At 35.2% G+C, this 72,089-nt stretch overlaps 2 protein-coding genes and 3 pseudogenes across 5 annotated transcripts; 1 reads left to right on the top strand and 4 right to left on the bottom strand.

Moving 5' to 3' along the window:
* Positions 1–11,309: 11,309 nt before the first annotated feature.
* Positions 11,310–11,804, bottom strand: LOC150038586 (secreted RxLR effector protein 161 pseudogene; annotated as a pseudogene).
* A 773-nt stretch (positions 11,805–12,577) lies between these two features.
* LOC150038585 (uncharacterized) lies at positions 12,578–13,351 on the bottom strand. Its single transcript, XM_090313734.1, has 2 exons — positions 13,237–13,351; positions 12,578–13,146 (listed from the first exon to the last, which is right to left on the bottom strand). Exons 1-2 carry the CDS (start codon positions 13,349–13,351, stop codon positions 12,578–12,580), a joined length of 684 nt encoding a protein of 227 aa, XP_090169860.1.
* A 3,187-nt stretch (positions 13,352–16,538) lies between these two features.
* On the bottom strand, positions 16,539–17,446 carry LOC150038584 (uncharacterized; annotated as a pseudogene).
* Positions 17,447–18,089: 643 nt separating this feature from the next.
* Positions 18,090–19,000, bottom strand: LOC150038583 (uncharacterized; annotated as a pseudogene).
* An 11,338-nt stretch (positions 19,001–30,338) lies between these two features.
* SECA2 (Preprotein translocase SecA family protein) lies at positions 30,339–55,752 on the top strand. 4 transcript variants are annotated; one of them, XR_016524129.1, is made up of 32 exons: positions 30,339–30,720; positions 30,824–30,958; positions 31,059–31,128; positions 31,232–31,296; positions 31,424–31,544; positions 32,434–32,525; positions 33,231–33,296; positions 33,733–33,797; positions 33,873–33,960; positions 34,983–35,048; positions 35,190–35,305; positions 35,558–35,648; positions 41,171–41,254; positions 41,348–41,440; positions 41,551–41,646; positions 41,737–41,822; positions 48,141–48,219; positions 48,311–48,424; positions 48,605–48,700; positions 48,775–48,838; positions 48,954–49,243; positions 50,348–50,403; positions 51,259–51,376; positions 51,468–51,548; positions 51,930–52,009; positions 53,086–53,140; positions 53,221–53,290; positions 53,372–53,561; positions 53,925–54,048; positions 54,682–54,756; positions 54,837–55,142; positions 55,238–55,752. XR_016524129.1 is itself a non-coding variant. In XM_039026317.2 (31 exons), the coding sequence occupies exons 1-31, from the start codon at positions 30,535–30,537 to the stop codon at positions 54,996–54,998; spliced, it is 3,174 nt and encodes a 1,057-aa protein (XP_038882245.1). In that variant the 5' UTR covers positions 30,339–30,534; the 3' UTR covers positions 54,999–55,752. The 4 variants fall into 4 exon arrangements, 2 of the variants coding, with proteins under 2 accessions (XP_038882245.1, XP_038882251.1); XR_005480759.2 differs by having other exon boundaries at positions 54,837–55,146; XM_039026317.2 differs by having other exon boundaries at positions 54,837–55,752.
* Positions 55,753–72,089: the final 16,337 nt, after the last annotated feature.

The following is a 72,089-nucleotide window of genomic DNA, read 5'->3' as shown; positions in this document are numbered from 1 at the left end:
TGATATCCAAGATGGGTGTTGTTAATTTTATCACTCCATCTTAAGGAGGAGTATTAGAGTTAATTTTACCTGGTGCATATTTTCTTACTTTGATATCAAAAACTTGGTGCGTTGGAAAAGGAGAGGAAAATAAATATGCAACTTATGTTATGTGTTCATCTCCATGCGTCGATGGTCATGCGTTGGACTAGAAAATATGCGTTTAAGCATGTATACGATGACCATACGTTCCTGCCACAAGTTTTCTCACTTTCTCGCCAAGTATAACGAGAATGCAAGTTTCTCGAGATGATCCGAGGTCGAACACAAGGACTTATAACTCAATATTTGTGAAATAATGCGTTTGAGGCGATGAATAAAAGTAAAGAATTATGCGTCACTCTTACTCCTAACTAAACAGATTGAGCAATGGAAGTTTAACTATGAGAATTCATAGAGATGCAGCAGTCGTTAACGCATAATAATGTTGATTATGTTAGGTCGCCCGAGTAATCCCAGCTCGCCACACTAACACATCGCGCACCTCTCGGTGGCTAGCCACATGCTTATATCTCTATAATGCATGGTTGCGTCAAGCATAAGATCGTACCTATCTCTAAGAATAATGCATACTTTGCTTTAGTGTGTTCCACTACTCGCCCTCTCAGGCTGCTAGTTGCGGCTAATCAGCTCATAGACAAGCATTGCAAAGCCCATAGACAAGCATTGCTATAGCCTCACACAAGCGAAGAGGATTAACTCACTATACTCGCACAATGCACACCTCTCGGTGGATTGCTACTGAAGGATCTCAAAACGAGAGTTCCATGAGCGTGTTCAGATCGCTCTGATTTCACAGTGACCGAAACACAATATACATTCAACACTAACAGTTATGGATATAAACCTAATTATTGGCATGCTCAAAACACAATAATTAACAAGGAAAGGGTTCGTACCAGATGAAGAATCTCTTCAAACATCTGAACCCTAAGCAGCGGACACCCTCCAACAAATCTACCAACACCCGGCTATATGTCGACTGCAACAACACGATCAGTACAAACACGAATACTGCAGCAGGGACGACACCACCACTAGTGAAACCCAGGTATCCTCGGAGTGAAAACCCAAAGAGTGGGCTTTGGTGAGTTTGGTAGAGGACGGAGGACAACGCGTCGTGTAAACGATAAGCAAGTGGGAGATGAGGTAGTGCTATCGTATATCGGAAGTGCTTATCGTATAGAATAGCTACACGATTGTGTAGGAAAGGCTGGACGATCGTTTAGGAAAAACGTATACGATCGTTTAGAGAAGTCGTGAGTTAGATGATCGTTTAGGCGGAAGAGCTTTTATCATATAGGCTCTCGCGATCGTATTCACGAATTCTTTTTGGGTGGACGAAAATTATGAATGCACGATTTGAAAAATGAAAATGATTTTCATTTTTAACTCGCTGGTTACTATAACCAACACAGTCCATTACCCACATCCGAACGTGGAAGAATTGGTTAATTATCATATAATTAACCAATTAACTAATTAATAAATATAATCATATTATATTTATATTCTATAGTTTGATATCACATATCTACTACAGTATTTTCTCCTCTACTTGATATAAATCATATTTATATCTAATTTACTCCATAATTAATGTATCTCATGCATTTAACAAATAATATCATATATAATTAACCAGTCCAATTATATCATATATAATTGAACTTTCTCTTGTCAATTTGAACATTTCAAATTAATGGTTCTCGACTTTATCCAAGCTACCCAGGTGACCTAATGGACTGTGGCTCGAAGCTCCAATGGTACGTGAATAGCTGACTAAACTCTTTAGCCACGAGATCCACCATCCATTAACCGTCAGTGATTCCATTAAAGACCAACAACTGAACTCTTCTTACAACAAATATATTTTTGTGTCCATTGGATAAAACTAATCATGAGTACGATGACCTTTCACGGATGCTCGTAAGTACAGCTGGGCCAATTTACCATTTTGCCCCTATAGTTACATCTCATTCCTTAAGTACCATTGATTCCTCTAATGAACAATACAACATAGTCCAACTATGTGTGAACACCTCTCGGGCCAAGAGAAGGTGTGCGGTGCCACATCGTTCAAGCCCCGGAATCAGCTCTTAAGGGAGTCATCTATCTACGTACCCCTGCCTCGGGGAAGGAGTGAATTCCATCTTGTGTAGCTGAGTTCCCAACTCCCAAATCAAACAAATCCCCAAAATGGTAGGTTTGAATCAGCGACCTGCCCACTCGCACCCATACAAATCAAAGGACTGCTCTCAATGGCAGGAGTTCCCAACTCACTCAGGATTGAGGTCATGTTACCTATGGTCATCCTAGTGAAGTGAAATCTCTGTCATGAACGGTGTTATATAATGAGACGTTAACACTTCGTGGTCAGGTATTATACAAACTCTTTGTATAGGACGCCCCCGCTCGCATGTCCCCAACATGGATGATATGGATCAAACCATCTGTGACAAGTCACAACATTTGTGACCATTTCACAAAGCGAACCGCGTCCATAGCGTTACCAGGATAAGGTTTCTCTCCTATATCCATATACTACAGACCATTTTGGTTATCACTCAAGACATGATCCATTTGTATGTCACCATATACATGCTTGAGTCACATATAGTTAACCAGGGATTTTATGTTTATTGGTTTGTGGTAAAGCAAATAAAACAAATAATCGAGCAAAATACAAGATGTGAAGTAAATATCATATATTAACAACACAAGAGTTCGTACATACTGTTTACAAACTACAAGACACGAGACTTTAGGGCATCAACCCCAACAGCTACATGCATCCTATCTCTAGGCTACACGATTGAGTATGCGACTGCCTTTAATAACTAAACGATGAAGGTGAACGATGAAAAAGATGAAGAAGATGAAGAAGATGAAGAGGATAGCATTGAAGAAATTAAGATATGCATTGATTACAAAATGTATTAATGTCTTAAGCCAAAATGTAATACAATTCAGAGACAAGAAGAGAAATGGAAGGCTAGATGAAAACAATCTCTTGCTTTTCATCCGAAATGTGTCAAGGTTGCTGGTGGCGCCATGGATGGATGATGAAGAAGTCTCTCTCGAGCTCTATCTCGACGAAAACTTCGGTTGTCACTCAGAATGGATTGTAGAGGTGAAGAATCCTCAAAGAAAATCTCGCTCATGCTCTCATCTGTGATCGCAAGCATCTACCTTAAGGCAGAAGCTCAGATGCCTTGAATTTGGGCTATAAGGCTCTATTTATAGAGCTCAATCGCCGCAGCATTGGTGGTGCCACTCTGTATCACTGCCATTTCTGACGCGGTAGGTGAAATGTCAACATCATCTTATCCTTTTTTATACTCCCAAGGTATGCGTTCATGTTTGTTTCTCCCGAAGTACCAACGCATTTCACCTACCTTGCGATCAACATTCTATCACGATATGCGACAAACTGGTCTTCATGAAGGTCAACACATGCGATCAACTTTGCGATGATCTGGCTTCAACGCATGCGATTGATTCCTGCGATAGCTACAGAAATAGACATTTTGACATTGTATAACGCATGATATAGGGTTAGCAAGGATTTTTAGTGTTGATCGACGCAAGCTCATTTTTCTCATAAATTCTTAGTATTATCAACGCATATTCTGCTTGTCAGCCCTCATAATTTTAAGTAAAAGATTAGAATAGCTTGCATTTCTACCAGCTATTAATATCCAAGATGGGTGTTGTTAATTTTCTCACTCCATCTTAAAGGGGGAGTATTAGAGTTAATTTTACCTTTTGTACATTAACTAGAGTTACTTTCTAACTCTCTTGTATTTGTATGCATATATGCCTTTTCTGTACATAAATAATACAAGGCAGATATTTTATTAAACTCAAAGTCTAATAGAGTATTTTTCGTCTTCGATTTAATTTCACGTTTTTCATTGAAGTTTTTCTCTTTTGGTCTCTGCTTCTTTTCCCCGGTTGATTTTCGCGTAATTATCTCTTTATTGTTCTAATTTCAAACCAAGCTAATGGCAAACAATTTGCTTGTTTTTCCCCCCTTTTATTTTTGTTCTGATGTTTCCCTTTTCGTCAGGTTAAAATCCGATGATTCCATTTCCTTATTGTCTATTTTTCATAGGAGTTTTGTAGATTATGTTGCAATGCGATGAATTTATTGTGGTAGTTTGGCAGGAATGCTGATGAGAGAGAAAATATTCATTTGAATTTTAGTTTCCTCTCAAGGCTTTATCTCCAAGTTCATAATATAGTATCAAAATTTTGAATGTGAAAAGGTTAAATTGATTTCTTTAATGTATGAGGACTTATTTTCTTCTGAATTACTTAAAATATTAAGACGCATTTCATAATTTTTTCTTTTTCTAGAAAGATTTTTTTTTTTTTTTCTTAGTTTTTCTGGAAATCTAGAAAGGGGTAGAGAGAATAAAAGAGGAGAGGTTGTGAGAGAGAGGAAGAGGAAGGACGAAGGGAGGGAGAGATACAAGAAAGAAGAGAGAAATATTAAAAATTGTTTTTTTTTTTTTTTTTCAAATCTTGTCACGTCAGGTTTTAGTTATTTCTTTTCAAATTCAATGATTTTTTTATTAAAAAAATTAAAGGGGCCTTTTAAACCATTCTAGAAAATTCAAGAACTAAAATGATCCATTTAAGATAGGAGGGACTAAAAGCACCTATTCCTCAAATTTTAAGGACCAAAAAGATATTTTCTCCTAATAATTATCAAACAAAAACACAAGTGATTTTAATGTGAAAAACTCCTCATTATGAAAAACTATAGACCGAAGTCAAATCTCCACTATAATTAATAATAGGTATAATAAGTTTTCCCTAGTCACAACTACAGAAATACACAAAATATATCTCAAGATTGATAATCTCGGCAACAAATAACCATAATAAAGAAGAATAAATTAGAAATGCCTCACTTGAAGTGGCAACCAACTACCCACTGTAGTCTGACTGTAGGTAGTTCCAAAAGAAATCTCCATTTTCCAGCTTGAAGATTCTCGTGTCAAGAACACATGTCAAAATTTTCAGCTTGATTGGACCATGAATCGATCACAAAAGACTGAAAAATGGTGTTGTACGAATGACTTTTCTTTTCCAAATTTCCTCTCTAACTCTCACTTCTGTCAACTTCTCAGTCTGCGTATAGTTTTCTTCAACCGACTATTGCGTTTCGTTTTATACTTAAAACCTAGCCCATAACATTGGGCCTTAATATGAGCTTTCACAATATGTGAAATAAACTCATCAAATCTCTCCCTTTTTCACAATGTGGATGAAATTGTCTTTCTCGCAGTAGAACGAAAAAACTCAAGCTTCTCTCTTGGTAGACTCTTAGTCAACATATCAGATCCATTATAATCAGTATTATCTTCTCAAGCTCAAACAATTTATCATTTAAAATATCTATCATCCAATGATACCCCATGTCTATATGCTTTATTATGGAATAAAATGTAGCATTCTTACCGAGATGAATAACACTCTGATTATCGCATTATATCACATATCTTTGTTGCTTGAAGCCAAGTATTTCATCCACAACATCTCTCTGCTTTAATTGTAGAAAGTTCAACACACTTCTGCAATCTTGACTGCCAAGACACTACTCCACTTGCAAATGTCATCAAATAATTAGAAATAAACTTTCGATTATCTAGGTCTTCTACCATATCTGAATCTGTGTAACAGGGAAGTACTGACTTTTCATTCCAAATGTGAACTTCAAACTGGAAGTACCTCGCAAATATCTCATGATGCACTTGATTACCTCCAAATGTTGTTTTTTCGGATAGATATAAAACGACTAACAACACCGACAACATGAGCAATATCGAATTTAGTACGTACCATGACATACATCAAACTCCCAACTACTGGAGCATATGGGATTTTATTCATATCTTCCTTCTCTTTATCTATAGAAGGACTTAGGAGAACTGAATGATTTTGCTTTATTCATGTTGAATCGCTCAAGCACCTTCTCCAATTATTGCTCTTGTAACATATACAACTTCTTGGATGTTTTGTTTCGTACTATTCAAATTTCAAGATTTTTTTTGTTGGCTCCAAATCTTTCATAGCAAAGGTTTTGCTAAACTGTTTCTTCAACATATTAATTCCCAAAACATTCCTACCAACAATCAAAATCTTATCAACACAAAGTTAACAAAATCATCATAAAAAACCCTTTTTAAAAAAAAATGCAATGATCAGAAGTAGTTTTTTTTAGCCTTATTCTTCCATAGTTGATTCAAACTTCTTATACTACCGCTTCAGCATCTGTTTCAACACATAAAGCTTAGGAGCATGTTATGATAATTTTATAGCTTAGGAGCACAAAGTTTGAATATATAGTGGAGTGAAATATTTTAATTAGCTATTTTTTTAGGAGTTTGATAATTAAACTTGATAAAATGGAAATTTAACCACTTATCCAAGTTCGAGGTTGGTTTAATAAAATTAAAAATTTGTTAATACAATTTGATATGCAACTAGATATAGAAGAGGACTTTTTTTCACACGAGATCTTTAGAACGAAAATTTATTATAGGTATGGTAGATTTAACGTAAGTAAAATCTTTCGATTGATGATTTACTTATGGGTATACAAAGAACCTGGTAACCCGAAAAACCAGATCAACCCAACCCAAATTATAAGAGTTCGGTTGGGTTAGAATAGCACTTGAGTTGGGTTGGGCTGTAATTTGCATGAACCGACCAGTTCGGTTTGGTTCTCGAGTTTAATGAAAAAAATGTCGGTTCAACCCGAACCGAACTGGTCTCATATATATATACACATATATATTATACATACATACATATGTATGTATGTATGTATCTTTAGGGTTCTAAATCAATGCAACCATTCTTTTGTTCCTCTTTTCTCTTCATCACACAATGCAGACCAGTCACCATTGAAGTCGCTTCTTCCCTTCTCACATTCAATGTCGCCAACAAGCTAAACTTGTAACATTTATCCTCACTGTTTCTTTATTTTCCTTTTCTCTTGTTGGACGCTCGTTTGCCAGCCGAATTAGTTAGCCCCATAGTCGAACGAGACAGTCACTCATTTGTCGTTCTCTATCGACACTCTTAGAAGGCAAATAGTTGTCATTCACCACTAGATTTGTCACCGTTGGAGCCAAATAGTAGTCGTCTACCACCAGATCTGCCACCATCATAGTCAAATAGTCACTGTCCACACCATATCTGCCACTTTCAGAACCAAACAGTCATGGTCAAGTAACTATTTTCATTTTATTTTAAACCTTTCTTTTTATATTTTAGTTTTCGCATTTTGCGAAGTCGAACACCAAAAAATTGCTCATTGAAGTTCATCATGTGTTTAATTTTTTTAAAATTAAACTTATTGTTGTTTTTTTTAGTGTTCACTGTTAGGGTTGTGTTGATTGTTTGATTTTGATGGTGATATTTATGTTAGTTTTGAAACATATGGTGTTCACTGTTCATTATTCATCGTTTATGTATATATATGGGCTATTTTAGTTTCTAATTTAATATGTAGGTGTAGGTTGATTGTTATTTATTTTAGTTCAATTTGTGAAAATTGAAGAATAAACTTCCCTATTATAACAGCTTAGGAAAGAACGTGTGTGCAAATGGCTGAATCAAATCGCCTTCATGCCGAGGCTGTTTATTGGACTAATATCCAAATATCACTAAATGTATTCTTATTTCCTTCGATTATCAAACTCTCTGCCATTATTCTAAATAAATTCATTTTTTTATAATTAATTTTCTTCAAGCCACAATCAGAATTCAAATTCAAATTTAAAGAAGAGGATATAAAAAATAAAAATGACCAACCCAGTGACTTAACCTGAAAATATTTAGGTTGAATTGGGTTGGATTGACTCATTGTACATAATTGATGGGGTTGAGTTTTGAACAACCCGAAATTTTGGGTTGGTCCAAAAAAAAAAAAAAACCTTCTAACCCAATCCAATTCAATCCATGTACACCTCTAGATTTACTTTGTATCGTTTGAGCTACGTTGACTTTGACTATTATTAAACATTTACAACCTTTAAAATGTATTTGTGTATATAAAACATTACTAATTGTGGTCAACAAAAAGTATTTATGAAAAATACAAAAACTAAAACATAGGTATCAAACATCCAATTATTTTTTATTATTGTTGTTAAAGCTAATATATATATGTATGTATATCTCCATATATATATATATATATATATATATATATATATATATATATTAAAAACTAAAAACCACACATATTGGTATGAGTTAGGTCTCAATTCCAAAGTAAAGATCACTACATTACAAAGTGGTCTAGTTCATAAGTCTTTTCAAATATTTAAAATCAATTATAAAATGATGCTTTAGGTAAACAACAAACAGAAGAATAAAGAATAGAAAAGAAGAGTATAATATATATATTATTAATAAGTAGAGGTATAATTAAACGAGCATTTGTATGCATGAGATTCAAATTAAAGCAAATTAAAAATTAATGGTAAGGGAGAAGTTAATTTTCTTTACATAGTTTGTGGGCACCTAATTGGTGGGTGAACAAATCCCACCAACTGTATGTTATAATTTATTAAAAGCTAGGTTGAATTAGGGACTTTTGAGTTTGATAATTGTCACATCTTTGCTAACTCATGTTCTAATTTGAATCAATAATCTCTATAGTCACTATCTAAAACAACCTCCATTTTTATTTTCTTGGCATTCACATTACTTCTAGAAATGTCACCTCCTAACCCACTTTGCACATTTGGAGAAGGTGGACCATATATGTTCAAGCCTCCAACAAGGATAAAATTGTCATATTATAATTTTGTACAAGGAAAATACTTAGATGCATCCCCAACATCATCTATTTTTGTACATCTCACTGAGTTGTCCAATTATAATTTGTCATGTGACAAATTTCTTTTTTTGGGGTGAGAGTGGAAGCATAGAGATTGATGCATAATCTCGGAATGCATCTGAGTATTACCCATAAAACAATATCTAACAATCCCAATTATCTCTTATTTAAGGAATGTGTTGTATCCAATCCATTTAAATGTATATATCTAAATTATTGTATCGATTAGAATTTTAAACTAATAATTATATCAATTTAAATCATAATCTTTTCTGAATGAATCACTTTAGACCATTTATTATATTTTTGTTTTGAAATTGTTATAATATTTCTTTAAATAGAATGATTAACTTAAATTAGAGATTAAAAAAATGCATGAATCAAAATAGATAGGAACAATTATTCATTAAATTTAGGCCGATTTTCATTTGTTTGTCTTCCTCTATTTATCTTTATTAAGAAAGATTTGCATGGTATTTTTTCTTAAGTGGACTTTTTGGAGAGGGATAAGTTTATTTTGGTGATTTCGAGTTTATTTTCAAATAGAATTTCTAGGGTGTAACTTTTATGTTTGAATTATAACTGTTTTGCTACAATTTAATATTCATTTACCGGACACTAAACTAACTTTCTATGTTTTAGTTTGAAATTTAACACATTAATTCACTTCATATGATAACTGGTTTTCTTAACAACACAATTGATAACTGGTTTTCTTAACAACACAATTGACAAATTAATTTAATTATAACAATCACAAACTAAGGCCATGTTTAGGATAATTTTGTGAGCGTTAGAAGTGATTACATGAAAATGTTAACTGCTTCTAAGTTTGGAGATTCGGCTAGAATTAACAGTTTCTCCTAACAAAATTTTCAATTTTATTCTTTATGAGTTAAAATGGAGTGTTTTCAAATATAGAAAAATGAACTAAAATATAGTAAAATTTTAGAATTATCAATGATATCAGTGCCTATCAGTGACATTGATAAACACGGATAGAAGTCTATTAGTGTCTATCAACAGCTATCATTGATAGTTCTAAAATTTTACTATATTTTGTAAATATTTTTAACAATTTTACCATTTGAAATAATTTCCTAATTAAAATTGGTTTTTGTATACTTAATAGTTTCGCTCACAAAAACAAATTTCTATATACAAAATTTTCAAATCAAATATGTTCAACTCCACTAATTTTCTTTAAAATACTATCATACTTAATAAAAAATTAAAAAAATTAAAAAAAAAAAAAAAACTTGCACATATTTCTCCTCTATTTAACAAATAGTCTTTATACTGGTTAAAAAAAGAAAGAACTCTCCCGACGTTAGAAACAATAGTTGGGAGTTAGACTAGGGACTCTCCTGACGCTAGAAACAATCGTTGGAAGTTAGAATAGGAACTCTCTTGATGCTAGAAACAATCGTCGGGAGTTAGACTAGGGACTCTTCTGACACTAGAAACAATCATTGGGAGTTAGATTAACACCCGACATTGTAAAACAGGCATAGGGAGTTAGTACACACTCTCCACGTCGTAATAGAAATCGTCGAGAGTTTATATTAACTCCCAATGGGTTCGATAGTTCCGTCTCTCTACCTCTCCATCTCTTGATCTCTTCGTCCCTCCGTTTCTCCATCTCTCTGAGGGACCGTCTTCGCCTTTCCTAAGATCTGAAATCGACAGACCATATTAAGGTTAAATCCAATCCGTCCCTCCGCTTCTTCTTCTCCTCTCTTCGTTCCTCTCTCCAGCTGATCGCCTTCGCCTCTCCTAGTTTAAGGTATTGGTGTATTTACCTATAATGTTTTATGGAACTACTTTTCAATGCTTAATCACGACGCTTACTATAGAGAAATCACTTACATATAATGGTTGTCCCAACTTTCTTATTGTAAACATATATTAGCCATTGAAAGTGTATCCAGAATAGATTGTTGAAAGTGTTGACGAGCCCACTCTAAATTCATTCTAAATCACAAACTTTTAAGAGAAGAAACTTGTTCTCTTACAAAGTTCAAGAACGCACAAGAGAAGAATATTGTTCTCTTGAAACTCAATTTTTTTCAAACTTCAATTTGCTTCTATTGATTTTGATTCTTTTCTCTTGCATATAAATGAGGGAAATGAACTCTTTATATAGTACTCAAGAGACACTTCCTAAAAGACACAAAATAAATGAAGTACATATATACATACCATTCATGTACTCACAATTACATGTATCTAGAAATGTATGTATCTTGAAATTAGAAATGTATCTAGGAATGTATTATCCATAATGTATCTAGCTTATTAATTTCTAACATGCCCCCTTAAGCTAGACTTCCCTGACTCCGAACTTCTCTTTCATTTTCAAGAATAAGTCTGTCTTTAATGCTTTTGTGAATATGTCTGCAACTTAATCTTGTGTCTTGCAATACTTGATATATACTTCTCCATCTTTGATCAATTTTCTGATGAAATGATACTTGATCTGTATGTGTTTGCTTCTTCCATGAAAAACTAGATTCTTCAAAAGTGAAATAGATGATTTATTGTCACAGAACATGACGGTCCCTTTCTCTTGAGGACACTTCAATTCATGTAGTGCCTTTCTAAGCCAAAGTGCTTGACAACTAGCTGCAGACAAAGAAATGTATTCAGCTTTTGTTGTTGACAATACTACAATGTCCTGCTTCTTTGATGCCCACGAAACTACTCCAGAACCAATATTAAATACATACCCAAAAGTACTTTTGAAATCATCAATATTTCCTCCCCAATCACTATCACTGTAGCCAACAAGAATGTTATTCACATTCCTTTTATAGTGGATTCCATGATCAACAGTTCCAAGAATATATCCAAGAACACTCTTTCCAGCTTCCCAATGACTTCTCTTTGGTGATGCCATAAATCTACTCAACAAACTTACTGAGAACATAAGATCAGGTCTAGTTGTAGTTAAATACTTAAACTTCCAACAAGACTTCTATAGATGGTGGCATCAAAAGCTTTACTATCATCATGCTTGCTTAACTTTAAACCCAGTTCCATAGGAGTACTAGCAGGATAAGCATTCTCCATTTTGAACTTTATCAATAAATCTTTTACATACTTCTTTTGGGAAATTGCAATCTCATTATCACCTTGTTTAACTTCAATACCAAGAAAGTGATGAAGTAAACCCATATCAGTCATCTCAAATTCTTTCTTCATGCTTTCTTTGAACTCGTCAATCATCATGTTTGAATTTCCCGTAAAGATTAAATCATCAACATATAGACAAATCATCAAGAAATTACCATTTTTGTCTTCTTTGGTGTAGAGAGCATGTTCATATGGACATCTTCTGAAACCATTCTTTAAGAAAAAATCATCGATACGTTTATACCAAGCTCTTGGTGCTTACTTTAGTCCATACAATGCTTTCTTCAATTGACACACCTTATTTTCTTCTCCAATTTTGGCATAACCAAGGGGTTGCTCAACATAAATTTCGTCCTCTAAATACCCATTTAAAAATGCTGACTTGACATCCATTTGATGAACTTTCCAGTTATTTTATCCTGCAAGGTCTAACATCAAACGAACAGTCTCCAAGCGAGTTACTGGTGCAAAAATTTCTTCATAATCCACACCAAACTTTTGTTTGTAACCTTTTACTACGAATATGGCCTTGTAGTTCTACACTTCTCCATTCTGCTTTGATTTTGTTCTATAGATCCATTTTACTCCAAGAGCTTTTCTATTCTCTGGTAATTTGACTAACTCCCATATCTCGTTTCTTCTGATTGCATCAATCTCTTGATCCATTGCATCTTTCCATTTCTCATCTTGAATTGTTTCTTCAAAGTATATAGAATCAACATCTGCAAATAAAGCAAAATCAGCATGTTCAACATCTTGTATTCTTCTTGAAGTATTATAGATCTCTTGAATATTTCTTGTCTTTCTTGGACTAGTTTCTTCATCACTTATGGAGTGTGATGAAGAAGGTGAAGTCAGTGGTTGAGTCTTTTCAAGCTCCAAGTCTCGAGCATCTTCTTTGCCATTCATGTCAACAAGTAATAGATTCTGGTCTTTATTTGGTGCATCCCATTGCCAGAATTTTGCTTCATCGAACTTGACATCTCGGCTAATAATAACTTTTTTACTTACGGGATTGTATAATTTGTAAGCCTTGGAGTTCTCACTGTGCCCAACAAAAATGCATTTTTTTTTTAATTTATCATCTAGTTTACCTCTTTTCTCATCTGAAATATGAGGGTAAGCAATACACCCAAACACTCTTAGGTGATTAACAGTTGGTTTCATTCCACTTCATGCTTCTTGAGGAGTAATACCTTGCACACTTTTAGTTGAAGCTCGATTTAGGAGATAAATAGCACAAGTTACTGCATCTCCCCAAAATTGATCTGCAAGCTTCTTGGCCTTCAACATACTTCTTGTAAGTTCCATTATTATTCTGTTTTTCCTTTCTGCAATCCGTTTTGTTGAGGAGTTCTTTGAACAATCTTATGATGCTTGATTCCGTTTTCTTCAAGAAATTTACAAAGACTATATATTCTCCTCCGCGATCCGAACGCAATGCTTTCAATTTCAAGTTACTTTCATTTTCCACCATTGCTTTGAATGTCTTGAAACATTCGAAAGTAGAGCTCTTTTCTTTTAGCAGATAAATCCACGTTTTCCGACTGTAGTCATCAATAAATGTGAGAAAATAATGGTTACCTCCATGTGTAGTGGTTCTCATGGTCCACATAAGTCTGTATGGAGAAGCTCGAGAGGTTTTGATGCTCTCCAAGAACCTCCAGTCGGAAATGAATTTCGATGATGCTTTCCGAAAACACATGCTTCACAAAGTTGAACTTCCTTTTTAATATTTGGCATTCCTCTCACCATATATTGTTGACACATGTGAGACAATGTGTCAAAACTCAGGTGCCCGAATCGACAATGCCACAACCATGAAGAGTCATATACTAAAGTCTCAAAACAAACAAGCTTCGCATAGCATATTTTAATTGGAAACATTTTGTTGTGAATCATGCGTACCTTCATTATGAGACCTCAATTCTTGGTTCTAATCTCACATATGTTATCTTAAAGATAACATCATGTCCTCTTAGGAGAAGTTGTCCAACACTTAAAAGATTGTGTTTGAGACTTGAAACATAATACACATCCGTAATTCTTTTTGCTCCCTTTTTTGTCTTGACAAGAATATCTCCTTTTCCTTTGACCTCAAGCTTCTTGTTGTCACCAATCTTTACTACATTTTGATGAGATTCATCTAAAGATATAAAAATATCCTTTCTTCCTGTCATGTGGTTACTGCAACCACTATCAATATACCATATTTCCTCAATGCTTGTTTCTTGGACGTTGAATGTGAGGAAGAGAAGACCTTGATCATTATCCTGTTGCTCATGCATTAGAGTGGTTTCTGCTTGATTAGAATTAGCCTTCTTAGACCAACAGTCTACTTGAAAATGTTCATAACATCTACAATTGAAACATTGTATGTGAGAAAAATCTCCACAACCACCGCTTCTGCCTCTTCCTCTATTTGAACTTCTTCCCTTTCCTCTATTTGAAAAAGATTGATTGTCTCTACTCTCTGACTCTGAATTTGTTATGACGTTGGATCGTCCATTGCCTCTACCGCCATGTCCACCTCTTCTTCCACCAGATCGCCCTCTAGAAGAGGATTGCATATGAAAAGCTTCTTCTGAAGGTGTAGAATCAAACAACTTCAATCTGAGCTCATGAGATTGAAGAAATCCCATTAAGCTATTGATGGAGAGAGTTGACAAATCTTTAGATTCTTCAATTGCTGCAAAAATATGCTCATATCTTCTAGTCATGCTTCTAAGGATCTTTTCAACCACCCTTTGATCTTCGATTGTTTCTCCATTTGATCTCAATTGATTAACAATTAAGAGAACACGATTGAAAAAATCTTCAATAGTTTCAGCATCTTTCATTCGAATAGTATTAAATTCAGCTCAAAATGTTTGCAATTAGACCAATTTTACCTTTTCTTCTCCTTCATACAAATTCTGTAATGCATCCCATGTTGCTTTAGCAGTAGAGACTCCTGATATTCTTTCAAAAATATTTTCATCCATAGCTTGGTAGATGAAAAATAATGCATTCTTATCTTTTTTTTTCTAGTATCTCTCAACTCATTGAGTTGTTGTGGTGAAAGACCATCCTTACTTTCTGGCTCTAAATATCCTCTGTCAACAATATCCCAAAGATCTTGAGATCCATAAAGAACCTTCATTTGTTGGCTCACCGTTTATAGTTTTTTCCCTCAAAGTGAGGAATTTGAGGCTGCAACATGTTAGATGACATCTTTCAATCCTTTTGCTCTAATACCACTTTGTTGAAAGCGTTGATGAGCCCACTCTAAATTCACTCTAAATCTCACAAACTTTTAAGAGAAGAAACTTGTTCTCTTAAAAAACTCAAGAACACACAAGAGAAGAATATTGTTCTCTTGAAATTCAGTTTCTTTTCAAACTTCAATTTGCTTCTATTGATTTTGATTCTTTTCTCTTGCATACAAATGAGGAAAATGAACTCTTTATATAGTACTCAAGAGACACTTCCTAAAAGACATAAAATAAATGAAGTACATGTATACATACCATTCATGTACTTGAACAATTACATGTATCTAGAAATGCATGTATCTTGAAATTAGAAATGTATCTAGGAATGTGTTATCCATAATGTATCTAGCTTATTAATTTCTAACATAGATTATTGATTTTGTCTTTATTTCTATGTTTAGGGATTATGTTTATACTTCATAAGATTTTGTTATTAATGGGTGAGTGAAGTGAAACTTGCACATTTTGAAGTCACATGCTGTAGTTTGGTCAATTTTATGCATGATGCACAGGTGAATTATTCCTTTTGAAATCATATAGCTTTGTCCAAGTTTGGTTACTAGCATTGTTTTTGTAGGACTTACTTAAGTGGTATGATTGTTCCTACGTGTTGTATTGAATTGATGAATGTTTATGTTCATGAATTGTAAAAGTATGAATTGCATTTATTTATTAAGGTTAAATTGGAGACCTCGGTGGGTGTGAGTTTATTATTTTCTTAAGTTTTTTTTTTTTTTTTTTTTTTTTTTTTTTTTTTTAATTGTTATGTTTATGAAGTTTGAATATTGTATGGGATAGGTTGAGATTAGTTTTCAATGTTGGATTGAGAGTTTTTCATACGTTTAATCTTCACAATAATATGTAAATTTGATGCTTTGGAGGTGCCTTTTGGAGTCACAAGCTGACAACATATCATCGTACTTTCTTCTATATATTTGTCAAGATATATTTTTGTGAACCATTATGACCCATTTGATAACGTTCATGTTTCTTTTTTTTTTTTAGAACAAGAAACAGGAATATGTTTGAAAATTATTCCTATTTCCTGTTTCTTGAAAAAAAAAATAAACAAAAACAAAAACTTGTTTGATAACTATTTCATGTTTCTTATTTCTTGTTTCTTAATAATATAATATATAAAATATATGTCATACATTAAACATAAAAAATAAATTATCAAAAATTTATATCATTTAATATAAATAAGTCTTGATTCACAACTAAAAACAATAACAAAATTGTATCTATCCTTCAAATGTTGTCCAAATTTGATCGGTAATTTCATCTCTCACTCGAGCCATTTGTCTTAGATGATGTCGACTCACGTCTAATTCAATTATATCACTCTGCAAATTGTTTGGTAAACTTTGTATATCTTCAACGATCATTGATTCATTGCTAAAGTTATTGAATAGATCATCTTGACGATCATTCAATCTAATATAATTGTGAATTGTGCAACATGCTATTAGTATATATTTTTGTGTGTTGATCGGGTAAAGAGGCATTTGCTTAAGAATAGGAAATCGAGCCATCAACACGCCAAAACAATGTTCTATGACATTCCGCAGTGAAGAATGTCGATAGTTAAACACTTCTTCTCTACCTCGAGGGCGATGTCTCCTTTCTCTAAAATCTCGTAAGTGATATCTTTGACTGTGAAATGATGGTACAAATCCAGGCATATTTGAATATCCTGTATCGATAAGATAGCATTGATTTGTATAAAATAAAATAAATAAATAAATTATCATGAAGTCAAATGTTGAATTAAAATACTAAAAACATATAATTATATACCTCTTTTAGGAATAGAAAATTTATTCTCATGATGCTTGATACATTCTAGGAGTATGATTCACTGATCCTTCCCAACCAGATATGATATACGTGAATAACATATCAAATGAACAGACACACATTATATTTCACGTTGTGTTAGTTTTTCTTCCATGAAACGATATTTGTTCATTTTGGGGAATACATGCAGCAACATGAGTGCCATCAATAACACCAACATAATCTTGAAACATAAATATAAACATAAATATATTTTCAAAATATTATATTTCTGGAAAAATAAATCAAAACATTAACTCAAAAGTACTACATTAAAGAAAGGGTAATATTTCGGTTTTTATACGATCTCTAGTGGTACATAACCTCCTCAAAACAAGGTTAAAAGCTCGAGAAATAGTTTAACCTGAATGTTGAAATCTTTTTGCTGCTATACGATTGCTTTCATTATGTGATATGATCAATAAAAATATAATGCTTTTTCTTGAACGATAAGATACCTAGATGCTTTTAGATTTATTTTATATTTTAAATCTTCACAAAACCTTATGAATGTAGCTTTTTTCATCCTAAAACAATCTAAACATCTTCTATCATTTACATTTAACAACTTGATCACATAATCATATCATCTCAGTGCAGAGGTTCTATATGGTTGTCTAGAATATTGTATCTTGTGAAAGTCGACGTAAAATAAATTGAAAAGGATGAATATGGCATCATCATCATCAAAATCATAATCCTCAAAGTCGTTGTCTTGAATCAAGTTCATCTCACTTCAATAGTATAATCCCTAAATCAAACATGAGAAAAGAAATTTGAAACATAAATCAAACCCATCTCATAAATCAAACATAAACATAATACATTCCTAAATTTCAAAATGAATCACATTCAAAATATCCATGTTCAAATAACACAAAACCACCAAATCAAACAACAAAACTTAAGTTTAATATGAAGAAGTGACATAAAATTAAAGCATCCACAAGTGACATCTAGATACTATTTATGAAATCTTTCTTCCTTGAATCAGACACGAGTAAAAATAATTTTCTCCAAGCAAGATCTCCATGCAGAAGTTTCAGTAGTTTAATATAAGCCTTTCCATCAATATCCTCCATTATATTTAAAATTTTAAAACATTCCATCAGCTCTTCATCGACATTATCTTTTTTCCTTGATGATTGACCCTCATCAACTTGACTAGTGGTAAAAACTAAAAGATCTTTTCTCAAGGATGTCATTTTTTCTCTTTATATTCTCAGCATACACATCTATAAATGAAGAAAAGAAACTACCAAATTTGTCCCTCTTCCTTCGAACTCGTTATCCAATTTTTTCATTATCATTTTTTTCACCACCGACGATCATATTGCTTCCAACATCATTTTCATCTTCAAAATCTGAAGGAAGTTTTGTTGATGGGCAAGCATTTACACCTATAGCACTAGTATCTCCAAAAGCCCTCATAAGCTTTGCATAATGTGGGCAACCATTTAAAAAAAAAAACTTTTTACTTCTCTTAGCAAAACAATATGGAAAAGAAAAGCACTTGCAGCTTAATTATACTTTTAAAAGTTCATTCCATTGCTCCTCTTCTAGAGTGACAGTGCCCAATAAGGGTTCCCAACCATTTTCTGTCATATCACTTAATATCTTTTTGAAGTCTTTGTAAATTTTGTCTTAATTTGTTAAACTCATTTTTTCAATTGATCATGAGTATAAGCATATCCAGTACTAGCATTTAGTTGGTTTCTCATATATAATTCCAACTTGTCTTTGTAAATGTTGTGGTTGGTCGATTGCCCTTTGCAATTTCTTCATCCATTAAGTCAACAAATAGAGCCTCATTCTTGTTTGGCCATGGTCCTTCACTTCTCAATCCATCAATTTCAACGACCTCATCAACACAAGATCTATACTTAGTATAAAATCGAATTAGTTTAGGGAATCGTTTTTAGATTATATTAAAAAGAACAAAAAAGAAGAAAACAAAACATGTGAATCAAATCAATCGGACAATAAGTACTTGGTGGTAATAATTTCTATCAAAATTAACTAAGCAATCTGATCATCCATTGCACGCACGCACACGCCCACGTAACATCAAAAGTACTAGTAGAAATTTTTTAAAGAGTACTTGTTGGTATGTATAAAAAAATGGGAGTAAAGCCTCCAACTTAGCATCAAAGTGAATAGGTAGAAATGATGTAAAGAATATTTGCAAAGGCTGAAACCCATCTCAAATTTGTTTGACTAAAGTTTGAAATTGTCAATATATAAAGGAAAGTAAATAATATTGTTCTAACGAAAAGATAAAAAGAAAACGTAGCTCTGACTGAGTACCAACCTTTTAGAAATCAGCCATCATTCGACTTTCTATTCACAAGAAAAGGGAATTGAAACTGCAAAAACAAATGAAAGAACTGGGTTATGAGTCCTCGTCGTATTCCTTGGTGACATCTTCGACAATGGGTTCCAACAACGGGATGGAAGAGGGTTTTTGTGGGTAAGAGATGAGAATTGGAGCAACTTCAACCCAAGAATTCAATTTCATTATGATCTTTGCCATTGGTGGAGCTTCTAGGGGAATGAGAGAAATCTCATAACTTATCTAATTTATTTGAATCTTCCCTCTTCCTCCTTGTTCAAGAAAGAAGAGAGAAGGATTGGATACTTCTTTTTGGCGATCAAAACAAATGACACCTTCACTTTCTCTAATGTACAACTAATGAAATTGAACTTTGTATTGAGTTTATAACGAAGATGGAGGGAGTTAATATAGAAAGAGAGGAACTTCAATTAGACAACAACCGAACTCCATTACAAAACAAGAGGAACTCACACAAAATCTCTTGATTTCTTTTTATAATAACTTTTGGAGTGAGTAAAATTAATTAGCAAAATGTAAAAATTAGAAATTCTCTTTCTAATAATCATATGAAACAGAATATGGTCCAAAAAATTAGTATAACAAACAAGAGATTCTAGATATCGAAGAGAGCATTCAGTTTTGGGTCAAGGCTATGTTTAAAGAGTAGCTGAGAGTCATGAAAGAAGATGCAAAAACTAAACAGAAATGCATATAAAATAAACTTAGCAAGGTAGTTCACCTACCAAAATTTGAACCAACAAACAATTTATAAAAAGAAACGGTTAAAATGGTGTTTTAGCCCTAAGGGCGTTTTAGTCTTTTTCTTAGCATCTACTTCTAAGGTTTCTCCCAGTTTGGTTATTTATACTTGTCCTGTGTTGAGTACTGTGTATCAGAAAATTAGAAAGAATAAAAATTCTCTTATCGTGGTTTTTCTCCCTGATCTAGGGTTTCCACGTAAATCTGTGTTTGTTTTTTCTCTTCACTTTTCAATATGGTATTAGAGCATGGTGACGAAACCCTGGCTGTCATCGATGAGAACAAACCAAAGACTCCAACAGCAACCTCCGTTGGAACGGGGGGATCCATGAACGCTGAAGTTGCCGCAGCCATACGAGAAGCCGTTAAGCATTATTTTCACGCCGCGCTGCCTCAACTCCTCAGCTCCGAACTCCAGCTGGTGGACTTCCTCAGCAGACCCGACCAACAGAGCTCACAGACCCAAGCTCCTTCACAACACACGGACTAACGGAGCTCACAGACCCGACCCGACCAGCGATCGATTGAAGCCTCGCCGTCCGCGACCCAGCCGATCTCCCAGCACGATTCCTTCTCCGATTCAGTGTGACCCATCTGATTTCCCACGGGTTCTTCCTCAGATCCCGCCTGTGTAGGGAAAGCCGCCAGCCACAGAAGTTTTTACACTGCCCGACTTCACCTCTGCTCATGACTGCCGATCTTCAGCCGACCTTCAGTCTCTGTTTGCGAGTCAGCCACCGGTCCTAGCACACATACCAGATCATTCCTCTGCTGCATGGATGACCCATTCTTTTCAGTCGATCCAACCGAACCAACTGGTTTAACTAAACCCAGTTCAACCGAACCCGATCCAGCCGAACTAGTATGGTCAGCCAATTCCCAGCCCTTCTTTTGGTCCTTCCTCTAGCCAAAATGAAGCTACTTTTTCAGAGATTTAAGGGCAAAACCAACCTATGGCAAATTTTGGTGGAACCGTTGCCTTTGAACAACAATTGGCTAACTTACAACAGCAAATATCGGCTCTTAGATCCATGACAAGTCCTGCAACTAGTTTTCATCCAGATCCACATTCAGACTTCTCTTTATGCTCAGAAACACCGGTAAATGCTTACTTTACTTTACCTATAGCAAATATTATGTCTGTTCTGTGGGAAACTTTGTATGGATTTCTATTGATGAGAAACTTAACGAACAAAACTATTTCTCTTGGTCCCAATCAGTAAGAATGGTCCTTGAGGGACGTCATAAGTTTAGGTATCTAATTGGAGAAATACCAAGACTAAACCCTGGTGATCCCCAGGAACGTATATGGAAAGGAGAGGACTCTCTTCTTCGCTCAATTCTGATAAACAGCATGGAACCCTAGATTGGGAAGCCACTTTTGTACTTCGCCTCTGCTCGGGATATTTAGGAAGTTGTCCAAAAGCTCTATTCGAAGAGGCAAAATGCCTCACTTCTTTATACCTTGAGGAAACATGTTCATGAGTGCAAACAAGGGACTATTGACATAACGTCTTATTTCAATAAATTATCCCTTCTGTGGCAAGAAATGGATTTGTGCCTTGAAGTCGTATGGAATTGTCCTGTCGACGGAGTTTAGTACTCAAAGATTGAGGAGGTGGACCGGGTGTATGATTTTCTGGCTGGCTTAAACCCTAAATTTGATGGTGTCCGAAGTCGGATTTTGGGACAGAGACCAATACCATCTCTGATGGAAGTATGCTCAGAAGTCATGTTAGAAGACACTAGCATCAACCATTTAGACTCTGCTGTGTTTGGGGCCAAGTCCTCGGAATTAGAAAGCGAAAAACAGAACAAAAAGTCCCCACCAATCTGTGAGCATTGTAAGAAACCGTGGCACACCAAAGATCAATGCTGGAAGTTACACGGTCGCCCACCGAATGGAAAGCGACGGCCTGCGAATGATAAATCTAAAACCGATCGGGCTCTTGTCAGTGAAATAGGGGAAGGTACGTCATCAATCACCAGCCAGGTAGAGTCAAGTATGGTTGGAACCGGCAATGTCGTGTAATCAGGTACTTCTCAGTCTTTTAGCTTCTTGGTTGAAGGGGATGAATCGTGGATTCTTGACTCAGGAGCAACAGACCACCTAACTGGATCATCTAATCAATTCCTCTCTTATTATCCAAGTGCGAGAAATGAAAGAATACGAATTGCAGATGGGTTCTTTGCTTCCATTGCTGGAAAATGTCACTTATCTCCTATTCAAGGGTTAATTTTACAGAATGTCTTGCATGCGCCAAAGATATCTTATAACCTGCTATCTGTTAGTAAAATAACCAGAGATCTGAATTGCAATGTCGTTTTCTCACAGGACAATGTTTTGTTTCAAGACCTGAGCTCGGGAAATACGACTGGCATGGCCCAACACAATAAGGGGCTCTATTTCCTCTCGGAGGATGCTTCCTCTAGGAGTTTATCTAGCACTTGTTTATTGTCTTCCTTTACTATTTCTGAAACTGATTTCTTGTTATGGCATTTTCGTTTTAGACATCCAAATTTTCATTATATGAAGTATTTATTTCCACATTTGTTTCATAATGTTAATATTTCATCTTTATCTTGCGATGTGTTATTCGTGCAAAACAACCTCGGGTGTCTTTTACTTCCCAGCCTTACAAACCTTCCCAACCTTTCCACCTGATACATAGTGACGTGTGGGGCCCATCTAATATCACAACCGTGTCGGGTAAGCGGTGGTTTGTCACCTTCATAGATGATCACACTCGTTTTACATGGGTATTCCTTCTTATGGATAAGTCCGAAGTGACTACAGTCTTTTAGCAATTTTACACCACTATCGAAACCCAGTTCAATGCCAAAATTTCTATCCTTCGGAGTGACAATGGCCGTGAGTTCGTTAACCAATCCCTCCGTGAGTTTTTAAACTCTAAAGGTATCATCCACCAGAACTCTTGTGCCTATATACCACAATAAAATGGGGTGGCCGAACGAAAAAACCGTCACCTTATTGAGGTTGCCCGGGCACTCATGATCCCTGCGTCCCTACCCTTGTACCTATGGGGAGATGTTGTACTCACTGCAGCCCATCTCATAAATCGAATGCCTTCTCGAGTTCTCAAGTTCCAGACTCCCTTAGCCCATTTCAAAGAGTCCTTTTCTTCTACCAGTCTTTTCCCAGATGTTCCTCTTCGGGTGTTTGGGTGTACGGTGTTTGTCCATAATCATGGTACCTACAGTAAGTTCGCTCCTAGGGCTAAAAAATGTATCTTTGTTGGGTATCATTTCTATCAACAGGGCTACAAATGTTATCAGCCGTCTTCTCGAAAGTACTTTATTACCATGAATGCCACCTTTCAAGAAGATAAACCTTTCTTTCCCGTTAGTCCTCTTCAGGGGGAGACTTCGAGTGAAGAGACTAACACGTCATCCACTTATTCCATTCCCATAGACTTGTCTCTTGAACCCATTCTTGACACTAATAATCCTGGCCTACCCATTCCTGACAATCCTATCCTTCCTACAAAACAAGTTCCTTGGATAACCTACCATCGGAAGAATCTACGAAAGGAAATAGTTCCCCATGTTGCTCCGCCGGAAGGTGTTCAAGAGTCAGAACCAGAGCCAGCTCAAGGTAACCATACTCTTGATAATAATAACTCTGTTGCAAGCAATGCAGTGAACCTTGGCAAAATTAGGGAGGATGAGAGTAATGAATTTTCCCCTGATGATGTTCAGGAGACTGAAAATGTGCAGCAGATGAATACAGAGGAAAAGGGTAACAAAACTAGTGAGATTGATGCTACCCTAGACTTACCAATTGCTCTACGAAAGGGAACGAGGTCTTGTACCAAGTACTCTATGAAAAGCTTCTTATCTTACAGTAGCTTGTCAACAAGATTCAAGGCCTTCACCACTAGCTTGAACACCGTGACAATTCCGAAAAATGTGTACAAGGCTCTGGAAATTCCTGAACGGTGAACCGCAATTATGGAAGAGATGCAAGCCCTTAAGACCAACAAAACATGGGATCTAGTTGCTCTTCTTAGAGGTCACAAAATAGTCGAGTGTAAATGGGTGTTCACAGTCAAATACAAGTTTGATGGGACTTTCGACAGATATAAGGCCAGATTGGTTGCAAAAGGATTCACTCAAACATATGGGGTGAATTACTCAGAAACCTTCTCGTCGGTGGCAAAACTCAACACTATTCGGGTTCTTCTCTCTGTTGCTGTGAACCTAGACTAGCCTCTACATCAGTTGGATGTAAAAAATGTGTTTCTAAATGGTGAGTTGGAAGAAGAGGTTTATATGACCCCTCCTCCAGGGTTTAAAGCACAGTTTGGGAGTCAGGTTTGCAAGTTAAAGAAGTCTTTATATGGTCTGAAACAGTTCCCTAGAGCCTGGTTCGATCGCTTCACTACCTTTGTCAAAACCCAAGGGTACATTTAGGGTCACTCTAATCACACCCTGTTCACTAAGAACTCAGCACAAGGAAAAGTAGCAATATTAATCGTATATGTTGACGATATTATTCTGTCAGGGAATGATTCTATAGAAATTGACAAGTTGAAACAGAAGATCACAGAAAAGTTTGAGATTAAAGATCTTGGTACTTTGAGGTATTTCTTAGGCATGGAGGTAGCAAGATCAAAGGAAGGGATCTCAGTGTCTTAGAGAAAATATACATTAGAACTTTTACAAGAGACTGGGATGATTGGATGTAAACCTGTAGATACTCTAGTTGAGGTTAACAATAATCTGGTAAATTCAGTAGACGACGTCCCAGTGAATAAGGAAAAATATCAACGACTTGTAGGGAAGTTGATATATCTCTCACACACCAGACCTGATATTTCATATGCTGTGAGTTTAGTAAAACAGTTTATGCAAGCCCCGTATGAGAGACACATGGAAGTTGTTACTCGGATTCTGAGATATCTAAAGTCAACACCTGGGAAGGGCTTGATGTTCAGGAAAAATGATAAAAGATGCATTGAAGCCTACACTAACTCGGACTGGGCCAATTTTGCTAATGATAGGAAGTTAACCTCGGGGTATTGTACCTTCATATGGGAAAATCTTGTTACATGGAGGAGTAAGAAACATGGTGTCGTGGCTAGAAGTAGTGCCGAAGCTGAATACAGAGCGGTGAGCTTGGGTATCTGTGAGGAAATTTGGTTGAAGAAGATATTAATAGATCTTCATCAAGAGAGTCATGACCTGATGAGACTCTACTGTGACAACAAGGCTGCCATTACTAATAATCTTGTTCAGCATGACAGAACTAAACATATTGAGATTGACCGACATTTTATCAAAGAGAAACTAGACAACGGTAGGTGTTCCTTATGTCCCATCCAGTCAACAGATTGTGGATGTCCTGACTAAGGGGTTACCTAGACAGACGTTTGACACCTGTATCAACAAGTTGGGCGTCATTGATATTTATGCCCCAACTTGAGGGGGAGTGTTGAAAGGTGTTTTAGCCCTAAGTGCATTTTAGTCTTTTTCTTAGCGTCTACTGTCTAGGGTTTCTCCTAATTTGGTTATTTATACCTGTCCTGTGTTGAGTACTGTGTATCAGAAAATTAGAAAGAATAAAAATTCTCTTATCGTTGTTTTTCTCTCTGATCTAGGGTTTCCACGTAAATCTGTGTTTGTTTCTTCTCTTCTCTTTTCAATAGATACAATTATAAAATAAGAAGTATTGCTTCTATTGAACCAACAAATAATTTTATTTATAATAATAATATCTAAAAAAGAACCCACAATTTCATATTTGATATATATCTCAAGAAAAAGACATCACCTTGTTTCTTCCTCCTTGGCTATACATACACATACATTTTTCACAATAAAAATCCTTCTAAATAAATTATTCTCCTCTTCATAATTTAACTCTCTATTTCTTCGATGTAATTTAATAGAGCTTTTTGGGCATGGTTAATCTCTCAAACTTCCATGGAATAATCCACCATAATCCATCTCTTCCTTTCATGTAAGTTTTCTAAGATGAACAACATCAACAATTTTTCTCTTTTTTTTTTTTTCTTTTTTCTTTTTTTGGGTTAATTAGGTTTGTATTTTTTTTAATAGAAATTTATAAGGGTCAACTTTTGATTTTGGAGAGAGGGAAGAAGCCATAATTTTGCAGAGAGTTAGGGTTGGAAATGAAGAAATCAAGAGATGGTCATTTTAACAAACACCTAATAGGCATATTTCCAGACAAACCAATTCAAACCTATTGCAAACCAAAGTACCCCTAACTTAAAAAACAAAAAAATTCGAGATCAGAACACGGGAACAAACAAAAATCAACAATTACCAAAAAAACGAATTGGGTAGAAGAACCCCTACAAGCCCATCATCCTTTGAATAGAAAACGCAAGCTCGAAAGTTTGAAACACAAAATTTCGAAGATGAAAAAAGAGATCAGTGAATGAAGGATCATGACGAAACATCATTTTTTTAACAGATTTTGCAAGCCGGGATTTGTCCGAAGTTGAGTAGAATGAACAGAGAAAATACCTGCATGCGTGCATGCCTTGAGAGGAGGAGAGAGTAGTCCTTCATCAAGAGAGAACGTTGATCTTCTTCAATGGAGAGAACCTTCAACAGCTGAGAGGAAGAAGGAGACCGATAGAGAGAAACCGTTGGGGAGATGGAATATTTGAATTTCATACATGGGGAGATCATATGTCTATGTTTGGGATGTAAATAATATAAATAATATACTTTTATGATTATTCTTTTTATTTTAAAATTTGTTTATCAATAATTCTACGCATCTTTATTTAAATAAAATATAGATTGTAATTTTTTTAAAAAAATTTTTTAAAACTTTTATTTCTTTATTTCTTTTTTGGGCAATAAACAACAATTAACCCATTATATTTCTGGTAAAAATATGGTTAAATAAAACGAGAAACTTAAGCGAAATCAAAACTTTTGATTCTAGCTAATTTTTCTCTGTGAATTTTATCATCGTCTTCTTATTTTTCTTCTTCCTCCTATTGTTGCTCTATATTTTTATTATGTGATGATTTTTTTTAATTAAATCTCCACAATCATTGTAACAACCAATAGAATGTCACCACATTTCTTCAAAAGTTCACTTTCATTTCCCTCTAAATTTGGAGGATCATCAGAGAACAATTCTTTATTTTTCACTATTTTTTGTTGGAAAATGTTCCAAGAAAAAAATTTCATTTTATGGTTTTTTTTCATTGTAAGTTACATACTTTTGGTCTAAATATTATTAACACTCATTTGATATGTGAATTCATTACGTATAAATATACCACTTGATGTATACAAAATAATATTTTTTGTATAATTAACCACTCAACATACTTTAACAATCATCAGTATTATAGTAGTAAAAAAAGTGGTTGTCGAAGTTGATTATTGAAGATGATTTTTGTTGGAGTTTATAGTCAGAGGTGGCTGTTGGAGCCTGAAGTTGGTCACATGAAAGTGTATTAAAGTTGGTTGTCGAAGTTTGTCATTGAAGGTAGTTTTCGAATTTCAGAGTTGGTTGGGCGAAAGTGGTCTTCAAAGTTGATCATCGAAGATGATTTTCGTTGGAGATTGTAGTCAGAGGTAACTGTCGAAGTCCAAGATTAGCCGCATGAAGGTGGTTTTAGAGTTGATTGCCGGAGTTTCATTATCGAAGGTGGTTGTCGAAGCCTCGAGTTGATTGTTGGAGTTGCTCGCTCAAAGGTGATCAACGAAGATGATTTTTATCGAAGTTTGTAGTCAGAGGTGGTTGTTAGAACCTACGAAGGTGGTTTTCAGAGTTTGTTATTGGAGCCAATTTTTCATCAGAGTTGGTAGCACGAAGGTGGTCGTCGAAGTTGGGTCACCGGAGGTGGTTGTCGGAGGCCATAATTGGTTGTCAGAGTTGGTTGCGTGAAGGTTGTTGGAGCTCGGAGTTGGTCGTCGGAGCTGTCAACGAAGGTGGTTGTCGGAGTCCAGATTTCATAGTTGGAATTGTCATTGGAGGTAGTTGTCGTAGTCCAGAGTTAGTCACCGAAGTTGTCATTAAATGTGGTTGTCAGATCTTGGAGTTGGTTCTTAGAGTGTGACATGGGAAGAAAGGAGAGTTAGGGTGAGCTGGTAAAATATACTAACTCAACTCCACCAACATTTAAAGTTGGTGGATCAAACAATGAGTTAGTATATTATACCAACTCAATTTAACTCATGTTGGTGAGCCAAACACCCCCTGATGAGAAGGAACATAACGAAAAAATAGGGAATGAAATGGGAGAAACCAATTCTTTTTTGTTTCCTGAAATTTCTAACAATTTTGCGAACGGTCTTTAAATTTTGGGATTAATGAACCATAAACATTATCAAACAAATCCATTTCTTAAAAAATGAGAAACAGAAACATAAACAAGAAACAGTAAACAGAAATACTATCAAACGGACCCTATATATGTGTAAACATTATTCTCCAGTATAATTCTCTTTCTTTTATATAACAAATAATACTATCGATGACTTTGTTTGATGTGAATGTATGTGAAAACTTTTGATGCTTAATTATTATTGATTTGGGTTCTAAATTTTAGGTTACGAAGATCAAAATTAAAAATGATTAAAAGCAAGAATGGAAATACAAAGAAAAGTCCGAAAACTCTCGGCGATATCATCGAGAGATAAACTAACTCCCAATGGGTCAATCCATCGTTGGGAGATTATTAAAGAAATTAAGGTTGCGAATCATACTCCTGAAGACACTGTACAGTGTAGGGAGAGTATGATGCCCGACGACCTGTTAATGTTGTTGAGCGATATTGACTCCCGACGACGTATATATCGTGTCGGGAGTTCATTGCAACATCTAATGGTATGGCTTCAGGCATTGGGAGTAAGTCTCCCGATGATATTTCCAGACTATTCTCTCGACCACTCATTGTGCATCATGAGATGATCTCCCGACATGTTTTTAGCTATTTTTCGATGATTTTAGGCATCGAAAAAAATACTATTTTCTTGTAGTATTAATAAATAATATAAAATAAACAAAAAATAGATTTAAGTTGAGTGCATATTTATGATATAACATTTTAAACAAATATTTAAAAATATAAATTATAAAAAAAAATTATACAATTTTATTTTTAGTTTTTAATTTATAACGTGTGCAGTTAGTCATTATGGTTAAACATAACAAATTGATATTATTTACCAAACACTATAATCTAACTTTTCAAGTTTAAAGCTGAAATTTATTAAACACTAATTGATTTCACTAGTAAATACTAATTTATTTCACTTTACAACGGTTGATGACAAAATCCGGATAGGAAGACTTACATGACTTTCACATGCTTATGATATTTCTTTAGTTTTTTAAGGTTTAAATATTATTTTGGTCCATATATTTTTTATTTCAGTTTTTTTTTTGTGTAAAAATCTCTTAGTTCATTCTGGTCCCTATACTTTCAAATGTTCATCTTGGTCCCGTGTAGTTCGCGACTGTGCTTCCTGGGTAGAAAAGCTCCGGTACGCTAGGGGATAGGTTGATTTACCTGGTCAGATCACCCTATAATTTGAATTTTAATTCATTTTGGCCCCTATACCTTCAATTTTGATTTCTTTTAGTCTATATACTTTCTAAATGTTCATTTTGGTCATTGTACTTTCAAAATGTGATCATTTTGGTCAATTTATTTTCAATTTTACTTGATTTTTAATGGATCAAAATGGTTACTTTTTTAAAGTTTAAGGACTAAAACAAATCCAAATCGAAAGTATGAGGACCAAAATGAACATTTTAAAACTACATGAACAAAAAACGAATCAAAGTTAAAATTATAAAGACTGGAATGAACATCTTAAAAATATAGGGACTAAAATGAATCAAAACTAAAAGTAGAGGGAGCAAAGTAGTATTTAAACGTTCTTTTAACTGTTTAAATGTTTTTGATGGTCGAAATGTAAATGTGCTATAATATTTATGTAAAATAATAATGTATGAGGCTATCCATGTAATAGATAGTTTAGACGATTGTGATTCTGACTTATTTAGTTAGACTGATGTAGGAAGCCATTTTTCTTTCAATAACAGTTGAGTTTGGGCCCAATTCTTTTACTAGAGCCCAAAATAAAGCCCAACGTCATTCATCACTGCAAAAATCACAAACTTCTCTGTTGAGACTCACGGTGACCGTAGACTTCACCACCGCCGCCGCAGCCCTTCTCTTCATCCAAATTTTACCGCTGGCGTCCGCCAAATTCCCTGCGGTTTTTTAGTTTGTTTGGGTTCGTTCTAACAGAGGTGCACCGGCAAAACCATTGGATTAACCTGCATGGCTACCGCTCGTGCTCTTCCGAAGCCCCCTTCCTTGCTGCCGTCTCTGCAGCCCACCATTGGCTTTGTCAGTCCTGTTTCTTCCCAAACGTCGTCGTCATTGCCCTATCGTTTTCGGCGACACCGTTCAATTGTCACTTCCTCATCGGCGGCCACTGCCACTCCCGTTGCCGCGTCGTTGAAAGTTTGTGTTCTGCTTCTCTAAACTTACTTGTTTCCCCATTTTTTTCCTGGCTGCAATTCTTCTGTTTGAATATTTACTCTGTATATTACTGTTGTTGGGTCAGGAGACTTTGGGGTCTGTTCGAAAGACTTGGAGTGATTTAACGAGCATGAATTATTGGGTTGTTCGTGATTACTATCGTCTTGTCGACTCCGTTAATGATTTTGAGCCGCAAATGCAGAGCCTCACCGATGAGCAGGTTCATTGAATTAACTTGTCATCTCTTAGCTGTAGTTGCTTTTGATGTCCGTTGAACTCTACGCCCAAATACGAAATTTAATGAAGTTTAAACTATCCAGCTCACTGCAAAGACTTCGGAGTTCCGGAGAAGGCTTAGACAGGGAGAGACTTTGGCAGACATTGAAGCTGGTTGATGCATTCTATAGTCATCTATCTGAATTTTGAAGCTTATAATCTAATTTCACTTGTTTGTGACAATTATTACTTATTCTTCTACTTTTAATGCTTATAGAGGCATTTGCTGTGGTCCGTGAAGCTGCGAAAAGAAAGCTTAGAATGCGCCACTTTGATGTACAGGTATCTGTTCCTTTCCGCTCTCATCATCTCTAGTTCACGTAATTTGGTGGTAGAATTATTTTTCTTCCGCTTGAAATAGTGGTGGTTATTATGGTAATCAGGGTGGGTTTGTTTATATTTACTATAGATTATTGGTGGAGCAGTGCTGCATGATGGTTCAATAGCGGAAATGAAAACTGGTGAAGGAAAAACGTTGGTTTCTACGTTGGCAGCATATCTCAACGCCCTGACGGGCGAAGGTGTTCATGGTAGGACTTCAAATTGTACTTTTGCGTGTGAATATGGTCATGGCTTGTAGCAAATGAATTGAAGTCAACTTGTAGTGGTCGGATATGATATTCTGTCAACAAATGTTATTTAAGAAATGGAGGAAAAGGGAAAGAGAAGGTTAGTGGTCAAATTGCACATATCTAAATCATAAGATTGTTACTCGTACAGTCGTACTACCCATTATTTCGGAGCAAATCATGTTTGTTGAGACAAAGCATGATCTTATAGCCCTCACTTGGTGAACACCCTACCTCTTTAGCTCTCACTTGGCATAAATTGTCTCCCATTTTGTAATTATAGTGTAAAGATCTTATGGCCCTATGGAAAAGCCTTTTTGTCATTTCCTTGGAATTGAGACTCTTCTTGTAATTTCCTCCACATCGATGAAATTCCCCCCCCCCCCCCCCCCCCCCCCCCCCCCCCCCCCAAAAAAAAAAAAAAAGAAAGGGTTGTCTGAGGCAAACCTAATAGTGAAGAACATGATTAATGCACTTACCAACCTCCCTAGACCCGCTTACTTGATACTTGGTGGCCTTTGTTTGTAGATGATGGGGAAACTAAAGAGCCTAAGATAGCAGGAGAACACTCTTAAGAACATATAGGATGAATTACAATAACTTAGATCAAATTCTAGTAAACATGGAAGCATTTCAATTTGTGTTACCAGACATTTAGAGCATAAATTGTGCCAACACTTTGTGTTAAAAGTACCTGTACGAAGTTACTTCTTTTATTCATTCCTAGCCTGTATGGCTCACAGGGTTGGTTTTGTTGTAACTTACAAGTGGCTTGCCCTCAGAATTTGAAAGGAAGTGTATGTGTGTGTGTTTTTTTGGTCAAACTCTAATAATACCTCATTTTTTCTAGTTGTAACTGTGAATGACTATCTGGCTCAACGTGATGCTGAATGGATGGGTCGCGTTCATCGCTTTTTAGGTTTATCAGTGGGTTTGATACAGGTGATTAGCAGTTTTTATTTTATTTTATTATTTTTTTTTGGGGGTCTGTTATTTATGTGGTGGCCTTTACAAGTTATTTTGTAATTTTGTTAAAAGGTAGGACCTAAATTACTGATTTGATATTTGAAATACATGCACCATGTAGTTATATTATGTTTAATTCCATTCCCGTTCTTGATTGGTCTCCTAGAGTAGTATGGTTATATTGTGTGAGATGTTGAACCTTCTAACAATGGAAGTGGAGAAATATGTATTTTATCGCTTACTGTTTTTGCTCCATGCACTTTACTCTTCACCTCTCTTGTGCCTACCAACATTACAAGGGTAGGGACTTGGTCTTCCGAGGCATCAGCTATCTAGAGTGCTATTCTGTTCCATAGACATCTTCATGTTGAAGCTGTTGGATTTTGTAGGAGACAGACATTCCTTTTCTTCTTCTTCTTCTTCTTGTCAAAACTAAAGAAATCCATTTTATCTCTAGCATTTGGTGCTCACAACTCCTTCATACTTGTTGGGGATTAAAGTAGGGCATCATTGAGGAGCCTGCTAGATATTGTTATCGGCGAGAGAGAGGACAAAATCTTCGTCCTCAATCTCTAATGTTTCCATTATCAAAGTTTTTTGAGTGAAAATGCTGATTACACATTGGTGTTTTTCAAGTTTTCACTTCATTTTGAATTTTTGTATTTTTAATTGAATAAGCAGAGGGGGATGACGGCTGAAGAGAGGAGATCCAACTACAAATGTGATATCACTTACACAAATAACTCAGTAAGTATTATCATAATTAGTGTCCTTGTGGGCTTTTGTTACAAAACCCTTTTTAATTATCTGTTAGGTCTTATTTCTCTTTATTGGATGCCTTTATTTGTTGTTTGCCCCCCCCCCCCTCTTTGTGGGCTCTCTTTTTGCATGCCTTTGTATTCTTTCGTTTCTTTTTAACAAAGACTCAGTTATTCATAAGAAAGAAAGTATTATCTTAATTAGTTGACTGCTTAGTTGATAATACTGAGGCTCAAAACCGCTGGTTGATGGTAGTGCTCTTTGCCTCTTCTATTAATCTAAATGTTTATAACTAGTGGATGAATTGACATCCTTTATCCAACACCCGTATAGTCCAAGGAAACATTCTCTGTTTTTCCCCTTCCCTATGTATACAAATCTGGGGGATTTTTTTTGACATAGCACAAATCTGGGTCGTTTTAAGGAACTTGGCTTTGATTATCTACGAGACAATCTAGCTGGAAATGATGGACAGCTTGTGATGAGATGGTATGTTATGACACAACATGAAATTAGTCACCATGGCTTTGTTGAACTTCCAGTGACATTTTATGTTGATGACAGGCCAAAACCATTCCATTTTGCTATAGTTGATGAAGTTGACTCAGTTCTAATTGATGAAGGAAGAAATCCTTTATTAATAAGCGGTGAGGTAAATCTATTTTTATCCTTCTGCATTTTCTTTGTTATTTATTTGGAAGTTCAGTATCTTAATGGTGCATATGGAAACCTTGTTAATTAGTAGTGCAATTATATTACATGTGGAATCTTGTGGGATTGCGGTTCTTTTCTTCTTCGTATTTTTCTTTTTTTAAAGGTAGAAGGCTGAGGAGATCTCTAATCACTCTGGTTGGTATGCATAAAAAATGGAGGATAATTACAATATTTTAAGAAAAATATCTCCACCAGAAAGTGTAGAATTTTCGTATCTCAAAGGCCAACAGTTTTATCTTTATCCTTCCTCTAAATATGATTGCTCCTTGTGGATCATGTGTCCCAGTCCCACATCAAAATTCTGGTGACCATCTCTTGCAATTAGAGTTTTAGCTCCCTTTTGATGGTTGGTCATTATAAAGATCCTCAACCATCTTAGCACATTACGGGGGAAACAACCTTGGATTCCGAGGGAACTGAGAGTAGAGCACCATCACTGATAAGAAAAGTTACTATACAGTAAAAGGTGGTTAAAATTATTGTAGTTTCTTTGCTTAGTGAGGACAAAGCCAATGGATAGATGATAGGAAGATTCTTCTGGGTTTTAAATGGTATTTGATACTCCCCAACGACGTAGACCAGATGAGAGAAATGCCACTGGTTTTGTCTACAGATTGGTGTGTATGGCTCAAGTCTGCAATTGTGATCATACATTCCTATTTATTTTGATGACTAAGTTCATTTGGGGAAAAGCCACCCCTCTGTATCTTTAATTGGAACTTGCTTTGATCTGAGAAGGATTTCAATTGCTCTCTCATTGAGCAATTGCATACATACAAAACTAAAGGAAAACTCTCTTCGGCCTTTGGTTAAACTGTAAGTTTACTACTATCTGAGAAGGATTTTCAATTGCTTTCTCTCATTGGCTTGGGTGAATTCTGAATCTATCATTTTTTTGGGTTTCTCTTCCTATATTGGAAGCAGTGGTTTCCATAATTTTTTTGTTATTTTCTTTCTTAGGCTAGCAAAGATGCTGGTCGATATCCAGTTGCAGCGAAGGTAGCGGAGCTGCTTGTGAAGGGAGTTGTGAGTTGATCACTTTATTTTGTTTCTCCTTTTGTACTCTAAGAATCTGAGTGTCTTTGGCTTTTTAATTGGTTGCTAACAAGAGCTGCACATACTCAAGTGTTGTTTCTACTCTGTGAATTGTATATTTTGGTATCTCAGCACTATAACGTGGAATTGAAAGACAATTCCGTGGAGTTGACTGAAGAAGGAATTGAAATGGCAGAGATTGCTCTTGAAACCAATGATTTATGGGATGAGAACGATCCATGGGCTAGGTACTTGTGCAATCTTTTATTTTGGGTTTTATTTTGTAAATATCGTTTAGTTTTGGTCTTGAACCTTCACCATGAGAACATCTCTTTTGTATTTTTAGTTCTTTTTTTATTAGTTTTTAAAAAGTTTTATATGCTTTTAATTTTTATTTTACCTTTTTTTTTGGAGTAGCAAATAACATTCTCATTGTAGGATGGTATTCCCATGTATATTGAAAGCTGAATCTGTCTGCATTTAAACTTTGGCACGTACAGATTTGTGATGAATGCACTTAAGGCTAAAGAATTTTATCGACGTGATGTCCAGTATATAGTTAGGAATGGAAAAGCTCTGATAATAAATGAGGTAAACTTATATATTATTCTTACTATTCTACTACCACCATTATTGTTTATCTTTGTGTTGGTGTTGGGTTATTCTACGTTCTATATTATGTTCATTAAAAAATTATGTGGTGGCTTGCGCTGAGATATGCTGAGATAGATAGATATTTATGTTTGTTATTAGAAAAATGTTTTCGATTTTTTTTTGATGAGAAACATATGAATAATTTCATTGATGGGATGAAATTACAAAAAGGCACAACCCGTGAGAGAGATTACATAATACTATGCCATTGTGTAACAAGAGAAGTAAGATTGTAATCACAAAAGTATAGGATGAATTTACACCAAGTGAAGGATGTATACAGTAGATGATCAAAGAAGTGGGTGAAATCAGATTTCTTATCTTCAAAAGTACAATGATTTCGCTCGTTCCATATGAGCCAAAAGAAGGCCTTGATGATGAAGCACCAGAATATCTCTTTTTTGTTTTTAAATGGGTGGTCAATAAGGAGCATACTCAGAAGAGTGATAGGATCGTTTGGGAAGTCCATGTGGTAGTTTAAGCATGTGAGAATCTTCTTCCAAAAGGATTGGGCATATTCGCAGAAAACTAGAAGGTGACTATTATGGCATAAGACGCACCAACTAGGAGCCGAAATCAGCCAAGGGGCCTGTTGCAGATTGATGCCTCTATGACTTGCTTCCTAAAGGAAGAATCAAACTTTCTTGGGAATTGGGCCTTCCAAATATGCTTGTATAGGGCAGCATTATTGTCCTTACTGCTTCGAGCAAGATGAAGGATCATTGATTTCATTGTAAATTTACCGGATTTCTCCAATATCCATCTCCATGTGTCATTATTCGAGGGGTTGTGATGTGCCTAAGGTGAGGACGAAACTTTAATGTAAAAAATGCTTCAAAGTTGTATTAAATGTGAGGGGGGAGTTTAGTTTAAATACTAAACTCCTTTTACAGCCTAAACTAAAAGTTGCCAATGATAACTTAAATTCAAAAACCAAGCTTACACCCAAGATTTGCAAGAAACAAGATTACAAACAAATGTTCTGAAAACTAAAATAAAACCGAAAGAACCAACACAAACCTAACACAAACTAAAACAAGATTAGGCTGAAAGTTTGAGCTGATCTGGTGGGAAGTACTCGGCTAAATCAGCCACATTGAAGATGGGGCTGATATGAAGATCTACTGGAATTTCAATTTTGTAAGCATTATCCCCGTATTTCTTTAGGATTTGCAATGGACCTAGCTTCCTCTGTTTAAGTTTGTTGTAAGTGCCAACAGGGAACCGACTCTTTTTAAGATGGACCATTACTAAGTCTCCTTCCTTGAATTCTTTAGGTCTTCTATGCTTGTCAGCTGCTGTCTTGTAATTGGCATTCATCTTTTCCAAGTGTTTTGTGACTTCTTTATGTAAATCAGCAACTCTTTCAGCCATAGCTTCAGCTTCCATGTTAAGATCAATAGAAGATGGTAGGTTAGTAAGGTCCACAGTTAATCTAGGGAATTTAATATATATATTTTTTTTAAAAGGAAACAAGTCTCATTATTCATTAAGAAAATAAAATGAGGTGAATGCTTAGAATACATGGGTACAAAAAGGATCAGTAGGTGCACCAGGACATCTCAACTAGGTTGACACTCCCTTAGCACCCTCATCACTTTCGAATGCTAGTAGCAAATGAAAATACACGGTTTCATAACATTACATTGAGAGACAATCTGCAAATGGGGACAAAATAAGAACTAGACGACCTGAAAGTCCTTTGGAAGGGAGGCTTCAAAATGCCAGAGAAAGAAAGGCATGCCAATTCAAGCTGATTTCCTGGCTAGAGTACTCTACGAAGGTGCTTGTGAGAGAGCACCAAAAGTGAGGCTTTAAGCTTGGCTGCTTCAAACCTTGTATTAGATCATGAAGAATTTAATATTCCTTTGGATTCATTCGATAATGGGGGAGATGGGGAAGGGAGCTATCTGGTATTAGATCAATCTTGTGTTGGATATTCCTTAAGGGAGGCAAAGTAGTGGGAGGATTGATAATTTTTAGGGAATTCAGCTAATAGTTGAGTTATAGTGGCTGGAAAAGCTTCTTCATTAGAAATATCACAAGTTCCTTTAACTACAAAGGCTATAAGAGGAACTTGTTTCTTAGGTACAAACTAGGGATGAGCAAAGCAATCTGAAAAATTGAGCCGAACGGCCGAAACCGGCCAAACCGAAGGTGGGCGGGTGGTTTTGAAGGAGAGGTGGTCGGTTTTGTTTTCTGAAAAACCGTCCATAGATGGGATGAGGGTGGAAAGAAGGATCAAACATACAGTCACATCATGTTCAAAGCTCAAAACCATGGGTAGAAGGGCTCTCTCAAAAACCACTTAGAATTTATAAAATAATATTTTTTTATTCTATCTCTTCTCTCCTTTCCTAACTCCCAAGGATCATCTCATCATCATCTTTTTCTCTCTCTGCTTTCCCCTCCCTCTTATGAAACCCTCCCCCTTCTCTATCCCTTCATTTTCTTCTTCTCATTTTCTTTCTTTCCCATCTCTCTCACGAAACCCTTTGCTCTCTCTCCATTTCTTCTCCATTTTGTTTCTACTTAAATCTTTATTATTTTGTTTTCTGGTTTTCCCTTTCTTATTTTCTTCACCACTTCTCTCTCTCTCACTTTTTTTTGTCAAATCAACAACACTTACTGTCCGCCTGTGTTCTCGACCAATCGGTAGCTTCAGTCATCCCAAAACTGACGAGATTTGATCGATTGAAACCGATTGTCAGCGCGACCGCTGGTTTTGCCCCAAAACCAACGTTGACCGATCGATGATCACCTCCCGTACAAACTCTTGACCATGTGTAATTGTAATAAGTGAGTTTGTAAAATTTGATAGCTTGGCTTTTTTTTTTCCTTTGTTTTCCCTAAGACAGCAAAACCACGCTCTTTCCCCAGTACAAATTCAATTATATTGATCCTACATTTATGAATGGCTTGATTATCATACTGCCGAGGCCTACCTAGAAGGATATGGTAAGCATCCATTTCAAGAACACCATATAGTATTTAGCTAAGAAACACAGATACAGATACATGATACGATACGATACGACAATACGTTAATTTCTAAAAAACTAAGATACAGATACGTTGAAGATACGTGTGTATATATATATATATATATATATATAATGTCTAATTAATTGCTATAATACTTATTTTAAGTTAGAATAAAATAGATTCAAGAAGAGAGTGAAAATTTGAAAAAAATTTGTAGACGGTAGGAAAGAAGTAGAAGATGAAGAATGAAGTTCAGGATGAAGGGGGTGTGAATCATGATTTAAATAGTGAGAGAGAAGGGAATAATGAAGATTTAATTATGTTTCAGGTTTTTTTAAAATTTTTTTATGTTTTATCATTTTCAATTTATTTTGTTTCGGATTGCTCAATTTAAGTGGACTTTTATGTTTGGAAGTGATTTTAAAATGGTTGAAATCACTTTTGTCATTTTCAAAATCTGTGAAATATGTTTAATTCTTCAAAACTAATTTTGATGATATGAAAATTGCATTTAAAAGTGTAAAATTGAAAACTAAATTAATTTTGAGTAATTAAAAATGTGTTTTCGAGTGATTTTAAAAATGAAAAAAGTGATTTTTGATGATTTTAAAATCACTCCTAAACATGCACTAAAATAAAATAGGTTGTGGGTTGGCCTTTTTAAATGGTTGGGCTTAAATTTGAAAAAAAAAATTGACCCACGTATCTTCTTCACGTATCTGGAAAGCAGATATGCGTATCTGAAAATTAAAAATAAAAATAAAAAAATCAGATACTTCAAATCAAGTATCGGATACGTATCTACCACGTATTTGGACATATCCGTATCTGATACCGATTCTCTGTACAATTAGAAGTATCTGTGTTTCCTAGGTATTTAGTCTTTGTTATGGTTCCCGATGGAGAGGGGAATCGTGCAAATTTCATTAACTAAGGTCTCCCTCCCTCTTGTCATCCATCTAACTTTTTATCCAACTAACCTTGTAGGGATGAGGGTGTGGTTCTGTTTTGAGAATGAAGTGTAGTGATTAATTTTTTAGAAACTATATTTTCGCTACCCCCACTATGTATAATTACCTGACAAATCTTACTGTTAATTGTGCATCCAATTTGCTAGATTTGTTTGGAATTACTTTTTTTTTAAAAAAATTAATTTATTTAAAAAAAACAGAAACAAGGCTTTTCATTGATAATTGATAAAATGAAAAGAGGCTATTGTTGAAAATACAAAGAAATATAATAATTCAATGAAACTTAGAAACGGGGATCAACAGATGCACCAAGATATCTCAACTAGGTTGACCCATCTATAGCATCCTCATCATGTCCTAACAAGTTACAAAATGATTTGGCATCTTACTTACACTGATGAAATAAAAGCATTCCAATTTAGACATATATCTTGAATGGAATAACCAATAAAAAATTTGGACTGAGCACACCAAGAGGATGCTAGAAGATGAGCTGGACCAAAACGATCAGACCATTCGATGGACTTGTCTTGGAAGACTATCTGATTCCGCTCAAACCATATTTTTGATAGCAAAGCTTTGACTGCATTTGACCATAGTAACTATGGCTTGGAAGATATAAGGGGCCACTAAATATCTGAGAGATATTATCATGAACTGGATTTCCAAAAACCCAATGTAGATTAAAGAAAGAAAATAGTTTCCACCAACATTTGCTTGAGAACGAACAATCAAATAACAAGTATTGTAAATCTTCACCATTTGCTAAACAGAGAGAGCACATTGAAGGAGATAAATAGTGGGATTGAAGCTTGTGTTGCAAAGTGTCCGAGCAGTTCATGGAGCCGAAAATTGATACATAAATCAGAATATTAATTCTTCTGGGGCTTTTAGATTTCCAAAGAGCTTGAAAAAGCTCTTTATCAAGAGGGGATGTGGCAATCAAATGCTTGGACAAGAATACTTTCCAGAAGAGTCCAAGGACCAAAGTCTAGAATCAGGAGCTCGTGATGGTCTTTTACCCTCTAGAGTTGGGAGATTTGAAATTACTTCTTACAGATTTTTGAGTTCTACTAGCTCGACACGGATATTAGTGACATGGTTAGGGAGTTCCTCCATCTGCCCTTTCTCCAAAATAGAATGTTTAGAAGGTTGGAGAAGTAATCCTAGTGATGTTTGGTCTCTTTTTAGATTTTATGTTCCCCTTTGGGTTTCAATTTCAAAGATCTTTTATAGCTATTCCTTAGGTACTATCTTGTATAGTTGGAGCCCCTTTTTTTAGTTGGGCTTCCTTTTGTGGGCTTGGTTTTTGGTTTGCCCTTGTATTCTTTCATTTCTTGTTCAATAAAAGGGGTTATTATATATAGAAAAAAGAAAAAATTTTATTTTCTAAATTGCCATGCCTTTCTTGTCTCTCCCATACGATATTTGCTGCATTCTCTTGGAACTTTCTAGGGTGAACCTATGGATGACCACATCTAGCATTGTGTATAATTTCTGCAGCTGACAGGCAGAGTGGAAGAAAAAAGAAGATGGTCTGAGGGAATACATCAGGCAGTAGAGGCCAAAGAAGGCCTGAAGATTCAGGTATTTTAGTTTTTATCATTTTTAGTATACATTCTTAGAAAGGCAAGAAGACATCTAGTATTGGTTTAGTCTAATTTTGTGTACTTTTTTCAGGCTGATTCAGTTATAGTGGCGCAAATCACGTATCAGTCGCTATTCAAGCTCTATCCAAAGTTATCAGGGATGACTGGAACTGCAAAAACAGAGGTGGGCACAAATGTAGATGAATCGAATTTCATATGTTCTTATTTAGTCATTTTGGCGATAAAGACTGTTATTTTAATTATCATGTAATATTCTGATATATATCATTTCAGGAGAAGGAGTTCTTGAAAATGTTTCAGACACCTGTAATTGAAGTGCCGACAAACTTGCCAAACATACGTAAAGACTTACCTATCCAAGCTTTTGCTGTAAGGCTTCAATACTTTTCAACACTCTTTAACCTTCTCATATAGTTCAATTTTTCAAGTTGATCTTCTCTGATCTCTCTTTTTGTTAAGACTGCTAGAGGAAAATGGGAATATGTTCGCCAAGAAGTTGAATACATGTTCAGACAAGGTCGTCCTGTTTTAGTTGGAACCACCAGGTATTTTCTACTCATCCTTTTATTCTGGCCAATGTGTCATGTGAATTTTGGCCCTAATTGAATCACACTTATATGTTTTTCAAATAAAGTCCCCTCATCTTTACATTAGGATTTTCATTTACTAACAGCGTGGTTGATTTGATGTCCTTCCTGGTAGTCTATAGTGCTACAAAGGCCACCTGTTGATGATCTCTGGCATTATAAAATCAATAATAAAGCTAGTACATAGAATGTCATATAAAAAATGATAAAGCAAGTACATGGAGCTACCTTAGGTTGTATTTCAAGGGCTAGGGAGTGAACCCAGGTGCCCAGACCCTTTACTTTCTTGATAAAAAATGGCACGGCCTTGATGATCATGTTTAGAAATTTTGTTTGTGTGTCAGGTCCAGTCCTAGAAAAATGCAAGAAAGACCTTATATTCTCAAAAAGAAGGGACAGGGAGTAGAGAATTAATGAAACTTTTCACCTGACACTGTCAATGTTGATTATTTCTTTTATTGTGAAATTTTATATTGTACTTATCGTATTATATTTGCTGTATTTTATTCTTTCCTTATTTGTAATTATTTTATTCTTTCCTTATTTGTAATTATTTTATTCTTTCCTTATTTGTAATTGGGTATTTCTTCTATTTAAGAAACCCTTTCCTCCTAAGATTAATAAGAGAAAAAATAATGTTTTTTTAGCATGGTATTAGAGCAACAAAATTTTTGAAACCCTAAAACCCAAAAAAACCCTATTTTTTTCTTTTTGAAACCCTAGAAAAAACCCAGCCTTCTGTCATCGCAATTTCGCAGTCTGCCGTCCGACTGCCGTTTCCGCTGCCGACCGGTTGCCACTGTCCGTCAGCTATAATCTTCCTAGTTGCTGGTTCGTTTAAGCCTCTGTGTTGTTTTTTTTCCTAGATCTACTGATTTTATATTTTGGGTTTCCTTTTTTTCAACAATATGTCGGTCACTAAGGTATCCATCACTCGAGTTTGCGACAATCATGTCCATTCAACTGGTCCCACTGTCTAAATAACTACCATTCGACTCAATGGGGGGATAATTTTCTTCGTTGGTTCCAAAGTGTTCGGATGTATATTCGTGGACAAGGGAAGATTGGTTACATCACAGGAGAACAAACCATTCCTAGTCCAGATGACCCTTCATTCGTCGGATGGGATGCTGAAAACTCCATGGTTATGACTTGGCTTGTCAATTCCATGGTCGAAGACATTGGTTGTAACTGTTACTCTACTGCCAAGGAATTATGGGATAGTATAACTTAGATGTATTCTGATTTGGGCAACCAGTCACAAGTATTTGAGTTGAACTTAAAATTGGGTGATATACGACAAGGAACTAGCTCCGTTACACAATACTTTCACTCATTAAAAAGGATTTGGCAAGACCTTGACCTCTTTGATACATATGAGTGGAAGTCTACAGAGGACCAAAAGCACTATAGGAAAACTGTTGAAGATGGTCGTATTTACAAATTCCTTGTCGGCCTCAATGTTGAGTTCGATGAAGTTAGAGGTAGAATACTTGGAAAAACTACTCTTCCAACTATTAATGATGTTTTTTCTGAAGTTTGCAGGGAAGAAAGCCGTAGGAATGTTATGATTTGCAAAAAAACCTATCGACTCAGTTGAATGCTCTGCGTTGGTGATTGAAAATACTGCAATGAAGGCTTCTAATCAATCCAATAAGCCACATGAAAAGCCTCGTGTCTAGTGCGACCATTGCAATAAACCTCGACATACACGTGAAACTTGTTGGAAACTTCATGGAAAACCTGCGAATTGGAAAAGTTCTAAGCAACATGCCTCTAATGCTAATGTTGTTGACTCCTGTTTAATAAAGAGCAAATTGATCCAATTCTGAAGCTACTATAGACCAATTCATCATCTAGTAATCCTAGTGTTTCCTTGGGACAATCAGGTACTTGTCCTCAAGCTCTCTCTTGCCTTAATTCATCTCCATGGATTATAGACTCTGGAGCTTTTGATCATATGACCAGTTCCTCTTGTTTATTTGAATCATATTCTCCTGTGTATTGCAATGAAAAAATTCGCATTGTTGATGGCAGTTTCACCTCTATTGCAGGAAAAGGAACTATTCTCTTGACTACAAAACTTATATTATGTTCTATCCTTCATGTTCCAAAATTAGCTTGTAACTTGTTGTCTGTTAGTAAACTCTCTAAGGATGCTAACTGTCATGTTATCTTTTGTGAAACTCATTGTATCTTTCAGGACCAGAAATCGGGGGGAACGATTGGACGTGCTAGGATGATTGATGCTCTCTATTACTTTGATGAAGTTTCTGCTAGTCATAAAAAAGTTCAGGGCTTGAGTAGTGTTTGTTCTCCTTCTGTTAAAAAAACTATCATGCTTTGGCATTGTAGATTAGGGCATCCAAATTTCTTTTATTTAAAGTATCTGTTTCTCAATTTATTTAAATGATTTGATTGTTCAGTTTTTCAACGTGAAAGTTGCATTTTTGCCAAACATCATCGATCCACCTATTTGCCTAAACTGTACAAGGCTTCATCACCTTTTTCCTTAATTCATACTGATGTTTGGGGTCCGTCTAAAGTCTTAACTCATAGTGGTAAGCGTTGGTTTGCTACCTTTATAGATGACCACACTCGTTTAACTTAGCTTTATTTGTTAACAAAAAAGTCAGAGGTAAAAGAGGTTTTTGTTCGGTTTTACAATATGATAGACTCAATTTCAAAGTAAAATTCGAATTCTTCATTCTGATAACGACACTAAATATTTCAATGAACAATTAACCAATTTTTTGCAAGAAAAGGGCATTTTTCATCAAGCTACGTGTCGTGACATGCCTCAGCAGAATGACATTGCTGAGCAAAAGAATAGGCACTTATTTGAAGTTGCTCGTGCCCTTATGTTCTCTATGAATGTTCCAAAATATTTGTGGGGTGATGCCGTTCTTACAGCTGCATATCTGATCGATCGAATGCTGTCTAAGGTTTTGAATTTTAAAACTCCTCTTAATCACTTCAATGAGTTTTTTCCTAATAATCGGCTACTTTCTGATTTACCAATTAAATTGTTTGGGTGTACTGCTTATGTCCATACTTCTCCTTTTTCTCGAACTAAGCTTGATCCTCGAGCCACTAAATGCATTTTTGTAGGCTATGTTTCTCATAAGAAAGCTTACAAATGTTTTAATCCTTTGATCCACAAGTATTTTGAGAGTATGAAGGTGTCTTTTTTGGAAAATCAACATTTTTTTTGCCCAAATTTTCTTTAGGGGGAGATATCTAACATTGAAGATAATTTTTGGGATACTTTATCTCTCCCAAACATCAGTGGTCTTGCAATTATGAGCTTTAGTTATTCGACACCAAGTATGGAGAGTTCTTCTTCAGGGGGAGAACACTACAAAATGACTCTACAAGTCGAAATCCTGAACTTCAAGTATATACTAGAAGAAATTTGACTCAAAGAGTCCGAGATCAGACAATTGACTTATCACAGGACCAATCAAATACTCTGATGAATGATCCTGAAGATCCAGGTATTAGACTCTACTCCTATTTCTCCTAGTTCTTCATCTCCTTCTAATCCTTTACCTGATGTCTCTGATCTTGATATTCTAATTGCCCATAGGAAAGGTACTCGTAAATGCACCAAATATCCCATTGAAAACTATCTTTCTTACATAGATTGTCCGACTGTCATAAAGCCTTCACATCCAAAATAACCAACCTATTTGTTCCAAGGAATATACAGGAAGCCTTAAATGATTTGAATTGGAAATTAGCAGTGATGGAAGAGTTCAATGCATTGAAACAAAATTGCACATGGGACATAGTCGAACTACCAAAAGGTAAGATGACGGTGGAATGCAAATGGGTGTTCACTGTAAAATGTAAAGCTGATGGTAGTATTGAAAGGTACAAGGCCAGATTGGTTGCCAAGGGGTTCACTCAGACCTATGACATTGATTATCAAGAAATATTTGCTTCAGTAACTAAAATTAATTCTATTAGAATCTTGTTGTCTGTGGCAGTTAATTTTGATTGGCCTTTTTATCAACTTGATGTGAAGAATGCCTTTCTCAATGGGGATCTTGAAGAAGAGGTTTTTATGGACTTGCCACCTGGTTTTGAGGTGGATCTCGGGATTAACAAAGTGTGCAAGTTAAAGAAATCATTATATGGGCTTAAACAATCTCCTAGAGCATGGTTTGAACGGTTTGGAAAGGTAGTCACAAGCTATGGATTCAGTCAAAGTCAAGCTGATCATACTATGTTCTATAAACATACTCATCTATTGAATTGAATTTCTCTCCGACAATGTCCATACGCATCTATTGTGATAACAAGTCAGCAATTTTCATTGCCCACAATCCAGTCCTTCATAATAGGACCAAACATATTGAAGTTGATAAACACTTCATAAAGGAAAAGATTGATGCAGGAATAATATGCATTCCTTTTCTCCCGACAGCAGAGCAAATTGCAGATGTGTTAACCAAAGGTCTTCCAAAGTGGCAATTCAACAAGTTGATTGACAAGCTGGCTATGAATGATATTTTCAAACTAGCTTGAGGGGGAGTGTTGATTATTTTCTTTATTGTGAAATTTTATATTGTACTTATTGTATTATATTTGCTGTATTTTATTCTTTCCTTATTTGTAATTGGGTATTTCTTCTATTTAAGAAACCATTTCCTCCTAAGATTAATAAGAGAAAAAATAATGTTTTTTTTAGTAGTCAATTATGAGAAAAATTGGTGCAGTCACATTGTTGAAGGAAGCTAAGTGTAGAAGTAGATGAATGAAGACTCCTTGGTGGAATGTCAAGGGCTTTGGGCTAAAAAGAAAGAAGAATTATTAAAACACTATAGTGTTTATTGATCTTGGCATAGTTTAACTTTTACTTCAAGAATCCCGGCTTAAGAAGGTGAATAAGAGTTTGGTTAAATTGATGGAGTTCTAGGAACATCAGATGGCTTACTATTTGTCCTATTGGTATTGCCGGGTGAACCGTAGTTTTCTAGAACGGGAGGTTCACCTTGGCGATCGATGGTTTCAATGGGACTATCTTGTTAACGATTGACTTGGTGCACAGTTTAGTTTATTGGATCTCTAATATTTATAGTCGAAGGAACACTTTTGGAGGGAAGTTTATGATTTCTGAGTGTTTGGTGTGTTCGTGAAGAATCTAATGTTAGATGGATGCGAGAAAATCTTCATATCGTCAATGTATCCAGAAACATGTGAAAGTTCAATCAACCATCTGTTGATTGCTTCAGTGGGACAATCTTATTGACAATTGACGTGGTGCACAATTCAGTTTGTTGGATCCTTGGTATCTATGGTCGAAGAAACAATATTGGGGGAAATTTATGATTTCTGAGTGTTTGGTGCATTGGTGAAGACTTTAATGATTATTTTGATGGGTGCGGGAAAATATCATGTCATTATGTAACTAAAAAGCATGAGAAAATTCAACCAACCATTCAAGACTTCTGGATGATAATCCTCTTTCTAATGGGACCTTTACTTGGTCCAACACGAGAGAACAACTTGTGTTTTCTCTTGTTGGTGGATTTGTTCTTTCAAATGATTGAAGTAGCTAGTAGGGTTCATTCCTTCCAGATTCTCACAAAGGGAAGGAATATTGTGAGTATTTCTCCATTCTTCTTTTAACATGATTTTTCACCTTGCCCAAGTGGTTATGTCTCCCTCATCCAGGCTTGAGGACTTGATTTAAGAGTGGTTGAAGAACATTGTTCTCTCTCTATCATGAACCTGGATTTTAGAAAGGAAAACAATGGCCTTATAAATGACGTATCCTGTGGGATAGGGTAGAGAAAGAGGTAAAAAGAATGAAGATTTTACATCTTACTTTTGATTATAGCCTTCTAATGCTTATTAATAGTTGGAGGGCCCTTCTTTATCAGTTCTGTCTTCTGTGGAAGGGGGGGTGGTTAACCTCTACCTTTGCCCTTAGGCTGTTCCTTTGGCTCTTTTGATGAATATGCTTCTCTGTTTCTTATTTAAAAAATTACTTTTGATTGTACCTGATTTATTTCGTACTTTTCGCTCAAAGAGAGTGTATCCTTCAATATACAACATTTTTGTTCATTATATCTATCATACTTCTGTTTGTTCAAGGTTTTGTTTCTTGTTGAAAAATATTTATAACAAGTTGTTTTTGATTTTTTAAGAATTGTTTTGAAGGTTATACTGTCCTCTTGTTTATAGGGGAGGGTTTTTAATTTACTTTTGGAGGCATTATGACTTATACGTATATCTACCCAAATGTTTTCTCATTTCTTGATGCAGCGTTGAGAATTCTGAATATTTGTCTGACTTACTGAAGGAACGAAAAATTCCCCACAATGTCTTGAATGCTCGGCCCAAGGTTAATGTCTTACTAACTAAAGCATATTGATCGGTTTGTCTAAATCCACTATTAAAACCTTTTTGCCTTCCTATTTCTTCCATTTACTCAGTATGCAGCTAGGGAAGCTGAAACTGTTGCACAAGCTGGAAGGAAACGTGCCATCACCATTTCAACAAATATGGCTGGAAGAGGCACTGACATAATTCTAGGAGGAAACCCCAAAGTAGGTATACAAGTGAAACCGGTTTTTATGTCAGTTTCAGATAACTGTTCATAATACAACCTTCTGTTTCTTATAAAAAAAACCAGTTTAGGAAACTATCTCCCTTTCTATGAAGACAAGTTGCTTTATTTTTAATTTAATTAATTATTTATTTTTTAAAAACTCGTCTAATACTTGAAGATGCTTGCGAAAGAAATTATAGAAGACAGCCTGCTTTCGTTTCTGACAAAAGAATCTCCTGATTATGAAATTGATGGCGAAGAAGTTTCAAGGAAGGTAGTTGATGATGGCTATTTGATTTTTATGAAGCTGCTGCCTGAATTACATATCTAATTTATCTTGTTTTATAGGTGTTGTCCAAGGTAAATGTTGGATCGTCGTCATTAGCTTTGCTAGCCAAGACAGCTTTAATGGGTTTGTCATCTCTTAAAATACTTAGTCTCAGGAATCATTTTAAATGATATGATTTTACATTTATTACAAGTGATACAAAGATACTGAACTCTTTTGCTTTGCATGTATTTCCCAGCTAAATATATATGCAAAAATGAAGGTAGAAACTGGACGTATAAAGAGGCAAAATCCATAATCTTAGAGTCGGTTGAAATGAGCCAATCTATGAATTTTAAAGAGTTAGAGAGGCTGGCTGATGAACAGATCGAGATATACCCTCTTGGCCCCACTGTAGCACTTGCCTATTTGTCAGTTTTAGAGGATTGTGAAGTGCACTGTTTGAAAGAAGGGGCTGAAGTAAAAAGTCTTGGAGGTCTTCACGTTATAGGAACATCTTTACATGAGTCCCGGAGAATTGATAATCAGGTTGGCTTTCCTTCTGAAATTTCATTTGTCTTAGCACAATGATTTTGGTGCAAAACCAGAAGTGAGATTCTATACCCAACATATGATTTGGTCCATGTGATTATGGTTTATAACTAATTTTGGACATGACTGTGTCTATTGGAGCTACTTTGTGTTGCTTTTTGGAGCTTTGTGGGGTATTTGGCTTCAGGGAAATAACAAAAGTTTTAGAGAGGAGGAAGCAGGTCCCCCAAGGAGATTTGGAATATCATTAGACTAAATACCTCGTCGTGGGCTTCTTTTATTAAGTTCCTTTTTTGTAATTATTAGCCAAGTCTTTTTCATATTCTCTTAGATTGGAGTCCTTCATAGTTAGTTGGACTCTCTTTGTTGGCTGTATTTGTAAGCCCTTGTATAGTATTTCATTTTTCTGGATGAAAGCTCAACTTGTTATATATAAAATAATGTTGTGCTGCATAAAACACAGGTGTTAGTACATTTTAACTGTGCAATTAAAACTAACAGAGTCATTCTATCACCTTTTTTATTGGCTGCCCTGCTTAAAGCTACTGGAATATGATCCTTTGGTTGGTTCTTGAACTCACGCCAATTATTCATGATTTTCTTATCTCAATCCTTCTGGAGTACACCTTTCAAAGGGGTCAAGAAGCTGATCTGGCATGCCATCAACAGGGCCTTTCTTTGGATTTTTTTGGTGTGAATGGAATTCTTGGGTTGAATGGAACCTCCATTTATCGAATTTTGGATAGTATTCTTCTAATAGGTTTTTATTGATGTAAATGGTCTCACACTTTGTAGTTACTCTCTTGCTACTCTAGTCTCAAATTGGAGATCCTTTATAACCACATTGAGTGGTTGGAAGTTTTCTTCTTTGATTTGTAATTTTCATTCATGAATTAAATAATGATTCTGCTCCCCCCCCCCCCCCCCCCCCCTCAAAAAAAAAAGAAAAAAAAAAGACCCTGCAGTTTGTTGGGAACTATTTCATCATTGTCTTGATCTTCAAATTCGTAGTTCCGTCTTATTTTTGATTATTTTACTGTGGGAAAAGAGATTTTATTTTTGGACTTGAATGTTGATCTAAATGGTCATGATATCTTACAGCTTCGTGGGAGAGCAGGAAGACAAGGAGACCCTGGATCGACCCGGTTTATGGTCAGGTAGAATACTATCCATGATACAAAAAAGCATGTGGACATACCATCTGCCTAAAAATGTGCACCTCATTTGAAGTTTGTATATACATATATGAAATCTAATGGGATGATAAACATTCAGCTTAAGATGGAAACCAAGATTCCTGGTTTGAATCAAAATTTTGCATCCATTTTTGTTGTTCTGTTATAATATAAGAATTGCTTAGTAAGTTATACATGGTAGTGTGACACCCATGATTTTATTTAGCAGCAGTCTTCCTTTGTTTTTTCTGGTTTTGTGCCCACAGTGGTGTCATTTGTCGTTGGAGAGGAGGATCTTGATCATTTGTGGGGTTGTCAGTTTGCTTATTTCCTTTAGAGTGCTTCTTGTAGCTTGTTGAGGACTTCTTTTGTGAGGTTGTTTTGCATGCCCTTGTAAATTCTCTCATTTTTCTCAAAGAAAGCTTGGTTTCTTACCAACAAAAAAAAAAAAAAAAGGAAAAAAAAGAAAAAGAACTTTCTTTTAATTCTTTATCTTGGCTGAAATTGTGGAATAGCAATTTGATGCATTTTCTGGGAGCTTAGTATTCAGAAGCATTGCTTCAGTTTGTTTGTTGAATGCCATTTTCTTTCCATCTTTCATTCTTTCTCTCGGGCAATCTGTATCATATGCTTTCTGATATGCAGATCAATTTTGTTTTTTGGAATAAAAATTTGGTTAAAGAGCGCACCTTTTAAGTTGCAGCTATCTATCTTAATTGATAAACATTCATGTCTCCATGAATAATAAACTTAATTTATATAAAAAACTAAATAGGTGCATGTATTATCTTGAACTGAGTTTGCTGTAGCTAATTCATGTCATATAAATTTTGGCAGCTTGCAAGATGAGATGTTTCAAAAGTTCAATTTTGATACAGAATGGGCTGTGAGACTCATTTCTCGGATAACTAACGATGAAGATATTCCAATTGAAGGTGACGCAATTGTGAAACAGGTAACAGTTGCTATAATATTTAATTTTTTTTAATCATCATTTTCATGAAAATAAAGGATTCTGTTATTAATACCCTGTATTATTATTGTAGCTGTTGGCCCTACAAATTAATGCAGAGAAATACTTCTTCGGCATACGGAAGAGCTTAGTTGAATTTGATGAAGTGTTAGAGGTCAGTTTGGAATAGAGGCTAAGTTTTTGTATGAACTTTTTATTAACTGATTAGTCCATGCAATCAATTACCATTTCATTATATCAAAGATAAGCTGGCTCTTGTTTTTTTTCTTTTTTTGTTTCTTTTTTAAAAAGAACAGAACTGAGTAGCCCATTTACCTCTTGGAGGATAGGAATAGGAAATGCAATGCTGGCTTCAAGGAGACTATATTTAGTAATACCTTCCTGTCATTGTCATCAATTAGCCAAATCTTGTTGTTGATTTTCACTTTAATACTTGTAGAAAAATACTGAGAGTTGAAATATGATTATATGATTGGCTTGAGAAACCATACGACAATCGTTGGTCCTGATGGAATGTTTTGTTTCCTTTCACCAGGTGCAGCGCAAGCATGTCTATAACCTTCGACAGTCAATTTTGACTGGCAATAATGAAAGTTGTACTCAACACATATTTCAGTGAGTGTACTTAACGTGAATGGCTATGCTGTTGGCAATTTTTCTAACTGCCTAACTCAGAAAATAAACTCAACATATGAATGATTCTAGCTTGATTATTTCAGAAGCTGTCAGCGGTTATCCATATTTTTTATCCTCTGAATATGAGTGGGAATTTGGGCATACACTGTTGTTGAATATCAAAGTTTTGTAGCTTGGATTATGTGACAGAGGGATAGCAATCAAGATTAAATGTGACCTTGACCTGTGAATGTGCTGTTCTTCAATTGCTTAAATCTGAGTTAATGTAACTAGTTTGCAATCGTGGAGAGGTCGTAGTTACAAAAGAATTTCCTGTGTATAACTCCACCAAGAGGAAGTCAAATTTATCAACTAGGAAGTAAGATCATTTCATTTTTCAACTTTCAGTGTCACTTTTTGTTTGTTTTTTTGTTTTTTGTTTTGTTTTGTTTTTGTTTTTGTTTTCTGTTTTTTTGTTTTTTGCTTTTTTTTTTTTTAAAAAAAAATTTTAATTTTCCATCTGAGAAAAAACTTTACTTTTAATAATTAAACAATAGCTAGGTGATATTCGAGCAATTATTGGTGTACATATTTTTGTTGAATTGATTCAAGCTCAACAGTAACTTGATGAAACGCTTGGTTGGTTAGATACCTGTGAGCTATGGTTTTTGTTTTATTTTGTTTTTGTTGTTTCTTATAAAAAATTGTTCTAGCTTCTAGGTGAGCTTACTGACCAGTTGGGTCTATATCAATTATTCCTTTTGTAATGTCAGTCTGGATCTTAGGGGAGGGACCATTATCGTCATTGTATTGAAGAATTGGCTACATTCAAATTTATGATTGTATTCGCATTAAATAGTAACTCGTAAAGGGCTAATTCTTTGGATTTCATTATAATATCTAATGTATAACAAATTTAAAGTTGGAGAAAGTAACATTCAATGTTCTAGAATAACTATAGTGCGCACACACACACCAGTGGAGAAAGGGAAAACAGCATTAGTTTCCAGTAATTATAAATTGGTTCTTCTCAGTTTTTGTTGATGTTTGCACTAAATTGTAGTTGTTTATTATAGGTATATGCAAGCTGTGGTTGATGAGATCGTCTTTAATCATGTTGATCCGATGAAGGTGGTGTATTGATTTTTTCGTTGAAGATTTATGTTCTGTCTAATAATTTCATATTTTAAATAAACTTGTTTGCATGGCAGCATCCCAGAAGCTGGAGTTTGGGTAAACTTGTGCAAGAATTCAAGACAATCGGGGGGAAGATATTGGAGGGTAAGTTCTAACTTGTAAACATGCTCTGATTCTTGATTTTCCTATTGCTAGTGAGTTACAACCGGAGATGTTCTTCTGCAGACTTGGGTGCAGAAATCACTGAGGAAGGATTATTAAAAGCCATTATGAAATCACATCAAACGATCTCTACAGATGTTTGCAACTTCCACCTTCCTGAAATGCCAAAACTTCCTAATGCCTTCAGAGGAATTCGCATGAAAAATTCTTCACTGGAACGCTGGCTTTCAATCTGCTCTGATGATTTGACTCCGTAAGTATGCAACATAGAATTATTTGAATTCGTTTGGTAACCATTTCGGCTTTTGGTTTTGGTTTTTGAAAATTAAGCCTATTTTTTCTTTTTTTAACTTTTTTCTTACAATGATTTGCATCTTTCCCAAGTACAAGAGTTGAATTCTTAGCCAAATTCCAAAAACAAAATAGAAGTTTTTTAAAATTGCGGTCCCGTTTGATAACCATTTGGTTTTTGGATTTTTACTTTTCTAAAATTAAGCTTATAGACACTACCTCTACCTCCAAATGGTTACCAAATGAGGCCTTAATTTTTCTTTCTAAATTTTATTTTCCCTCAATCCTACTTCAGAATTGCATTAATGTTTAACTTCAAATGCAGAAATGGAAGGTATAGCATGATTGCTAACCTACTCCGCAAATACCTCGGGGATTTTCTGATTGCTTCATATTTAAATGTCGTTCAAGAATCTGGCTACGATGATTTATATGTTAAGGAAATTGAGGTAGGTTCCTGATCCTTCAAGTCCACTTTCGGATGTATATGTATATTTTATCAACTAAAAAAAAGCTTTGATTAAGGAAATGATACTACAGAGGAGGGCCTCACAATAAAGGGGCCAAGCCGAAGGGGGAGTACAAAAGCATTTGTTTTCGGAATAACAAGGGGTACTTTTTTTAAAACAAAACAAATTTGAATTAGGAGCCTAGAGGAAAACATTAAAATGCACCACCTCACATCTTCCCACGAATTATCTACCCAAAAACTGTCTTTTTAACCTTGTTAACCAGGTAATAAATCCAGCCTCGACATTTCCTTCTATATTCACCAGGCTTGAGAGGAGAGAGTTGCAGTGTGCTTGCATCACTCTCAGGCTCAGAATGACCACGAACTTTCCCTTTTTGTGCCTACATTATATATCAACCCATGCAATAGTTTTTCGTGCGCCTCTTGATTTCTCTTTGTAAAAGGTTGTATTCATTTAGGACAAAAACATTTCAGTGGCAGTGGATAATAGACTCAACATTAACAAGTGGAAAAGTCTCTTAATACCATATTATCTAATTAAATGGTACTGAATGTTCTATTAAATTACAATTCTCCCTTTTCCTATGCCTATGTGATTTTGTTCACGCAGAGAGCTGTTCTTGTGAAGACTTTAGATTGTTTCTGGAGGGATCATCTCATAAACATGAACAGACTCAGTTCTGCGGTATATAAGTAACTTTTTTCTCCTTTTCCTTTCTTCCTACAACTTTTTAGTTGTGCATAGTCTTACATGGAACCTGACAGGTAAATGTGAGAAGCTTTGGGCACAGGAATCCTCTAGAGGAATACAAGATTGATGGTTGTCGATTTTTCATCTCAGTGCTGAGTGCAACACGAAGGCTTACTGTGGAATCACTCTTGCGTTATTGGTCATCCTCCATGGAGATTCAAGAAATAACTTTTTGATCATTCAGTGAAATTTTCATGCTAAGTAGCAATTACCTCCTGATTACTATTGGTCTGCCTACCTTGTGCTTTGAAGCCGTACATTCTTCCACCTCTAATCAAAGCCAAGGGGTACTTCAGTTGCTCCAGATTTCTTTTTGACAGGCAGGTTGAAAGCTAATCGTCTTACCTTGTCCTCTTATGAGCCTTCTCACTCTTGCATCATCTCTAAATACCAGCTTGCATCTTGGTGATCTTAGGTTCTGATGCATCATCTGAAGATGTTTTTACTGATGAGTTTAGTAAAGCATTGGTGCAACAGAAGCCATACTCCGTATACGTGTGGTTTACCATTATTGATCAAATATGTTGCATACTCGTTAAATTATTTATATTTTCACCTGGATGGATGCTTTGGAGTAGCGTGCATGTCGGCTCCTTCACAATCCAGAAGAAGAGTTTCTGTCAAGTTAAGAAAATTTTCTGCTTTATCATGTAATGTCCATGCACATGCACATGCCAGTCTAGTGATTTGTTTACTTGTAACGAAGAATAAAGGGGATTAGAGGTTTTTCTTTACCTCTATAAAGCTTGTCTAAAACGGCAATGTAATATTATTATGAAAATGTATTTTGTTAGATCTGAGTTCTGGTGAAGGCTTCCTTAAAAGGTCAGAGGTCTTTCTCATTGAAATGTATACTTATCCATCCAAGAGGTGAACTAAATGGAAGCTGCCTGAGCTAATGAAACAAGTTACTATATTCTTCAAGTTTCATTTTATTTCTTCACTTCTGGTCATTATTTACTATTACATTCTTTTTTAAAACATCATAAGCTGCACTCTTCGTTAAACTTCTAGAATTAGTTCTCTTAAAAGATAAATGATCGATCTCTACTTGAATTGTTACGCTAGTAATCTTCAATGTAGGTGGAGGTCTTTCATCTCTTGGATGTATTTATTTATAGAGAGTTTGAATGATGTTTTCATCTCCATTGTTGCAAGCTTGGAATGAGTTCAAATTAAGAATGACAAAGTTGGTTTAAATGGTAGGTGGTGTTGACGATCAACAAGCGGAAGCAATTTGGATTTGAAGCAATTTGGATTCTAAGCACTCTGATTCTATTAATTATAGCAATCAAGCAAGCATGTTCATATAAAGGAAATAAGGTTTCAAAAACTTATCTTTAAAGAACTCTTTAAATCTTCAATTCTAGTTTGAATTTTCTCTGCAACACCTTGTAGATTACTACTTGATTTTTTCTACTATCCTCAAGATCTTAGATTGGATGGTGGAACCCAAAATGAGAATGAATTAAGGAGGATTAGAAGAGAATTTTCTGGTTTTTTTGTGTTTGCATGAAGAACATTTCTTCACAGGATTTTCTGATTCACAACCCCTGAATTCAGGTAATTCATTTTGTTCTTAAAACAAATAAACATGCAAACAGAAAAACTATTAGCATGACACCAAGACATACTAATTTGAGTGGGATTTTTGGTGTCTTATGTGGGAAAGACCCACTTAAAATTAATTTATAATTTTGAATTGAATTCAAAATTCAATTTTCTAAATTTTGAAATCAAAATTTTTAAAAATAAAATTAAAAAATGAAATTATAAATTTATATAAAATATTAGTTCATTAATTAATATTATATAAAAGTCATTAATTTTTAAAAAGAATTAATTCCATAATTAATTTTGTATAAATTTAATTAATTATATTAATTTAATATCAAATATTAAATTAATTAAACACCAATTCCTCAAACATGAATCTCTGTTCATGTAATTAATATTTAAATCATATTTACATATTATCCAATTCTCCAATTTCGTTTAATTCGATAATTAAACGTATAATTATATCGTATATAATTACTGATTTTCTTAATTCGAATTTGAATGTTTCAAATTCTCTAATCACAATATTCTAAGGTTTAGTTCGTTTGTGAGCTAGTAGAGGGACCTAATGGACCTATAGATCATGTGCTCTAACGATTTGAGATTTAATTGGCTAAACTCTTTAAACCAAATTAATCAACATTCGTTAACTACCGAGTCACTCCACTAAAGTCCGTAGCTGCACTATCTTCACTGTAGATATATTTTTGTCCACTCGATATAACCATAATCAGTAAGTCAACCATTCACAGGTTGTTCGTAATAACGGCTGGGTCAAAAGCTGTTTTCCCCCGAGATTACATCTTGCTCCTTAAGTCCCATTGATCCTCTAATGAATAATTTGTTTGTGATCCAATCACCAAACTAAGTCCCTTTCGGGTCAATGAGAAGGTGGGGCCCCTTGTTCAAGATTTGAAGTCAGTACTTAAGGGAATTGTTGGGGTTGATGCCCTAAATCTCGTAGAGTCTTATAATTTGTGAACCTTGTATGAACAAACTCTTATGTGATTAATAATATATGATATTTTTATTCCCTTTGTCTATAAAATATGTGATATTTTAGTTGCATTAACCACAAACCAATAAACTAACATCTAAGGTTATCTTTGTAACTTAAACATGTATGTGGAGACATATAGGTGGATCATATTTAAGTGATAACCTAAATGGTCTGTAGTAGATGGATAAGGTTGGGTACTTTATCCTTGTGACACTATGAGTATGACCCGTTTTGTAGGTGTTACAAGTATTGTAAAGTGCTATAAATGATCTTATCCTGATCATTCATGTATTAGACATGCGAGTAGGGATAAAGACTTACATTTCACCAAGTTGACCGTAGGTAACATGACCTGAATCCTAAGTGAGTTGTAAACTCCTACCTATGAGGGCGATCCTTTGATTTGTATGGGTGAGAGTGGTCAGATCGCCCACTCAACAAGCCTACAATTTTGGGGATTCGTCTGATTGGAGAGCTGGGAACTCAGCTACACAAGATGGAATTCACTCCTTCCCCGAAGTAGGGGTAAGTAGATAAATTACTCCCTTAAGGGCTGATTCCGGGTCTTGAACAATGTTGCGCCACACCCTCTCCTTGCCTGAGAGGGGTTTAGTCATAATAGGACTATGATCTATTGTTCATTAGAGGGATTAGTGGTACTTAAGAAATTAGATGTAATTATAGGGGCAAAACCGTAATTTGGCCCAGCTGTACATACGAGCAATTTGTGAAGGATCATCGTACTGTTGATTGGTTATATCCAATGGACACAGAAATATATCTGTAGTGCGAAGACTGCAACTGTCGGTCTTTAGTAGAGTGTCCGACAGTTAACGGATGGTGGATAATGTAATTAAAGAGTTTAATTAATTATTCACGTAACGTTAAAGCCTCAAGTTACAGGTCCATAAGGTCCTCTTGGTAGCTCAAAAGAATTTAGTTGAGAATCAGTTTTTGGGTTAATTTGAATTGTTCAAATTAATAAGATGAAATTTAATTATATATGATATAACTAAATTGATTCAATTATATATGATATAATTGTTATAATGTATTTGATACATTATAGTTTAATTGGAGGAAATAAATATTTGAATGAGATTCAAATACATTTTTTCCATAGTTGTTAAATTTAATATAAATAATGCCATAAAATAGAGAAAAGAATTATAGTTTACATTGTATATGATACAATATTAAAACTAAAGGTCATGTGTTATATTTGATATAACATATAGTTTAATATAAATAAGATATGACAAGTTACTTATCATATTTTTATTTTTATTTTTTTTATTTTGGATAATAATTCCTAATTTCTCACTAACCACCTTACTGGGTGGTTATTTGGTTTTTATGGCAAAAGGAATAAAAGAAATCATTTTCTCTTTTTCTTGAAGGTTGCTAAACGATTGAATTTTTTTCTATACGATAGAGTGAACAAAAGTATTTTGTCTTTTTCAATCTTCTTCCTCCTCCAAACTCAATCACTCCCTCCAAACCAAAATAGTCCGAACCCACCACTCCTAGACTCTCACTTTGAGAATACGAAGGATTCCCTGTGGTAGTTTGTTTTGGTTCGTAAAGTTCTTGAAGAAAGTCTTCAAGGTTGTTGTGTTCAAGTTCGTGACTGTTCGAGGGATTTACAAGAAGAATAGTTCTTCAAAGGTAGTATCTCTTGAACCTTATTTCTTTATATAAAGCATGTTGTAGTTTGTTTAGAATGCATATCTTGTATGTTTTACTGTAAATTTAGTTTTCAATCAAAATGAAATTTGGATGATCCGCTTCTGCTCAAGGATCTCTTTAAAATGAGTTCCTTCAATTGGTATCAGAGCCACGATTGTAGTTCTGATTCCAAATTCCATTTCTGTATTGAATTCATTTACAGTAGTGGTGGGTTTTAATTTCTGCATTGCGTTTAAATGTTAAATGTATGTGGATGGTTTGTTGATGGATATTTCAGGATAGTAATCTTTGTTTATGGCTTTGTGTTTAAATTAAAAATTTAACTTGTAGTGGCCCTTGCGTTTTTTGGCATTAAACTTGCAATCGAGTTTGTATTCATTAAGTTTTGAGTCGCTCGTGAGGCTTCAGAAGAAAGGTTGCAGTGCATTTCGATGGAGAAGACGAAGCGATGGTCGCATTGTGTAGCTGGAGTTAAACGATCGTTTAGATTTTGTTATGTGATCGTGTAGAGTTTACTACACGATTGTGTAGCATTTGCTAAACGATTGTATAGTTAATGCTACGTGATCGTGTAGAGCTTACTATATGATCGTGTTGCGTTGGCTGCATGATTGCTTAGGCGCTCGATGGGTAAACGATCATGTGGTATATGATACTTGATGCAAGATGCGTGCTAAACGCGTGTAGACTATAATGCTTATCGCATAGTCAGTAGCTACACAATCGCATAGTATACGATACTCGACGCTCGCTATGCGATCGTGTAGACTATCATGCTCATTGCATAGTCTTTAGCTACATGATCACATGGTATGCAATACTCGAAGCACGTTGCACGATTACGTAGACTTTCATGCTCATCGCATAGTCAAAAGCTACATGATCACATATAAACGATCGTTTATACTCGACGCCTCGTTGCTCGATGATCAGAAGTTTGCTACACGATCAAGCTGCAAGGGTTCTTGGTGGAGTGGTTCGAAGCGAGCGGTTCAAGACCTGGTTCACTTGTTCCAAATCAGTGGCTCACTTTTGTAATAGTTTAGCCATTTCTTTACGTTTTTTGAGATTATCTATCCCGGTCTATCAACTTTAGTTAAATGTACATGTGATGTATGCCACAATGTATGTCATATAATTTAAAAATCCACCATAGGTTACGCATTTATTTTCATGCATCATTTTATATTATAAGTGTTATAATATATTAGTATGCATGATTTAAATCACATAAAGCATGTTCATGCATCATATAATATAAGAGTTATAATATATGTATGCATGCATTATAGCATATCCATGCATCATTTATATTATAAATGTTATAGTATAAGGTTGAATGTTTGTATGGAATGTATGCTATAGCTTAGTGCATTACTTGTTTATACATAAAAGTTATATATTAGTAATGAATAAACATTGCATGAAGCATGACATTACCTTAGGTTAATTTATAATTGTTATAAATAACTTATGTATGTCTAGCTTGCAATGTTGTTTGATTCTAATTGTTTCATTTCTTATAAGTGTTATAATAAATGAAATTAGAATTAAAATCAGTAATAAAGAGTTGCATGCAAACCTTAGGCTTTAATCATTTTATAAAAGTGTTTTAAAATATGATTGAGATAAACCTAAGATCACGCTTCTAATGAGATTAGAAATCTAAGTTTAGTCTTTTAAATTGGTTTAATAAGATTAAATTGATGCCTAATAAAACATTAAATATGTAACAAATGTATCTACAAGGGACCTTTGATTTAAGGTTGGTTCTAGCTAGGCTGGGATACTAAGTCGATGAAAACGTCGCACCCCTACCTAGAAACCTACCTGGAAAGGTGAATTAGATAGTTTTGTTACATGCATGCAAGTTTGATGAAAGTTTGTTAAAGAGTTTAATGAGACTTGAATCAAAATTGTTTAATCATCAAAAGCAAGTGTTGTTTTTTAGCAAATTAAACAAACACTTAGATAAAATCAGTACCCGGATTTTCTAAGTTAATGAACCTTAGGTAGAACACTTGGTAGGAGAAAAATGGAGTATATGATACTTCACTTTAACCTCTACACGTTTCTCCCTAAAAGTTCACATCGTGAGAACTATCCTCGACCTCGAGGCACCATGGGTGTCCCCCTACGAGTGGAGTTTGGGTAAATCAATACCAATGTGAATAAAGAGAGTGTTCATAATAAGTGAGAGTGGGATGTATGACAACATATCCCTCCGTCTCTCTCATTAGATTGGATAAAGTTTCATGCATCGCCTCGTGGCATCGTGGGTGTCCCCCTAAAAGATGACAGTTTTGCATGACTCTTTATTTGATCACCAGAAATGGATAGGGTTGCTTTAGTCTCTTATTCTAATAGACTTTTCCCTAAGGTTGGCTCATTAGGGCAGGACTCTAGAACCTAAAATGAGAGGTTACACTTACACAGAATTGTTATGGATGTTAACAAATTCTGGACCGAACAATGGTGACTATTAGTTATAGTTACAAGGAGTTTTTTTGTCTAATGGTTAAGAATGTCTCATTTCAGCGAAGGAGCACTACATCACTCTACGATGACTTTTGTCCTGCCTCACTAAAGCATCATTGCAAAATATATGTCACATAGGATATACTAAACTATTTTGCTAAAACTTGATTGGTTTTCTAAAAGTGGTTTAATGCAAGTAGACTTAATTAAGTTTATTCAATTTCAGAAATTTAAATGGTTACTGCGACTCTAAGTTTCCGAAAAATTAACTAGCAAAAACTACGTTAGTTGTCAAAACACCATAAACACGATTTAATCATCCATGATCTCCGTTTCGTCCTTATGGAGGAGTGTCCTCCCATTCTAGCTTCTACTGCTCCTTGAAATATTCAGGAAGCGTATAAGCGATGGACAAGGGTGAACGAGAAGGCCCGAGCATATATTTTGGCTAGCCTTAACGAAGTCTTGGCTAAGAAGTATGAGCCCATGGTCACTGCACGTGAGATCATAGAGTCTTTGAGGGGAATATTCGGACAACCGTCCACAAAACTCAGGCACGATGCTCTCAAGTACATCTTCAACTCACGTATACAAGAGGGATCATCTGTTTAGGAACATGTTCTCAATATGATGATCCACTTCAACGTGGCTGAAATAAATGGGTCAAGCATCGATGAGGCCAGCCAGGTTAGCATCATTCTGGAATCTTTACCAGATAACTTCCTTTATTTCTCTAGCAATGCTATTCTGAACAAGGTTGACCACAACATTACTACTCTGCTCAACGAGCTGCAGACTTTCCAATCCTTGTTGAAAAGTAAGGAGAAGAAGGTTGAAACAAATTTTGCTTCATCTTCTAAAATGTTCCATAAAGGCTCGACCTCTAGAACTAAGTCTGCACCTTCTTCCTCAAGCACGAAAAAGTAGAAGAAGAAGAAGGGTGGAAAGGGGAAGGCTGTTGCTAACCCAGGAGTGGTGGTTAATGCAACTTGATGCCCTAAATCTCGTAGGGTCCTGTAGTTTGTAAACACGTGTATGAACAAACATTTTTGATGTAATAATATGTGATATTTTATTCACTATTGTCTATGAAATATGAGATATTTTAGTTGCATTAACCACAAACCAATAAACTAAGATCCCTGGTTATCTTTGTAACTTAAGCATGTATGTGGAGACATACAAGTGGATCGTGCTTTAAGTGATAACCTAAATGGTTTGTAGTATATGGATAAAGGAGGGAAACCTTATCCTGGTGATGGTATGGATATGGCCTGCTTTGTAGATGTAAGTGTTGTAAAGTGTTACAAATGGTATGATCTTGGTCATTCATATGGAGACATGCGAGCAGGGGTATCCTATACAAAGGAGTTTGTATAAGACCGGACCACGAAATGGTTAGTCTTGTTATTTAACACCGTTCATGATAGAGACTTTCATTTCACTAGAATGACCATAGGTAACATGACCTTAATCTTGTGTGAGTTGTGAACTCTTGCCTATGAAGGTGGTCCTTTGATTTGCATGAATGTGAGTGGCTAGATCGCCGACTCAAACCTACCACTTTGGGGATTCGTCTGATTGTGGAGCTGGAAATTCAATTACATAAGACGAAATTCACTTCTTCCCTGAAGCAAAGGTAAGTAGATAAATTGCTCCCTTAAAGGCTGATTCCGGGGCTTAAACAATGTGGCACCACACCTTCTCATAGCTCGAGAAGTGTTTATTCATAGTGGGACTATGATGTATTGTTCATTAGAGGAATCAGTGGTACTTAAGGAGTTAGATGTAACTACAGGGGCAAAACAGTAAATTGGCTCAGCTGTACTTACGAACGATTTGTGAATGGTCATCGTACTGTTGATTGGTTATATCCAATAGACACAGAAATATATTGATAGTGCAAAAAGTGCAGCTGTCGGTCTTTAATGGAGTGCCCGATAGTTAATGGATCGTGGATATCGTGATTAAAGAGTTTTGTCAGTTATTCACGTACGGTTGGAGCTTCGAGCTACAGGTCCATAAGGTCCCCTTGGTAACTCAATGGATTCAAGTTGAGAATCAGTTTTTGGCTTAGATTGAAATTTTCAAATTAACAAGAGGGAATTTGATTATATATGATATAATTAAATTAATTCAATGATATGTGATATAATTGATTTGATGTATTAGATACACTAATTAGAGGAATTAATATAAATATGATTTATATTAAATGTAATAAAGAAGAAAGAGAACTATGATTTATATATTACATAGATGTGATATTAAAACTATAGGTTATAAATATAATATGATAAATTAGTTATTATATTTATTTATATAAAAAACAATTATGAGATAATTGTGGTTGGTTATTTTTCTCTATTAACCGGTCAAGTTGGGAAGTTATTATTAGTTTTAATAACTGAAGGATAAAAATGAAAATTGTTTTCATTTTTTTGAGAATGGCATCACATTCAATCAGGTAGAGAAAAGCTATACGATAGCCTTTGAAAGAGTAAACGATGAAACTCCTCGTTAATAGACGATAACTCTTCGTTTTCTATACGATCAAGTATCCAACTCTATACGATTGACATTTCTCATTCTCCCACTTACTCGATCGTTTAGTTTCTCCTTCCCTCTACCAAATCCACACAGAGCCCACAACTCTTGGATTCTCACACCGAGAATACCAAGGTAGTCTCTTGGTAGTGTCGAGTTTGCTGTTCGAGGGTCGAGGATCGAGTGTTACTCGATTGTGTTCGAGGATCTGACAGTTCATGATTTTCACTAGTTGTTCATTGCGTTCATGCACTTGATCAAGTTTCCTTGGATGCTTGATTGGTGTTGATGGAGGGATTACTCGAAGAAGAGTTCTTCAAAGTATGTCATTCGATTCCCTGTATATTTAACTTAAAAGCATGCTATAATTTACTTGATGATGCATAACTATTCTTGTTTGATTGTAAATGCGTTGTTCTTTCACAATGGATTTGGAACGATATGCTTTCGCTCAATGGTTCTCTTGTTTTAGAGTTCCTTCAATTGGTATCAAAGCTAGGTTGTTCTGATATTCCAAATTCCATTGATGTATTGAATTATATTTACATTCTCGGTGGGTTTTTAAGTATATCTACAATGCGTTTAAGTGTTACATGTAGTTGTAGATCTGGGTTGATAGATGTTGTGGATTATTGCCGCTGTTTATTGCTTTCTTTTACATTTCAAAGTTAATTTGTAAGAGCCCCTGTGTTTTTGGGCATAATTGACTTTGCTATCGAGTCTGTATTCAAAGTGTTTGAGTCTGTAAGAGTCATTCGTGATGAAGCTTCAACGCATGAAGATGCAGTTTATATCGAGGAAGAAGACCAAAGGTTGGTTAGATCGTGTAACCCAGGCTAAACGATCGTTTAGATTTGGCTAGGCGATCGTGTAGAAAAGTTCTACTCGATCGTGTAGCATTTGCTAAACGATCGCATGGCTAACGCTACGTAATCGAGTAAAGAGTTTACTCGATTGTGTTGTGTTAGCTACTCGATCGTGTAAATGATGAGGGTAAATGATCGTTGAGTATGGGGTACTCGTTGCATGGTAGGCGTGCACACTAAACGATCGAGTAGGCCAGCATGCTCATCGCATAGTCACTGGCTACTCGATCACTCGTTATGTGATACTCGACGCTTGCTCCTCGATCGTTTAGACGATCATACTTCATCGCATATTTTTCGTCTACTCGATCGTTAGGCATGCTTTATACTCGATGCGCTACACAATCGAGTGACCTTTATACTTCATCGCATAGTTAAAGGCTACTCGATCGTTTAGGCATGTGTTATACTCAGTGCGCTGCACGATTGAATGGCCTTCATGCTTCAACGCATAGTCAAAGGCACTCGATCCATGCTACACGATCGTGGTTACTCAACCAAAGTTACTCGACGATCATAAGAAAAAGCTACACAATCAGAGGAATGAGGCTTCGCTTGGGCAATTCAAGACCCGATTCGTCTGTTTGAATCGGTTGACTCGATGGTTAATGTAATAGATAGTTTTAATTTTCTGTTCTTGAAGGCACATCATCCCGGTCCATTAATTTTTTTTTATGAATGTACATGTGATGTATGTTTAAATTATATGTCATATAGTATGGCATATAGTTTTAAATCCCACCATAAGTTATGCATTTATTCATGCATCATTTTTATATAATAAGAGTTATAATATAGTAGTTTGCATGATTAAATTACTTTAAAGCATGCTCATGCATCATATAATATAAGAGTTATAATATATGCATGCATTAAGTATATTCCTGCATCATCTTTATGTTGGAAATGTCCTAGATCTCACAGTTCGTGTTAAACATTCTATTTATCAATAAAATATTATTGAGTAACTTATTTAATAAAGTTGTTAATTTTACATTCTATTATGAAAATCCAATAAACATATCCATGGCTATAATGTGAATATTTTAAGTTTATGTGGTGACATAAACAGGATCAAGTTAATAGTATATAGCCTAAATGGTCTAATAAGTATATGGATGAAATTGGATGCGGCCCATTTTATAGGCAATATAAATGATGTGATCCACAGATCATTCATGTAGAGACATGTGAGTAGGGGCATCCTATGCAATGAGTTTGCATATACCACAAAATAGTCACTTTTCTTTATAACGATCGTTTACTATTAAAACTGACTATTTCATTTTAAGTAACCTAGGTTAACTCGATCTTAATCCTGAGCTAGCTATGAACTCCTGTTTGTTCGGGATTATCCTTTGATCTGTATGGGTGAGAGTAGTCCAACAACACTGCTCAATAAGCCTTCCATTTTGGGGATAAGACTGGATGAATAGCTGGGGACATAGCCTTGCAAGATGAAATTCACTCCTACCCGATTTAGGGTTAGCAAATAGGTTGTTCTCTTAAGTATTGATTCCAGGTCTTGAACAATCGGGGCCCTGCCTTTTCATGATAGAGAAAGGACTTGATTCATAAGTATTATGAATCAAATTGTTCATTAGAGGGTCAGTAGGAACTTAAGGAACGAGGTATATTCACAGGGGTAAAACGGTGAACTTGATTACAAACAACCTGTGAATGATCGACTTACTAATCATGGCTATATCAAGTGGACATAATATATCTACAGTGAGGGGAGTTCAACTATGGGTTTTACTGAGTGATCCATTAGTGAACGAATGAGGGTTATTCGCTATAATTAGTTTAGCTAATTAATCTCGGAACATTAGAGCCCATGATCTGTAGGTACGTGAGGTCCCCCTACAAGCTCGTAAATGGATTAGCTTTAGAGTAGCATGATAAGTTAATTTGAAATGTTCAAATTAGAATTAAATGGAATAAGATAATTTATATTTAAATATAATTTAAATATATGAAGGTGGATTTGTGTAAAACTAATTTAGTATTTGATATTAAATTAATTAGAATTAATTGAATTATTTAAATAATTATTTTTAATTTTATTAGAAAATTAATTTATGAAATTAATTTTACAAAATTAATATATTTTCAATTTTAAAATAAAATTATTATTTTTTAAATCAATAGGTTTGAAAAATTGGAAAAATGACACAAAATGGAAATTTGGTTTTTTCCATTATCATCTTCAACTTGCTCACACCAAACCCACTAAGTTAGGCTTCAATAACTCCAAGCATGAGCTGCATCTCATGCAATCATCTTCTTTGCATGATATCCTGCAATAAATAAAGAAGATTGGAGTGGAATTGAGGCATGCATTCAAAGAGTTCTTACAGAAAAATTCGGGCTGAAGAAATTGTTCTTCAAGTGGGTTGTAGCGGTGAGCTTCTCTCCAAGTTTCCTTTCATTCAAGCTGTTCTTGAGTCCCATAACTCATTCTAAAGTTCCAAGAGTATAGTGGGGAAGATCTTGAGGTGGTTCACAGCAAGTTTCCGAGAAGATAACAGTTGAGAATCAAGATCTTAAGGAGTTCTTCAAAGGTATGACTTCAAACCCTCTAGTAATTGATGAGCATGCTTTAGTTTCTGCCAAAATTAATGAATTAGAGTGCTTATTGATCCTTGTTGCTTCTGCTGCATGCTGATATACTCTTACACTTTATATTATAAGGGTTATAATATAAGGGCGTAAGAAAGAATGTATGCTTGGTTCATTACAACTATGAGGAGACTTTCTCGTTTGTTGCCATACTGAAGTCTATGGAAAATGGATGTCAAGATTGCTTTTCTAAATGACAATCTTAATGAGACCATTTAGATGGTGCAGTCGAGGGATTCATAGTCAAAGGTCAAGAGCAAAAGGTTTGTAAGCTTAATTGGTTTATTTATGGACTAAAATAGGCATCTCGATCTTGGAATATAAGGTTTGATACTGCGATCAAATCTTATGGCTTTGATCAGGACGTTGATGAGCCTTGTGTCTACAAGAAGATCATCAACAGTTTAATAGTTTTTCTAGTTTTATATGTAGATGGTATCCTATTTATTGAGAATGATAGGTTTACGGACTACAGTTAAGAACTGGCTAGGGACCCAATTCCAAATGAAAGATTTGGGAGAGGCTCAGTTTATTCTTGGTATTCAGATATTTCGAGATCAAAAGAAAAAAAATGCTAACACTGCCTTAGGCATCGTATATTGACAAGATGCTTGTCAAGTATGTGATGTAGAACTCCAAGAGGGGCCTTTTGCCTTACAGGCAGAGAGTTACTTTGTTTAAGGAACAATGTCCTAAGACACCTCAAGAGGTTGAGGATATGAGAAGAGTCTTCTATGCATCTGCCGTGGGCAGTTTGATGTATGCGATGTTATGAACTTGACTTGACATCTACTATGCAGTGGGGATAATCAGTATATATCAGTCTAATCTAGGATTAGATCACTGGACAACTGTTAAAACATCCTTAAGTATCTACAGAGAATGAGGGACTACATGCTTGTGTATGGTTCTAAGGACTTGATCCTTACAGGATACACGAACTCTGATTTTCAGACTGATATGGATTCTCGAAAACCCACATCAGGATCAGTTTTCACTCTTAGTGAAGGGGCAGTAGTATGGCGAAGCACCAAACAGGGGTGCATCGCGGACTCCACCATGGAGGCTGGGTATGTAACGGCTTGTGAAGCTGCTAAGGAGGCTGTTTGGCTCAGAAAACTTCTGATTGATCTGAAAGTTTTTCCAGACATGTCAAAGCCTATCACACTTTATTGTGATAATAGTGGCACTGTGGCTAATTTCCATGAGCCTAGGAGTTATAAGTGCGGTAAGCACATAGAGTGGAAGTATCATCTCATCCGAGAGATTGTGCATCGAGGAGACGTGATTGTCACAAAGAAAGCTTTGGACTACAACATTGCTGATCCGTTTACAAAGGCCCTCACGCTTACAGTATTTGAGGGTCACCTGCAGAGTATGGGTCTATGGGACAAACCACGGTTGGACTAGGACAAGTGGGAGATCTTGTATTGGGCGTGTTATGCCCTAGTTTACTATTTTGTGTAATTGTAATTTTATTCTCTTGGACACCCCACTAGCTTTAGAACAAGTGGGAGATTGTTGGGGTTGATATCCTAAATCTCGTAAGGTCCTATAGTTTGTAAACCTTGTATGAACAAACTCTTATGTGATTAATAATATATGATATTTTTATTTACTTTATGTATAAAATATGTGATATTTTAGTTGCATTAACCACAAACCAATAAACTAACATCCAAGGTTATCTTTGTAACTTAAACATGTATGTGGAGACATACAAGTGGATCATGTTTAAGTGATAACCTAAATGGACTATAGTAGATGGATAAGGCTAGGTTGAAGGAACTCTAATTACAGAGAACCTTTGAGTGGAAGCGAATTGTCCAAATCCCATTGTTATTGAACGCATACATTTACAATCATACAAGAATAAATTATGCATAAAACTTAAATTACAGTATGCTTTCGAAATAAAAACAAAGAATCAAGAGACTATACCTTAGAAGAACTCTTCTTCAAGTAATCCCTCGATCTAACTCGTTCACAAAAGCGTCGAACAAGTCACGAACTCCCTTGAACAGCAACAAGCAACAACACGATCCTCGAATGAAATAGAACACTACCACTTGGTGACTTGATATTCTCGATGTGAGAATCCAGGAGTGGTGGACAATGACTAATTTTGGTTAGAGGGGAAGTTTGGAGCTTGGAGTTTGGAGGAGGAAGACGATCGAGTAGTGAACAATACTATCGTGTAGACGATGAATTCTATCGCATAGACAATATTACTCTATCGTTTAAGTGATGAGGCTATCGTATAGTCTCTCAAATCCAATCGTCTAGTAAAACTCTATCGAGTATATTTTTCTCTTGGAATAATGAAATCATATTTCATTTATCCGATTTTTGCCACAAAAATTAAATAACTTCCCACTAAGGATGGTTAGAGAAAAAATGGTTAATTATCAATAAATTAATAAATTATAAATAAATATGATAACTAACTTATCATATTATATTTATAACCTATAGTTTTAATATTGCATCATATACAATATATAAACCATAGTTCTTTTTCCTATTTTATGGCATTTAATATAAATCATATTTATATTAAATTTAACAACTATGAATCTTATTCATAGAAAATATATTTGAATCATATTCAAATATTAGTTCCTCAAATCAAACAATAATGTATCAAATACATTATATCAATTATATCATATATAATTGAATTAATTTAAACATTTCAAATTAACCAAAAAACTGATTCTCAACTTAAATTCATTGAGCTACCAAGGGGACCTTATGGACCTATAGCTTGAAGTTCTAATCGTACGTGAATAACTGACTAAACTCTTTAATCACATTATCCATCATCCGTTAACTGCTGGGCACTCAACTAAAGACCGATAGCTGCACTCTTCGCACTACAAATATATTTCTGTGTCCATTGGATATAACCAATCAACAATATGATGACCCTTCACAAATCGATTGTAAGTCCAGCTGAGCCAAATTACCATTTTGCCCCTGTAGTTACATCTAATTCTTTATGTACCATTGATCTTTCTAATGAACAATAAATCATAGTCCCACTATGACTAAACCCCTCTTGGGCCAAGAAAGGGTGTGGCGCCACATTGTTCAAGACCCGAAATCAGCTTTTAAGGGAGAAATTTACCTACTTACCCCTGCTTCAAGGAAGGAGTGAATTCCATCTTGTATAGCTGAGTTCCCAGCTCGCTAATCAGACAAATCCCCTAAATGGCAATCTTGTTGAATTGGCGATCTGGCCACTCTCACCCATGCAAATCAAAAGAATGCCCTAATAGGCAGAAGTTCACAACTCACTCAGGATTAAGGTCATGTTACCTATGGTCATCTTAGTGAAATGAAAGTCTCAATTATGAACGACGTTATATAATGAGACTAAACATTTCGTGGTCCAGTCTTATACAAATTCATTTGTATAGAATATCCTCGTTTGCATGTCTAATACACGAATGATCAGGATCAGATCATTTGTAGCACTTTACAACAATTGTAACACCTACAAAACAAGCCATACTCGTAGTGTCACCAGGATAAAGTACCCAACCTTATTCATATACTACAGACCATTTAGGTTAAAGCTTAAACACGATCCACTTGTATGTCTCCACATACATGTTTAAGTTATAATGATAACCATGGATCTTAGTTTATTGGTATGTGGTTAATGCAACTAAAATGTCATATATTTCATAGACAGAAGTGAATAAAATATCATATATTATTAATCATTCAAATGTTCGTTCATACAAGTGTTTACAAACTATAGGACCCTACGAGATAAACTAAGAGATAAACACTTGACGTGTTTAAGTCAGTCTTAAATAGTGAATAACGTTATAAAGTAAGAGTGACTTATTTCTTAGTTCGGTCTTATACAAACTCTTTTCATATGACGCCCCCACTCGCATGTCTTCACATGAACAAATCAGGATCACATCGTTTGTACTAAATACAAAGTGGACTGCATCCGATAATGTTTCATGAATAAGGTACCCAACCTTATCCGTATACTATAGACTGTTTTGGCTATCTACTCGAACTTGATCCACTCTTATGTCTCCACATAAAGTCCAAGTACTCATGTAATAGCCATGGATCTGTTAGTTTATTGGATTTAATTTTTTACAATTAAATAAAACTCAAAAACATCTTTATTGTAAATAGAATATGTTTAGTTTTACAAATGCGAGTTTTAGGACATATGGTCATAAATCAATTATTTTATTAAACAACTTTTCATTTTAGTTTATGAAGGAATTACTTTGTGTTTTCCTTTCTGATCCATATTTTAAATTGGCCTCCATAACCCGTTCATTGAATCAATTTTCAGGAAGGTTTCTCCTTGGACATAAAATTTAAATGAAGAAGAAGGTGGTTGCCGACTTCCAGTCTTACCCATTGTCATTGGAACAGAAGTCTGTAGTGGATTCATTGTTGTGGCTTCTTCCTCCAAATCCTCCCTCCGATTGGCTCCAAGCTTTCTAATGTTATCCTAACACCCC

The sequence above is a fragment of the Benincasa hispida genome, chromosome 1 (genome assembly GCF_027475165.1).
Source record: "Benincasa hispida cultivar pf3 chromosome 1, pf3_genome.v1.1, whole genome shotgun sequence".
Classification (NCBI taxonomy): Eukaryota; Viridiplantae; Streptophyta; class Magnoliopsida; order Cucurbitales; family Cucurbitaceae; genus Benincasa; species Benincasa hispida.
The sequence above is the reverse complement of the archived record's forward strand: the minus strand, read 5'-3'. Positions and strand labels throughout refer to the sequence as shown.

Excerpts from the sequence above, each read along its gene's own strand:
- LOC150038585 (XM_090313734.1), bottom strand. The coding sequence starts at position 13,351 with ATGGAACTTACAAGAAGTATGTTGAAGGCCAAGAAGCTTGCAGATCAA. Across the intron at positions 13,147-13,236 it reads TTCAACTAAAAGTGTGCAAG|ATGAGAAAAGAGGTAAACTA; the intron begins GTATTACTCCTC and ends CTCATATTTCAG.
- SECA2 (XM_039026317.2), top strand. The coding sequence starts at position 30,535 with ATGGCTACCGCTCGTGCTCTTCCGAAGCCCCCTTCCTTGCTGCCGTCT. Across the intron at positions 48,220-48,310 it reads TCTTGAATGCTCGGCCCAAG|TATGCAGCTAGGGAAGCTGA; the intron begins GTTAATGTCTTA and ends CCATTTACTCAG. Across the intron at positions 48,701-48,774 it reads GCGAAGAAGTTTCAAGGAAG|GTGTTGTCCAAGGTAAATGT; the intron begins GTAGTTGATGAT and ends CTTGTTTTATAG.